This window comes from Falco cherrug, chromosome 13 (genome assembly GCF_023634085.1).
Source record: "Falco cherrug isolate bFalChe1 chromosome 13, bFalChe1.pri, whole genome shotgun sequence".
NCBI classification, from domain to species: Eukaryota; Metazoa; Chordata; class Aves; order Falconiformes; family Falconidae; genus Falco; species Falco cherrug.
This window is the reverse complement of record NC_073709.1, coordinates 27,299,260-27,371,348: the sequence shown is the minus strand read 5'-3', so window position 1 is coordinate 27,371,348 and position 72,089 is coordinate 27,299,260.

Sequence of the window (72,089 nt, the reverse complement as noted above, 5' to 3'; positions counted from 1 at the left end):
TGTGAAAAACTGCGTTTCGTGGTTGGTTGGTAACATGTAATTTTGCAAGTGGATTATGAGGTTGGTTATCACCACATTATATTCTTAACAACACCGAGAAATACTCGAGTAATCTGAAGAAAATTTTATTGGTGTCATACTTCTGCATCGACAATAAATTTCTATGCTCAAGTGTCAGGTATCTTCTGCCCCATGAGGACCCCAGACAGTAAGTCACAGACATCTGGACAGCATCCTCATGGAAGAGGTAGGATCTACTGGCATGTAATAGAGCCTGTGTAGGACATGAAAGTGATTCCAGATTAAAGGATGAGAAATGCATTTTCCTGAGAAATGATACCTCATGGCTCAAGTGCACAGAGACAGCAGTTAGAAAGGGACCATAATTTTAAATTCTGTGCTGTCAGTTATAATTCACAGCATGTTCCACAATGTCACACACATAAACAGACTCAGTGGCTCCTGAAAGACTGCAGTTTCGTGGTGCTCGAAGCAACCCTTTCCTTCTCTTTATGTCTGGAATTGTTTGGAAAGTTTATAAACAAACTAGTATTTGCAGGTTTAAAACACGAAGGGGTTTGCACCTGAATGATTGAAGGTTCTTGCTAAATTGTAATCACTGTTGGAATTTAGGTCCAGATTCACAGATATGTTTAAGTGTCTAAACAGACACAGATCCTTCTGCAGCTCCAATGCAGAAATAGCTACTGTGATGTGGGTTTCCTCAGATGATCGATCCTGCAGGCAGTAGGGAGGCTGTGAGAAAGATTCAGCTACAAGAGAAATTGTACAGTCAAGTGACCTAAGCTCAGACATGTGTCAAAAGTCCCTCTGTTAATGGCTTCTTCAGTTGCAGTTCAGTGTGTGCTGGGATCCTTGGCCGTGTCAGCTGCACAGCCTCTGCAGTTTTGCCTCTTTCTGATCAGAGCTGTTCTAGAATAGACCTATTCAGGATTATTATTATTATTATTTTTAATTTTTATATTAAATTAAATGTGTATGTTGAATTCAGTGGCTGTAAAACATGTCTGAATCACAGTCCTGGAGACTAAAATCCTCTGTTTTTCCACAGAACTGCTCCGGTTCTCCCGTGCTGCCCTGCAGAGATGCAATAGTTCAAACCCAGAAGGAAAAACACTGTAGGAGTTGAATGGTGCAGTGTGTGCTTCTGTTTGTCATTTGCATCCCTTGTGAGACTGCCCACAAAGCAGCACGTTAATCCCATTCTTGGTATCTCGCTTATTTCATTCATGTAGTTACTCACTGCACAGGAAACGAGACCACTAAACTTACACTTAAGTCATCAAAGAGCATTCAGTGATAACCGTTACTGGGCCCATTTCAACGTCTTTCAAAGCTAATCTTGCAATATGACAAGAAGCAGTTATGGAAGGTAGCAGTGACTTTGGTTCCATTCAAGAGCAATCTGTTCACGTGGCTGCTGCTGAAACAGGGTGTCTCCTAAGGGTCTCCTTTCAAACTGGTAGAGAGAATAAAGTTTAAATGGCTTTGATTTTCAAGGCATTATTCAGACGAAGCAATCAAGGACACATGGGTCTGATTTTCCTCTTCGCACTGTGAAAATCAGCCCCAAAGTCACCCCCATCTTTTCTGCTCAGTTTTTGATGCTGTGTATCTGTATTACACAGAACTGCTGTGACAATGCTTTTGCCGAAGGAAAGATAGTGTGCAGCTGCAAAACACTACTGTCCCTCTTCCTAGTCTACTCTGCCTCATGTTGTCTTGTAACTGTGAATCACAGTGCTTTACTTATGAGGATAGTAATCCGTTCGTGTGGGAAGTAGAAAGAATGGCTTAAATCTGACATGTTTTCTTAAGTTTTGAGGAAATACAAGCTGCAAAGAACCAAGAAATAAGTACTACATGTTAATAAGGTAATTAAAAAAACCCTGTAAAAACAGAAGTAAAGAATATCTGAAAAATTAATGGAATTTAGCATTCACAAAGTATTCATATAAATAGTATTCATATAAATTTATATAAAATTCCCTCATTAAGAGTCTCAGCTTCAAAACTGAAAGGTAAACAGCTTTTCTATCTCTTAAATGATTTCTCTGATACTATTATGGCATAAAAGAAATCATGTTTAACTGTTTCCAATTTAATAAAAAGGAGTTACTAATGAGATACTGTTTAATATTTACTTAATATTTGATCATTAATAGTATAATAGGAATTTGTGGAGTATGGCCTTGTGATGTAGCTGTTTCAGCGAATATAACAATCTGTAGACTTCGTCTCTTCTTATTTGTACCACTATAAGGAGGTTTATTTCCTGATTTGCATCACTTCAGAGAAATGTAAAGCTGGTGGTGCTTACCACGCCATGAGGGACAGTTACCCTGTGTTAGGGTCAGCAGTGTTTGGTCCACAGTCTCTCTTCGATGGAAAGTAAAATAACTCTGCCATGCAATATAGCATGAAACCAACAAATCTCCATGGAAATCAAAGGGAATCTTCCCATCAATTTCAATGGAAACGTGACTGGTCTTGGGATGACGAGGGGGTAGATGCATTTCAGTGTGTTAAAAAAATCCCTTAATGATACTTTGCTGGCAGATTAGCATTAGATCAGCTGCATGAAAGACAGGCATTCAGTAGACCTTTAATGAAGAAAGGGTAGAAGTTTAGATAGTACGTATTGTTTTTTATTGTACAAAGGCACTCAGAACTGTCTTTAAACTCAACAGAAATAAACAATTCTGAAGTTCAAAGACTTTACTAAGAATTCAGTGGACTTGTTTGATATGCTACATAAGTGCACTAGAAATTCATTTTCCTTAATGTACTTTAAAAACACCTAGTGGAATTAAAATTAGCCGTGTCTCTTCCTGCTAAGCACGTACATAGCAATGGGAAATGACTGTTCATGTGTATACCAACAAATGGAATGAGAGGTTGGGGACTTTCTTCTGGTTTTTTAGCACCCCAGAAGCCTGATTCCCAAAACTTGTTATCATGGGCCACTGTCAGACTTGGCAAATTTCACTCTTATTTTCTCTTTCCTGAATTTTGAGTTGATAAAAACCTTAGATTTTTCAACATTTCCAAATGTTTCACTACCCCAGCCAGGGCAAATGCTTTGTCCCCTGTGCAGTGCCACCATCCTTTCTTCTATTAAGTTCAGTTCTTTGTGTCACCAAAACTCAGTCATTGCCATAGAAATGCTCCACATAACAAGGTGACTGGGCAGTCTCTAAACAGTGATGGCTGAAATGACTTGAAATACCTGAAGTATCTCTTTAGTAAGCCTTTGTTATTCTAATTTGCTCAGACTTAAAAAAAGCTAAGGAACACTCACAAAAATGAAATAAAAAAATCTGAATTATACTTGTTCACGTAAAACATTAATTTTGTGGTTGTTTGTCATTTTTTGTTGACTATTTTCCCCCATGCGTACTTTCAGTTTATACAAAGTAGATGTAAAGCAGCACACGAATATGTTAGATCACTTGGAGAGGCTGAATTCTGAAGGGGATCAAGAGCTATAGTCAAGTATGATCCCCCTTTGTCCATGTGAAAAGATAGCTAAACAAAGTTATAGGTGACAAAACCAATACACTTCCCTGAACATTCAGATTTTCCTTAGTGCCTTCATTTCCTGTCTTCTCTGTTGAGGTTGCAAGGCCTTTGGGGGACAGATGGCTCAATTTTCTGCCTGCAAAGCATGGAGCACACCTGCAGTGCTAAAAGAAAAGAAATGCAGGAGAAGAAAGTGATATGTGCAAGTCTTTCCAATATGTAAGCACCCGAAGTCATACTGCAGCATTCAGAAATGATCCCACTGTATGGATGGATAATTTATCACATCTGAGTTTCAGTCATTTACAAGACTTACAAGAATATCCAGATTTATAATCATCCCAGTGTTCTGGAGGAATTCCAGTTTAAATAATTGTATTGTACTGATACTCAGCTGACGTACTCATTTTTACTTCCTTTTTCAATATGCTGTTAAGCCTCTTTCAAGCACCATCCAAGAAGTAGCAGACCTTTGGTGGTGTATAGAAGGATTCCTTTGCATAAAATATATAGCTAGCTAGTTCTTTAAGATCCCATGAGAAGAGCAGGCTTTAAAAAAATATTGGCAATTTTAATTAAAAGTTCTGGCATGGGTGCAAATGTTTATTGACCTTTGACTTTGATAGAAGTGGGACTGAGTTTTTACCGTATTCCAGACTGATTCAGTAAAAGCATTTCAGTGACAACCCAAACCACGTTTTTCTGAAAAGATAAAAAAAAGAATCTGATAATAAGACATTATTTTGTCTTATTTCCTGTGTGTTTTAGCTACAGTGTATCATCTTCAGTGTAAACACAAAGCTCAAAAGCCAGACAACGCTTGGGACTGTGCGAAAGCAACAGAGATGCCAGAACAATACAGGAGCAGAGAGCTTGCCAGTGGGGAACAGTTTGCGTTTTTTTTTGCTTTTTCATTCGCTATCTATCGTAACGTGCTAGAAATAAAAGCAGTTTATGGGGGATTTAGATTTTCTCAAGAGCTCCCTCATCTCCCTCGTTACCAGGACTTTGCATCAATGAGTGTGGAAGACTTCTGTAGACTACGCTCTGCTGCAGAGCCGCTGAGGGTCTGTGAGCACTCTCTGGCTAAATGAACTGGAGAACAAAGTGGGAGCGAAAAGGACAATTCAACCCTTCAGTGCTTTAGTTCCTCAGTACAATTCGTGAACAGTATATGCACCTAGTATTTCCATGATTTTAAATTGATGAATGAGCAATTCAACGAGCTGATCCATTTCTCAGCTTCTTTTCAGCTTTCTTTTCCTTTCCTGCCTTCTGGAATGGATTTGCCATTATACGCTTGAATGCATGTATGTAGCATTGCAGCATTGTCATCTCTGTTCTCTTAGCCTCCATCACTAATGGGTAAATTATTTTTGTGTTGTTCTCATTAGGGTAGGAACAGTGTTTGCACTTCAGAACAAGTTACCAGTGATATGAACAGTGCCATTCTCATGCCAAAGTGTATGTTTAAGATTAGGCTTCTATTTAATTACATTGGTAAATTGCATTCCTTCTGAGTTTTGAGGCAGTGCTACAGGAAGCGTTTCTATAAACCTTATTTCGTATTTCTCATGGTCTCCTGCTTTAAAGACCATGTATCCAGATGAGTGTACAAAGTATCTTACAGAACCTTCATATAGATATTTAGAATCACAGGAACACAGCTTAATGACTGCATCAAAACATTTATAAATAGGCTGGCTAGTAGGTAGATAAATGTGTATGTACATGAACTGTCTTAAATTGTACTCCTTGCCTAGAATATGGATCCAAGAATTCAATAGGAGAGCAGCCAGAGACTGCTACCTTAAAATTTACGTTGCCTGTTGAAGACCTCTACACTGGCACTGAGAGTGTTTTAGTTGTCTTGCATACCCTCGGCTGCTTTCCCCTTGTTGCATACTAATACCCCAGGAGAGGTAAAGCTGGGAGGGAACAGATTCCTCCATGTGAGTTTTTGGTGTGTGATCTGTGAGGTGAGAAGGGGGCCAGGCAGATTAGTCCTCACCACCCTGCCTTCTCAGCAGAGATGAAACACCCCATTGCCCACATAAACATGTTCAATGCTCTATGCCCATATCATGCTACAGATTTCTGAAGCTTCATAATAGCGTCTAGCAGTAGGGGGAGGTCTAAGCCAAGCAGCCCTGGTTGAAAGCCTGGCAAGGAAGCTAAGAGAAGCGGCCACACAATGTGAGAGAGACGTGGCCGGAAAAGCTTAAGCAAGTTTCTTAAAGAAAAAAAAAAAAAAGAAAAAAAAAAAGAAAAAAAAAAAAAAGAAAGTGAGTAGATGCAAAGAGAGAGGCTGGGTAGCCAAAAAACAAAGGCAGCCAGAAAGCTAAATACATGCAGCTGAAGAACTTAAAAAATTCAAGAGGAAGACATGAAAGGTGGCCAGAACAGCATTAACAAAACAGACTCTCCCTTTTCCTTCCCTGATCATCTTTCATTCCACAACATCCTTCTCCTCGGCTCTTGGCTCCCTGTCCTTTCCTCCTCCCTCCTCCTAGCCATTGTGGAGAATGGCAGCTTCAAAAACTATCAGCTCAGCTTTGCACAGGAATAAGAGCCTGATAAACTGGCCAGGATAATGAGGGAGTTTATGAAAAAAGTTAATACAATAAACCAAGAATTAAGACACTTCTAAAAAATAGAGGGATTTTGCTATTCAATATATAAATATTTTTCTCTTCTTAAGGAAAGAGCACTTGCAAATACTTATGACAGACTGTTGTGATTGTCTTGGCTTGTGAATGTGCTGTCGTACATCCTATTCTTGAACAGTCACTTTACATACCTAGGACAATCTTCTTGAACAAATCGCTTGAAATGTAATGCCATGTAATCGTACAATGAGGAATGTGTCCTGGTAGTCTTTCTGGTTGTATGATGACCAAAAAAACCCAACAAGTAAAGCATTCTTATTCATCTGTGACATTCAGAATTTTGTTTGTTTGCTCTTTTTGTTTTTTCTCATGCATCCAGTTCAAAAGAGCAAGAGTTTTGATGTTGTAGCAAGTAGGTGGATAGTAAACAGACACTTCCACAGTCAGTTCAGTTCTAAAGAAACCCTTTCCAAATTCAGTGGAACAGATTCTGGCAGGTAAGAGGAACTACTGGCAGTGGATAAATGTTCTGGGAGACATTGCTAGTGAAGGCATTGATTTAAGTTGAAAACGCATCATCTTAGTCATTTCAGTTATGTTATTGTTTCTGTTAACAGTAGTGTGGAACAGGCTCTGTTGTGCCCTGCACAGCACAAGCACAGAAGATGCTCTTTCTGTCACTGGAGCTGACAGTCCAGGTTGCAGACCTGTGTACACAGCAAGGAAAATACTATTGGGTAAAGAGAGAGATTTTGTTTCTAGACTTCAAAACGAGCATGATATTGGGTTGCCCAAACACACTGAATATTAGTGGCAGAGTTGAGAAATGAATGCAGATCTCCAATACTGGGAGCCAGGCTCATTCTATTAATCAAAAAGTTTCATTCTTGTTGGGTTGTTCTTAGGTACTCATAACTGCTATTGGCCAAGAGCTTTCCAAGAATACTAGAGGGGCAGAGCAAACTCAAATATTGCATGTAATTTTATTCCTAAGGCCATTAGGAAACTGAGAAACTTCTTGTGTTGGTGAACAGGTGAGTGTGTCACACTCAGCAGCATCAGGACTTTGAGTGTTTTGGGAACTGTAAAAGTCCAATGGCTGTCCTCCAGGCACATGCAATTCTGACTCGGGTCTTTTTATCCAGAGCATTTAGGATTCAAATTTATGGCTATATGTTAAAGTCGATACAAGTGTCACTCTGGATCACCTGACTTCCAGGCTAACTTTGCTCGGCACAGTCCAGTTGTGCTGGCATGGGTTCACCTGAGGTCTTTTGGGCGCCCTGATGAATGTTTTGCTCCAGGATGCAGGTTCACCTTTTCTCAGCTGTCTCAAGCTTTCCCCAGCATTGCCAGACTGGTTCGTCCACTCTATGTTACCTGGGAAGTCTTCCATATTTTATTCTTTCTCTTTGAAACAACACAGAACTTGTAAGTATCAGTTTCAGAAGGAGTAGCTTCCCTGATTATTGTTATACTTCAGTTTCAGGTATATTTCCTGACAGCTAAACTAGCTTGGAATTGTTCCATAATCTGCTGTTGTGAGAAAATAATTATATTCTCTGTCTTCCTTTCATGGAAGTTCATTACTTGCAGACATAAAGCAGAGTACTGATTAATTCAGCTTCATTTCTGCTCCACAGTTCTGCAAACTTTTAGTTCTGGCAGGCCAAGCGAGGAGGCTGGTGGGTAGACTGGAGATAAGCAGGCCAAAAACACAGGCTGGGAATTAGAGGAAACAGTCAGAACAGGGAAGTGTCAAACTAGATTTCTTGTGGCAGAGCAGTGCTGTGCAAGGTGAGCGCCTCAGCTGGGATGCAGACATTACTATCTCCTGAATGAGATGTAAAACCAGATACACACCATTTATGGTTGTAGAGGTCATAGGGGACCCTTTGCAAGAGTAAGGATTAAGGTCTCAGAATGCCAGCCAAGTCCAACTCTGGTAGTTGAATTTTGCCTATCTAAATTTTACAACAGTTTAATTTGGAAGACTTCACTTCCCCTTCCGCAAACACAGCTGTGTAGCACTGCTGGTGCAGAATGTCTGCTGCTTTCCACCCAAGAGAGTGTTTCAGCACTGCTTGTACTGACCCATGAACATACAGCCTGTGAAGAACTGGAAGTGTATTCATGGTTACACTGGATATAAATGCATTATGTGCACTGTGAATACATACATACACACAAGTATATGCACAGACATATTCTTCTATGTATTTTTCTGCGGGCTCATCCATACAGGTTGTTCATGTATGGGTGCATCAAAGATATCGTCATCAGGCCAAAATATAATTTCAGCCAGAAAGTTTTTTTTCAAAGTATATAAGGTATGCAAGAATATTTACCGATAGAATTTCTTACATAATAACACAGAAATTAGCAGGGAAAACCCCAACAATGTTTTTAATCTTTTCTCTTTCAACTAATCGTTCGTGTTGCCAGGAATAGCAGGGTATCAATCAGTGTTAAATCATGATAATAAGCAATATCACCACGGGGCTTGAGAATTAAACGCATGAGGTACTAAACAATCCCCAAGCACTGCAAGTGAGCTGAGAACAGGATTATAAATTGTAGGTCAATTGATTATTCTTTAGCGGATCTAACTGTGGTCTGGCAGAATACATTTAAAGTGGCCCATGTATGTGTTAATGATAATTACGATTTACTTCAGCGTAGCAGTTTTCATCACAAAGGCTCCCACAGTGCTTTACGTTCCACAGCACGGTGTTGCTGACACACAGCCATCCCTGCAGTAGATGATAGAAAATGAACAGCATAAAACCCAACAGTGGATGAATGGGGGAAACATTGGCCCATGACACTGAGATGGGCTCACGGGCTCATGGAGAGCAGCATGGGAGTTTTAATTTTCACATGAGCTCTGGGTTTTTAAGGGCACAGCTTAAAGACCCCTGTTCAATAAACTGCCTAGCAGTAAAACATAGCTACCACAGAAGAATGAAGAACTTGCTCTGCTCTGCCAATATTCAAACCTTATGGTTCCAGGATGTCTGTTCAGACGTCAGGTTTAGACCACTAAAGTTATCCCCTCTGGCAGTAACTACGCTGAACCGTAACAGGCAGCTTACGGGCTGAATAATTAAACAGTGGCATTGCGACCTTACCTTGTTTCATGCTAGAAAAGTCTCAGTTCAAGAAAAACTTACTTATTTCAGCAAGCATTTTTATACCCGTGGCTCATCATACTACAGGTGATTGGTATAAGAGAGAGAAAACACTCTAGAAAATCAGAGCTCAAATAGCTTTTGGGAATGAATTAAGCTTCATTTTTCTAGTGTACCCTAACAGTGAAATGAATTCATTCCTATACTCACCTAGGAAGTATTTCAATATGGCTTATTATGGTATTATTGGTTTTTTTCAAGAAATACCATATAAGACAGACACATTTTTATGAAAAAATATATATAAAAACCAGCAAGAAATTCTTTGAACTCCAGTCACTGTTCAACATATGTTCATTTCATGCATATAATACTCTTGGTTTTGCTTTTCTATACTATGCCTTTTTATTTTTTCCTCAGTCATTGTCTGTTCTAGAATAACATATATTTTATCGGTCCCCTTGTAATTCTCTGTTTCAAATCTTTGCCTGTTGATACCCTCCTTTATTGCATATCCATTTAGAATGCATTTTAAAGAACAGGTATTCTAACCTTTGCTGATGGCAGCAACTTTTCCTCATCTAAGTGCCCTTAAAATGATGTTACTTACTTGAAGGAAAGATTATAAAACACGTTTCAGTGGGTATGTTGGGAATTGCCTGAAGAGACTTTATCTGGCTTTATTATAAAATGCTGTGCAGCTTTTGTCCACATTTATGGTACCAAATAATGAATGTTCATAGTGACAATCAGCAAAACCAACGATAACAAATAGCAATGTGATAATATATGAGAATCAACAGCTGAGGCACAAGTAAATCATATCTTAACAGATAATTAGTAGTATGTGGATTTGCTGCTTAACTGTCTAAGATATTGTACTGAAGCCTATGGCAGAAATTATTATATTACAGAAATTATATATTCTGTAGTATATTTTTAATGTATATATATGGCACAGAAATTATTATATTTTTATATGTATGACAGTATTTCATAATGTATGCTTTAAGTAAGGTGTTCCAGGTTTTCCTTTGAGAATGAATATCAGTGACTGCTAGTAATTGAGACGGCTCTAGATTTCAACAACTTTTGGGAAATCAAATATTTTGGAAATTCAACAAGTTTTGGGAAAGGGAATGCAGAGACAGATACGGTCTTTTAGGTCAAATTTATCCGTAATAACTTGTTTATGAAGGGTTACTGGTGGTACAGAACACTAACTATCGGTCATTATTCTCGGGCCTGTTGCTGCATGCCTTTCATTTTGAATCTCATGCTTCTAATTGTGTTTAAGCTGATAGAAATTGTAATTATCATGGTACTTCTAAGGAGAAACAAAATAAATACAGTAAAGGCACTCCCCCTGAATTAAGTTTCCTTCCCATGCTTTTCCTGCTAAATGACTTCCTGTCTCTTATCTTGGATAATATGAAGTCAAAGGGAAAACTTTCCCATATTAGAAAACTCCCATATACTTTCAGTATGTTGCATAAAACAATATAGGACCCTTTGCTATACAGAGAACAATGACTTTTATTTCTTAAAACTTTAAATAGGTACTTTAGCAAACATAGCAACATCACTTCCTAGTGCTATAGAAATTCATAATCTCCTAACGTCCTTCCTAAGTTCTTAACTGAATTGTTTACCATTTTTAGGTCAATATCCACTTTTGTTTCTTATGTCTTGAAACTGGTTGAAGAAATTGGTCAATGTATATATTATTCACATTTGATTAGCTTCTTTGTGTGTGTTACTAATGGGGAGGCCCACAATATTTTTGTTCTGCAAATACTCCAAAGTTTGCTATGTATTCATGGAAGCATCTATACCTTTTGGAATTTTCATGAACTTTTCACAATGAAGTCTGTGACATGCCATTTCCTATGCCACTGCTTAAAAAGTTCCAGGCATCCATTCCACAAGCAGAAATAGTATGTTGGGACCTGTCATACAGCACAAATCACAAATACAGTTTGGGAGCTGCTCGAAAATGGCATTGAGTAATTATAAACTGCAAATCCACTTGCAAAAATCAGGACAGGTCACTCCCAGCTCTTCCCAAAATGGCTGAAATGCATTATATTTTCAATTCCACAATTAAAATTTTAACAGACTCACTGATTGTGAAGTTGGCGTCTGTTTTCAGCTCCCTGATGGAAAATAATTGTGTAGTTACTTAGTTACCTGGGCTGGATCAAGCTGAATTCTGAATTTTATTCTTTCTTGCAGTGCTTTATTCTCCAACAAATACTAAAGAGTCAGGTTTGTGTGTGGTATGAGCAAAAGGAAAATGTATGTGCTTAATTGCTCTGTACTGGCTGAGAAAACAGTCCGTGATGGTATTGGCTCAGAAGACAAATCCATGGACCCTGATCCTTCCAGCCAAATGAGTGGAGACTTCCTTTGTTGTTGGGAATGCTGGTGAGCGCAGCATATGTGTGTGGTTGTGAAGCGAAAGAATAATACCCCAAATCACTATCTTTCCAAATACCTAGGCATCATCCTTAAATTCTCACATAATATTTTAGTATTAAAAATGGCTTTGATGCTTGGTGGCTCTTAATGAGTGTGAGCCATGCACACCCGGCACCTGCTAAATGAAAACTTATTCCGTGTAAAATTGCCTAGCATCCCTACCTCATGCTCTGCTGTCTTTTATCTCTTTGAAGTTGGTCTGTTCCAATTTTATATTCCTTGCCCAAGACTTTGCCTATCATTGCCTCCAAGTTTGCATTCTAAACACATTGATGACTTCATCTCTCCTCACATCCACTTTTCCTCATTCACAGTCTCATTTGCAATCTACACCTTTTAATAGCTAATCCCATTTATCCTATTGCAATTCTCTCTGGGATTTATTCTGTGCAGTGGCTTTTTATTGTTCTCTGTCCTCAGAACCATAGAAATCTGAGATGGAAAAGGCTGATGAGGTCATCTTGTCCATTCCCCTTGCCAATGCTGAATTGTTTCCTACAGTCTAATTTTAAAATTACTCATTCAGCTGGGCTTCCACCTCTTCTCTTAGAAGATTATTCCACAGTATTAGGCTGTATATCATGCCATTAGGAAGTTTTTCCTGACAGTTATCTTGAATTTTCCTTCCTGTGCTTTTGTTCCATAGTTCATAGCTATGTCCCACGGGACCACTCCAAACAATACGTTTCACTTTTAGAACAGAAATCCTTCAAAACCCACCTATCACTCCATTCAAAAAAATGTAATTAGATACTATCAGTTATCTTCCCCACCCACAACACTGCATGGTGACATATCTGATTATCTCTTTTTCCTTTTGCTTTTCAAGGAAGGGGATGGTCCCACTCTGTTCCAGCTTGTATGACAGGTGCCATATGAGGATGAGAACTCAAGTCTCTTCTCTCCTGCCTGGTCACAGTCACACTTTCTTTCATGCTCTGGAGACAGGCATGCTATTTCTTGTATTTATGTGTCTATGATGGCGGTTTTGCAGCAGGCAAGTCTTTTGGTGCATCAGTCCTGCTTTTGGTAGTTATGTTTATCTGTGTAGGCAAACTCATGTACAGCACAGACTCCTGTAGCTGTTATAGTTGGAGTAGGATAAAGACTTTCTATTCTAACCCTCCTTCATTAAAATTCATGCTACCATCAAAATTTTGTCAATGTCAGTTAATTCTACTTACACCTTCCACACATCTGGATGAAATGCTGATGTCCTCCAGCAAAAATTAACTTTTGGGGAAAACCTGAATACAGACACACATACTGCTTTGAGAGAGGCTTAGAATTATTTTGGTGATCACCTCTGCACATGCTGTATTTGAAGGACCTGAAGGCCTCTTTCACCTTTTCATTCCCAGATCTCAACTGTTCTGAACCAGCACTTTTTATCTGTGACTTTTCAGAAGGCCCTTGCACCTCTCTAGATATTTAGATGAGTGGCCACGCTGTCAAGTGAGCTCAGCTGCCTGGGTTGAAGTTTTATAAAAGTACAGCCCGTTATTTAGACACCTAGAAAATGTTTTGAAAATCTGGCTTCTGCAGTGGAAACAGAGCTCGTGGAAATTTGGCCTATGAGCAACTTTGATGATTTGTTCCCCCACAGTGTGTGCCGAGTACTTCTGGCCATGAATGAACTTGTACATGACTTTTAAGACATCTTGAGTTCACCTTCATGTCTGCTTGTCAGTTTTTTTGTCAGACTGATATGGACTGAACCTAGCATGGCCTCAGAGTGGTTAATGTGCCTGGTGCCTACAGCTATATAAAAAGATGTCATAAGAATTGAGGGTACATTCTGGCAAAAACAATCACCTGTTGTTCACAAAAATTTGAGAATCTCTTGGATTCTTTTAACCAAATAAATATTTTCGGGAAAAGCTTTTCTTAACCAGTTCTAAATCTGACAATTATCTCGGTAGGGTTGGCTCCACAAAGTCCTGTGGAGCATCAGTGATCTGGTCAGAATAGAAATAGACTGGCCATGAATAGTTTCTGTAGGAGGGAAATGAGAGGGATGATTTAGATGAGCTCACCACTTAAGAAGCATATGGGCAAGCTGGGAAGTACATATGCAGTACGGGCATGGCTCAGTGGGACACAATTACAGCAGGATATAAGATGTGGCAAGTGGAAGTATAGTTATACCAGAACTACGAGGTAGTGGGGTTTCTCCCCCTCCACAAAAAGATTTGCAGTTTGAAGTCAACACTCACTGCTCTGTTTGAGATTTGTACATGTGGCCGTTTGTGTAGAGCCCTGACTCTGTTTTCTCAATCACTGCTTCTGCAGCTTACGGAGGGTTATTTTTGGCAGTCCCTCTCTTGCCCCTTTCCCTGCACTCTCACTCTCACTGCAGCTGTAATTGTTCCTGCTCTCTCAAAATACCTGGGGAGAGCACGGAGGAATCAGACCTCTGAACCGTGCACCCAGGTTGCTTGCAATTCCTCTCTTTTCAAGTGCAATTATCTGAGTTCTGTGGTTTTCCTCTGTTTTGCTCTCTGTGCTGTCAGGGGTGGTGTATTTATTCTGTGCAAAGAAAGGAGCCCCTCTGAGGCTCCAAACCCAGCCAGGCTGAAATGGCTGACATAATGGTAGGCTGTTTCCTTCCTTCCACTCCTAGCTGCAAAACCTGACGTTGTCTGTCTTCATGTTGTCTTTCTCTATTGCATAGCAAGCTGTAATGCAGAAAGACCTCATTTAAAAAACCGAAACCATCATACTATACACTGTTCACCATTATCTGTCCATGGATTTTATTGTTAGAGGACAATGAAACATTCTCCATGGGTGTAACAGGGACCATTTTTAGCTAGAGTGCTACTTCTGGAAAAATTAATTATGCTTCAGATTCAAGTGTCTTCAGCTAACCTGTGTGATACAAAATGTCTAAGCCAAGGATCACCTCTTAGAAACTTTGCAAAAATCTTGCCTTTCCCTAAAGAAAAAGAAATAACTTCGTAGCAAGGCTTGTGACAGAGTTCCTCCTGAAAAAATATTCAAACATTTTGCTTCCTGCTCCGCCCATACCCCCCCCCCCCCCCCCCCCCTTATTCTTGGACACTTGCCTTGGATGGCTTAATGTTGAGTGATAAGCATTGCAGGAGATCCCACAAATATTTTTAGAATTCATTCATGCTGTTGGTTGATGATACTAATTTTGCTTCATGTTTTGTCTGAGCTTGCTGTTTTCAGCAGAGCTGTCTTTTCTGCTGTTTTTAACATCTCTGTACATCAAGTGATTATATTTAGGCTAATGTTTCTTAAATGTGTAGATTCTTTTCTTTCTTTCCTTCTTCTGTTTTTCCGTGACCACCTACCAAAATAAAACTGTTCCCCACCTTTCTCTTTCTCCCATCCAGTTTCAGAACTACTGGCCTACGTTGTAAGAATGTGTTCCTGAAACAAGAGGGGAAATGCATTAATAAATATGCTCTTTCACATATTTGCTATACACACTTTGTTTTTCTAGCTTGACTGGAGTAACTTTTGGCTCAGGAAAAGGTAGCTTAAAAGCATAAAATGGGGTAAAGTAGATTAATGGGAAGAACATGAGCAGTGAGGACCTATATCATAATTTGATTCCCTTCATTGCATTAGTCAGAATCAGGTAACTTTTTAATTTTCATCTTTGAAATAGGTATTTCTTACCTCCCTAGGAAGGGGAGTCACTGTTAGCTGGCTAGCCAGAGTGCTAGCCCTGACATGCTGCAGGTGCTGGGATTCACGAGCAAGAGCAGAAGTGCTGGAAACCTGGTCATTACACTGAGACAGCACTTTTAATGGTGTTCACAGCCATGGAGATGGAGCTGAACTTTACTCCTAGTGGCTCATATACTTGTATAACCCAGTTAAGGCTGGGAAGTGCTCCATAGATTCATTTTGGCAACAGCTCTCCTCAGGGTCCCTGTACTGGTCCTCTGCTTAGTGGTAGAAGGAGCTTAGTTATGCATGGAGAAAGTTATTTCATAGGGGATGGCTATGAGGGCTTTTGCAGCAAGACATGAGCTTGCCCTGATTATGCTTTTGAGAACTAGGAAAGCTCATCAGTGCAATCTCAATTTACTTCCATGTCCCCTGCCTGTCTTCAGGGCCTGCAGGCTCCATTCCAATGGGATTTACAGGGTCTGGGTCACCTTCAAATGCAGTAAGAGAGGAAGAGCTCAAATCTGCTCAGAGCATTTGCAGAGCCTGCCTACACTGACTTGCAAAAGGCTGTGTGGCCACACTTCAGATGTTAAGGCTGATCCTGCTCGAGCACCCTCCTTCCCATCCAGAGTGTTTCACAAGTGACTAACACTTGCCAGTGTCTTTGCTTTTTAGATGACTGAGAAGCACTTGAGAAGGGCTGGGTTTTAGGACAGGGCTGAACATCTGCACTGTAGGCTCACACCCTACCCTGGCTGTTTGAAGCTGGAACGCATAAAATCACCCGTCGTTTCTGAGGAAAAGCTATCCTGACCGGGGTGGGTCAAAGCTGCAGGGATACATGTACTTCAGAAACAAGAATGAGAGAAGAGGCAGTGTATCAGGTCCAACCCAGGCAGCCTAGCAGCATCTCTTAAAAGAACATGAGTCAGGTCCACCCTCGCTGGGACCCACAAACATATGAGCTGGTCAATGTCTTGGTGCTCCCAGGAGTCTTGCTGTACAAATTACCCTTCAGGCGCAGAGCACAGGGACCCTTCGGCTCCGGATTATTGCTTCTGCAGACAAAAACAGTTTTCTTTTTGAAAGAAAGGCTGATTTAGTGCCCAGTGCCCACCTACTGAATTCCCAGGCTTTGGGTTCCAGGTTTCCTCACCCTGTCAGGGAATCCAGTAGTAATTTATGCAGGAGGCCCAAGGCCTGGATCATAAGCTGGGCTGTCTGTGCCAATGCAGTTGCAACATTTTTTCACAGTAAAATATTTAATGGGTCCGAGTATAGATGTGAACCCTTATGGAGTGCTATTCTGGAATGGATTTGCTATATTTTCATTCACATTAGTTGTTTCTCATGTTTCTTTTGCATGTCTAATGTTGCAGAATACAGTTAAACTTAGTTATATGTATTCCCTGACCCCCAGGATCATTGCAGCATAAGGCTACGCTAAGATTAATGCAAAATACTGGAGTGAGGATTACATACCGATTTTAAAGACACATGAGCAATCTGGCTTGTTGCCAATCACAAGGATAATGAAGTTGCTACAGCTTCTGACAAAGCCAGTGGTTTAGGAAGGAACTGGGGACACAGTAGCACATGTGTAGAGTGAATTTTAAGAACATGGTGGGGAACTGTAGGGAGTGTGAGAATTTGAGTGGTTGTTTTGGGGAACTGCAAGGGCAGCCATAGAGGATGTGAGAATGGAGCTAAGGTTATCACAGCAGGGGATACAGGACAAAAACCCACAGGAAACAAGGTTTCGTTAGCTCTGCTGCTTGCAGAACAACTTGTTTTAATTAAGCTTCCCTTCCATTTCTAAAGGGAAAATGGAGGAAGAATAAAAAAAGGAAAGGGAAAAACCTGAAAAAATAAAATAAAACCCATGAAACAACATTTTCAAATATTTTGAGTTCTTTTCAGATTCTTCCCCCCCCCCCCCCCCCCCAGCTACTGTACCACTCCCTTTCACCCTAGGAACATCATTAATTACATACATTTCCTTTTTCTAGTAAAACTTTTCCAAAAAGTTATCTGTGTGACCTACTTGTTGCTGCCCCTTTTCATAGCTAGGCATTTATCACAAAGGTGTCTGTAGTAGAAGCTCATGATTGTCTCTGATAGGCAAGAAGAGTAGAGGTAAAGCCTTCTGCCTTTTGAGCTCTGAGGATTTTCCTGTTTGCCTCAGTGGGACCAGGATTTCAGTCTATGTCTGTAAGGAAGTGTACCTTTGGCGGTATCTTTCTTTTAAATTTTATCTCGTAGCCTTACATGGTGATGAAGCTGTTTGGTTTTGCATTATTATTTTGTCTTTGAATGTGGTAGGCTGCGCTACTGAGAGATGGAGAAGTGTTCAGTCATGTCTAGGTCACTGAAATGGGTGAAGGGTCTGGTCCACAGGGTAACATGGGCGCTGTGTTTGAACACTTTGTAGCGCCCACCAATGTCAAGGTTGTCATCTGAAAGTGGCTGGGGCAGCACTGGCCTGTCCACACCAAAACTGGCCAGGCTTCTTGGAAGCTAGGGAGGTGCCAACCATCAGCCTGGGGACAGGATGCCTTTGAGGTGCATTGATCCTGCCTTGCAGGGTTTCGTTGCCTTGTGATGATATTGATTTGCAAAGAAAAGGATTTTCTGGTCTTACATCATTTCAGTAGCTTTGCTTGTACTTGTGATATCCCAGGGTTTGATCGAATGTGCTGTGGCAGAGCTGCGGCCCCGTGGCTGGGCTGAGAAGGTCAGAGCTCTGGCACTGCAGGAGCTTTAGGAAAGGCAGCTGTTTCCTTGGTTGTATGAATACCTCACTCCCAGTGGTCAGACAGGGTTAACATGATAATTACCTGTCCATGACTTGGAGTTGCTTGGGTCAGAGGTACAACATAGCTAAAAGAAAAGTGAGCAATAGCAAACTACAAAGTCTGTTCTTGTTTTTCAAGCAACATTTACCTTGTTCAAGAGAAGTAAAGGAAAAAGCAAGCAAGCAAGAGAGCAAGAAAACAAAAGAAAGTGAACAAAAGAAAAAGGAAGTAATCAAAGAAGCAAATAAGCAAGCAAGCAAGAAAGAAGGAAAGAGAAAGAAGGAAAAAAGAGAAAAAAAAAGAGCTTTGTACTGTAAGGAGCAACAAAACCATAAAATATATAATAAACCCACATGGAAAAAGAATATAGTTGATTTCCTGCATCCCTCTGAGTTATGTTTCAGTAAATGTATAACACACATATTGTGTTTAAAGCAGATTTGACAACATATAAAACATTAAAAATATTATGACATTGGCCAATATTTATGATGTATATTTCCACACATAAAATATATTGTGTCATGTCATGGATTTTAAAAAGCATGGAAATTGGCCATGTCATAATATTTTAGAGCTTTTTAATACATTGTCAGAACTATTTTAAATATACGTGCTCAGCATTTTATGAAACTCCCAACACATGGACATACGGAAAATATATTCTGGGTTCACAGGAGACCAGCATTTCAAATGTAAAGTTTAGCTAATACACATTTTCTAACACAAGAAACCTTTTCTTTTTGGTATATTTCTTGAGATTCAATGTATTCACCTTATGGTATTTTGTATAGATTTACTTCAGTGGTGCTCAGCTTTTAACAAATGGGAGTTGCATTTGAATTGATCATGCACTTTTAATATGGGTGAAATTCTCACTGAAGTGTTGCAGAATGGGACCATCAGGCAACATACACAGCTACAGAAAGCCTCACAAAAAGAAATGATGCTCAGCTGACATAAAACCTTGGGTTTTTTTTACTCTTTTTTTAATAATTACTAATTATTTGCACTTGTCACTGAAACAATTCAGTGCTAGCCCTCAAAACACACTACCAGCATGGCTCAGGGGCATTCAGAAATCCCTCTTGGAAGAGGGTGAGGACAGGCTGGGCTAAAATGGGCTAGGTATTTTGTCTGTGTGAAAAGTGAAAGGTTAAGGGAGCTGAAAAGTTAAAGCACTTGCTGAGGATCCGAGGGAAGTTTTGGCATTTCTGAAAACAAGAACTTGATTCCCAGTTCTGTGATATAGTAACAAGACCACCTTTGGTTTTCTAAATTTCTTAGGGAATGATGGCAACAGTTCTGCCAGCAGATTAAGTCTAAGCTGTATTATTAAAGTCTGTATTTTCAAATACTACTGCAGCATAAATATGAATATAACTACTTTTTTCGTATCTTTTAACTTCTTCCTTTTATTTTTCCTCCAAGTGCAAACTCTGCTGCTGGAGACTTTGCATGATACACCATACAATCTCCACGTGGCATTATGGAGCGTTATCATGTCTTAATGGGCATGTTTAGTTTGCTTGTACTTGCCAGCATCTGTGTGGGGACACCACACACATGGTACTGGGGATTCTTGTTCTTTTTTTTTTTTTTTTTTCATTTCTTACTTTATACATTAGCAAAAACTGACTGGAGACAGGTAATTGCTTCCAAGGACACAACTTATCTCTCAAGGTCTTTAGAGGAAACTGAAGCAGCAGATGTGCCACTTGAAGGGGTAATGTATATGGCATCACCGAGCACTACAGGATAATTATAATCATAGATATCACTGTGAATAAGGAAGGGTGGAGATGGGCAGAAACCTGTGTTTGCTTTATCAGTGATGTAGACCTACCTATGCTGCTGTGAGGCTGTATGACACGGCTCTAGTTTGCTACTTAAACGTTACTTCTCCTTTTGGCTCCTGAATGTTGGTGTAGCAACTCCTTCAGTTAAGTATGTGCCTAATTGAAACAGCAGCAGTGCTTTAAAAGTAACAATTAGTTTGGCAAGCATTTAAAAAACAGCTATGTTCTGTAAACAAGGTTTATTTGTCCCAATTAGATTTGGCGCTTTTTTTTTTTTTTTTTTTAATGTTTTGCTGGCTGATAGGGAAAGTTATTTCAGCACTTCCAGGAACACTGGGCTTTAATAGGCTCTGTCCAACTGGTTTAATTTAGATTTCCATTATTTGTTTGACTGATTTATCTGAAAGATTTTAAAGGGTAGCATAATGCGTTGATTCTCCAGAGCAAGTTATTGCTTTCACATATGCTTCATGTTGAGCTTTGGGGGTTTAGGGGAGGGTTTGCTTTTGAGGGGGATGGAGAAGGTGAAGGAAAGTTTGGGCAGCATATGCATCATGGTCTTTTCTTCTTGCTTGGGTGATTCTTTATCATTCTCTCCATGTGTTTTCCAAGAGATATCCCTTGAAATATAGACTTATAATATGGGGAAAGAGCAAACGGTGTGAAGTCCTAGATAATCAAGATAAACACAGAAACACAAAAGATCTTTAGTTTCTTAGGGGCTAAGAGGACCCCTGCTGAGGAAAAGGGAAGCAAGGAAACGACTTAAACAGTGAAACCTGTTGCCAGGTAAGGAAAACCATTTGAAAGCATGGTATGTATTTGTAATTAAAAACAAAGACTCCAATTCTTTCCCTCTGTGGACAAACCTTGGTTAGAGACAGGAATTTAGAGGAAGGACTTTCCTTATTTCTTTGGAGAATATGTCCAACAGGGTGACATTGAAAAGTGGGAGTTTTACATGACTTGATATCCAGAAGATGTCAGTCTCCTGCCCCATTTGTTACAGTAGTAGCATTAAGAGTAAATGTAAAACTTAAGCCCCGATAGTCAAAGGGCATACACACAAGAGAGCAATCCCTGGAAGAAAGTTAAAGCAACGGAGAAAAGATGGCTCATCAGGAAACGTTAAGCAATTTGTATGGTGAGAGGTCATTTAATGAACTGTGTCCAGCTGTTTAGGGGAAGCAACAAGACCATCACAATATATTTTGAAATATATATAGCAGAAGTGGGACTGGGACCAGTTCTGAAACTGTCCTGTTTAACTCTTCCTTATGAGAGAACTGCATTTGCGTTTACCCTATAGAGTGACTGTGATATGCTTTCCCCACGTTAAACAAAAATCAAGAGAGATTATGCTAAGTGAAAAGAAACTCAAGGTGTTCAAACACAAAATGATATTTAAAAGGCAGGTCAATGCCCAGTTTTGCAGCTTTATAGGGTATGTTTTTCCATTAGACCTTCAAAGAGGGAAAGACTTCATAAACACTATGTTGGGTCTAAGATGTAAGCACTACATAGAAACCATGGCACAGTCCATATGACCCCATGGAAGAAAGGAAAAGGATGCTGAGGGTGTGTGTGTGCTGTACAGCAGGACCTGGTCTTGCAATCTTCCCTGTCTAGACTGACCCCACTTGTTCTCCAGACGGTCTTCCTTTGGGTGCAGGGGTCCTGAGCTCCCAACAAGATGAAAACAGACCATTGCGTTGGAGGAACAGGCCACTGCTTCCATAGGGACCCAAAGGTTTGACTGCTTCAGTACAGAGCAGAGAGGGGAGCCTTTTCTGCACAGATCCTGTGTTGCAGTGCTTCTGCTCAGCCCACATCACTAACACCTTCTTGAATGTTATTTCTTACCTGGAAGAGTCAGCAGAATTAGGTCTGAGAGGATCTGGCCGTTAGCAGGAATGTTCAGTAACTGTGGAAAGGACATGAAACACCTGGCATGATCCCAGATACGCGCAGCCTGGAACATTTAATGGCACTCAAGGGATAAAATGACCAAACTATAAACCTCTCTCCTCCCACCCTCCTTCCTTTTTTATTTTTTATAACTGCACTTTTGAACGCGCAGTGTATAGATGCTTTCTACCTTCTTTTGTCTCTCTGTTTCTTACTTGTGACTCCTTGGGGCCCAATTGAAAAAAAAATGTTCTGCACCATTTACTAAGGTTTTTGGTAGTATTTTTCCAGGAAAGAGTGAGGAATGTTCTGTTTCTACATCAATTCACCCACAGGTCACTCCTTGTGCACTGCACACACTTCAGGGATTAAAAATGCCAGGATTCCCAGTTTGTTTGCTCTGAAAAGACTGCACACACATTTTCTGTCTCTGTCTCACACATATTCATGCACACACATCCACGCACTCACATATCCTCATACTCTCTAATGACAATTACTGGTGACATGCCTGTCAATATCAATGCAGTATCAGTGACATCATGCAAAGTTTAGATTAATAGTAAACAAGTTGTTGATGCCAAAGGCAAACAAAGATTTTGTGCTTTCCCTAGGAACAAAGGGAAAGAGTAGCTGGTAATCTAACCTAAAAGAAATTTCAGAGTCTGAAAGTCTGAAGGTTCCTGATTAAAAAACTGTTTACATTATATATATATATATAAATATAAAACTTTTTCTTGTCTTCATGCCTGCCTGGGCCTGGTGAACATTAGGAAACACATAAATTGTTAGCAAAGTGATGAAGAGGAATACAAAACCATGAAGGGTGCTGGTGCTGATTGTAAATATGTCAGGACTCAGCTGTATTTCCATCTGATGGTGCTAAGCAATTTTTTCTGATGGAGCAGAATGTATGGGACTAATGTGATTTAGTTAATCTAGCAATTTATGTGTTTACCATATCTACAGGTTTTTTGAGTTAACTTTAAAATTCGCCATAAAATGACTACTTTACAGTGGTAGCTCCAGTAACACTTCTGTATATTGTCCTTTGCATTTTTGTTGGCTTGCTGACATCAGCGCTTTAATACTTAATATCCTGTGAATATTTCTCTGTTTTATAGTCTGTATGTACTGGAATAAGGAGGGAGGGGAGGACCAAGGCTTTCTAATAAGGAAACACACATTATTCTTTACTGATATGTTTTTGTTCTCTGCTAATCATTTTTTTCCTTTTCACATAAGCCTGAGGAAGAACTGCTGTCGGAACAGAAAAGGGCAGATGGTAATGTGTATGTGAAGTGTGGTTGTAATTATGTGATTACCTAGGCTCTGCATAAGGCTTGTTTATGTGAAAGGAGGAGATTAATTCCTTTGGGTTACTACAGAAAAATCCCAGGCCTGTAACTGATTTCTCCGGAGAGCTACTGAATTCTTTGGCTCTATCTCTTTGCCAGGTTGTGCCTTTTATATGCCATCTCTAAATAAAACAAACAAACAAATAAATAAATCACAGAAAGAAGTTCTGTTTCAAAGATGAGGCCTTGCCTTCTTGTTAAACCAGGGCAAGGGAGAAAGGAACATGCAAGCGGGTGGTCTAAAAGCTGGCAGCTTTTGGAGGCAGCCTGGCAGCGCTGTACTGCTCACCAGCACCAGGACCCCACTGTGGCTGAGCACATCTTTCCCACTGGACATGCTCCCCGCAGCTCATGCTCTTTGTGCTGCAAATACTCATTCCGGGAATGTGTTTTAATCCCTTTCGGAGGTGGTGTTGGCAGTAAGGAAAGGGTGGATGTATCTGCTTCTAAGACCTCTGGTTACCCTCAGCCCAACTTAAAAAGCAACAAAGAAAACCTGAAAAAAAGGAAATAGCTTGAGCTTATTTGTAATACATTGTCTTTGAAACATTCAGGGTTGAAATTGTAGACTATTGTATGGATGAATGGGAAAAACACCTGAAAGACACAGTGATTGTTGAAAGATGGAAGAGTTCTCATGTTTTTCAGCTATAACAGAGCAAGTTTTAAAGCCATGACCTTTCAAAGTTACAGATTCAGAACAATATCCTCCCTACATTTCTTCAGGTTGAGGTTCAGGAAAGAGGGGGAAGAAACAGTTCATAAGCATGTTTTGACCACATTGGTGACACACCGTGGCAGGCAACTGTGATACTGCAGAAATGGGACCAAGTGAACCCAGTCAGTCCCACGTGGATTCGATTTGTCCTACCTTGTTTCGTGCTGGACCACGAAACTGTGGTTCTGCCCTGACTGTACACCTATTCCGATGGTTTAGTGAGAGCTTACTGTCCCTGCTGGAAACCCTTCTACTGGCTTCAGTGGCCTTAGGATCACTTACGTAGAAGGTAGCCACGAGGACGATGGAGATATGTCCACCCACGTGGCCGCCTGTGCCAGTGTGCTCCCAGCCCTGATGACATTAAAGCAGGGCTGAGTCTTCACCCCGACGCTTGCAGAGGAAATCCATGCGAGGAATCTCCTGCAAGAACAAAAGCAAACAAAGCCCTTGCTACAGCTCTTGCTAGACGCTGTTTATAATGTGAACAATTTGGAAAGGGCTTGTTCCATATTTATGGCATTTTTAAAAATAGATCATATGGCTTAAATATGATACTGTTCCCCACTTCGGGGAAAGAAAAATCTTTCCTCAGGAGTATAAAATATTTCCAAAACGGACGACTGTTAAAATTCAGAAAAAAAACCCCCAAACAGTTTATAAAAAGCATGCTGACATTGTAAAAAATTAATAGTATGCTTGGAACCCTTTGAGTTTCCAAAATAGTCAGTTCAATAGAAAGAAATGGCACTTTCTTATTATAAAATTGAGTTGCCTGTCTTAGGTTTTCCCTAATGAAAGAATTTTTGGAGAGAATAAAGCTCACATTGAGTGTTCACAGCCCATCTCCCCCTCAATGTGTAATTTAACCACCCAACCCTGTGGCCTGGAACACTTCCGATTACAACTTTAATAGTTATTTTGGAAAAAATTGGTAGCCAAATATTCAACCTTTAGAATATTATGTATGAAAGTTTTTCTTCTCTTAAATGTCATAGGAAATTATGATGACTGTGTGTGTGTGTGAGTGTGTGCGTGCATCTAGGCAAAGTAAATTTACTATTTCATGCTACTGGATTCCATTACTTGAAACCTTGACAGCTATATCCCTGGGAGGGGCAAGGAAATTGGGCCAAATTCTCAGTCACTCTGAAATGGGTCATATTAATCTGCTTTAAAGATCATCTCTATAAATAGCCCAGAAAATCAAGTGTTGGGTAGTACTGGACTCACCCTGGCCTGGGTTCCATTACTCCAAGTAAAGGAGACATATTTATGTAGTGGGGTTGCCCTTAAGGATTTGTATTAAAAAAAAAAAAAAAAAAGAACAGCTAGTGAGCTAGTGGTATTATACAGAAGTCATTTAATTCTGTTACGCTCACAGTTAAGTTGGGCAGAAATCACTGGTAAAATAAGGGCTGTATATTATTAGCTTTCAAGAGCTGAGATTGCTCACAACTGTTTAATGTTTTATTATTTTCTCAAATTAGCAACAAACAGTTCAGCAGTAGAACACATGACATTCCTGATTAATTAGGACCAGGATTAGGTCTTTAAGTGAGCTGGAGTTCACCATCAGTTTACAAAGAGATGGGTTCAAAAAAATCATTTGTTTGGTACCTTTCCCCCCCTGTCTTTAAAGAAAAAGATCAGAGCTTTTAGTGGCTGCTCTTTATTTCCCCAGCTTATACATCTAGCCTTGCAGAACGTAAATGGCTTATGTATCTATCTTACCTCAAATCCTAGGTAAAATGAAATGTCCTTTTTAATGTTTTAAGTCCATTTTGATGGTTGTAAAAGGAATCAGATGCTAGTCATGAGAGACCTGAATGTCTTCTGTAAGCAGTTGAATTGGACTTCCTTTGGTAAGCATCTTGCTGGATTTAGCTGTTGATAAATGGAGAATAAAAAGCCATTTTGTGATAATGTAGGCATTTTATGTTGCTGTTTTAGGCTGGATTATGTTCCACAGATCTTACCATTTAGAGTACTGTAGGGAGAATAAAGAATTTATTAATGACAACTGTACTAGGCTGTGAAATGTCATACGTTGGGAATAAAATCCCTGAAGAATAGAGTTAAAAATATGTTTGTAAAAATTAGGAAAGAGAAGGTGCCAAATGTATTAAGAACTCTTAATTTCATGGGCTTGAGTCCAAACTGCCGATAAAAATGTATCTTCGAAAACTAACTTCCCTTTCTTTTAATCGCCTCTGCAGTTCAGAGGAATGAGAACATTCAAGCACCACAAACAAGTCTATTTTGGTGACTATTGAATACAAATATATGAAGAATAATAAATCTAGAAACGAAATGATGGGAAAATAAAGGCAAGTGGTCAAAGTTCTCCTGTTGCCTTTCTTTGGAAGTTCTTCAGCTTTTCATGCTCCTGTTTCCTTACTTGTAATGTGAAGTTCCTGGGCATCCCCGCTACAAAGAACACTTTGCTTTATAGATGAACTACAGAATATAACTACTGGGTATAACTATTAATCCTATTAAACTTTCATGTTTTGGAGTATCTAATATGTTGCCAAAGATCTGTATTTATAATTATGGGTTACAATGCCATAGCAAAACATTTGCAACTATAAAATGTCCATGAAAGGGCCAGCTAGAATAAGCAAGCAGTTAACTAGATTCTCTCATCCACGTTTGTGAAAAGAAAGCCTCGCTGTGTGGGAGGATAATAAATTCCACTGCGTCCCTGTAGGAATAACATATATTTAATAGATAAGCTTTCTGAAAGCAGTGCCCGTTCATTTTCTGAACAAGTCAGTGCACTATCTTTTCTACCATAGCATGGACTATCCTCTTTCCTGCTGCTAACAAACAGATCATTCTTTATAGCTTTTACAGAGCACTGATTATTTTTTTTTAAATTTTTTTTTTGGGGGGGGGGGGGGTGGTGTGTGTGAGGCAGTGGCGGTGGTGGGGAGTTTTATCTGGCTACTAGCAACACAACCAAAATCCCCAGTCTCTTCTCAAAATCCCTAATTATTGTAGCCTACCCTTCATATTTATGGAAAACCAACTGACATTCGCCTGAGCCTGTGCTATGGATGCATTTAACTCAGAAGGAAGTAGGATGAGTAGAGGATTTTAATGTAATCCTGTGTATATTGCTTTGTGTACTAAGATACTCAGACCACTGTCCCAAATATCACTCTTAGACTCTACTTGATTTTCAGTTTTCATTTCTGGACTTTGTCTTTCTATAGCACTTTAAATGAAAGGCCTTCCGAAGGTAGGAAGCAGCCTCCTGTACTCAGTAGGTTGATCAAGTTGTTTGTGAAGACTGGTTTGTCTTCTGTGTAGGCTTGCCTTTCCAAAAGAGTGGGTTAAAACCATTACGGTAGCAGAATGACAACTCGTATGACTAGCTGAATCTCTTCCAAGTGATCTTACACAGTGTCTTTTCCTATCTGGATAAATCTTGTGATACCAGAACTCTAGTAGAATATAACGTTTCCTAGTTTTTATTAGAATTGCTGCCAGAATCTGTTTCTGAGATTTTATTAGAATTGCAAGTTATATGCTATAAGCAGTAGAGTGTTGCCTATAAGATTAGATTTTTGTCATTCTTATCATTTCCCTCTGATGTTGCTCCTATAAAGAGATGATATTATATTATATTGTTTTGTCCTCTTTAGGATCACTCTTTAGCAAAGGACTGATGTGGTTATAGGGTATGCACAGAAATGTACGTCTATCCTCTGTTTCTACTTTTCCCAGGATCTTTGTGGAACAACATTTGCAGCACACACGTCTCATTTAATGGGAAAATAATCTTTGATATTTAAAATCAAAGATTTATTTTAAGAAGATATATTAATTCTTGGAAATTTCTGTCAGTGCCAGATCAAAACTTCTGAAGTTTATTGAAGTTTTACTGACCTTTACGCGTTATTTACCCATGTTATCATCAAGAGAGAATGGAAAGCTAAAACAATATGAGCAAACAGTGTTACTGAAAAAAAATTATTTGTCCACGGTATTTATGAACTTTGTACTGCAGTAGATCTGAAAACTGGCATTTAGGAACTTTATGCTGAAGAATATGACCATCACCGTTTAAAGTTTTAGAGAGAAAATTAACAAGGATTGAAAACATAAGTAATACAGGGTTACACGCAAAAAGATTGTTAACAGACTGCTAATAATAGTTAAAAGTTGGCCTTGACTGACTAAAATATGTAGAGGATTAAAAAGAAGTACCTATGAAATATTTATTATATTTATAACAATTCAGTAATTCTTCAAATGCATTGTATTTGCCTATACTTTTTAGATTGCAAAGTTTAAGTTTAGGGAAAGAGATTTCTTGACTGTTCTCCGCCTGTAAAACCTATATTGTTAATATCACTGACTTCTGAAAATGGAATAGTGAAACAACTGATATGGATATATTACTTAAAAATGCATAGGGCTCTTTCAGGGAGAAAAGGAGATTTGAGAACACAAGCTATGACAAACATTGCTGGACAATCACCGTTCAGACCATTGAAGAGAACTGGCTTTCCTATATCAGTAACAGGAGTCCTGGGTCCTTGGTACCCACAGGGAATAAAGAAGCTCACCCAGGAGGCCTGTCAAGATCTGGAATTGGAGAGAGTTAGCAAATGGCAGAAAACTTGAAGGCAGAGACATTTTTTTTGAGGTCTAAAGCTGGTGCCAGACACACACTTTTTTCTTCTGGGTGTGTTGGCTAAGTTTGATCAACTCTGTTCAGAGGTAAAAATAGCAAATATTAGCCCTCAAAAGTCAATACGCCATCAAGCTACATTTTATGGACATACAACTAAAAGGAGAATTAAATATGCAGATTGATATATAGAAAAGGCTAAACCCCAAACCTGTCATCTAACACATTTTATGATGAGAGGAGAAGAAAATCAAGGACATAATGTGCCCACGACCTCTTTTCATGGAGGGGAGATCAGCTTGCTCTAGCTTCAGTCCTATTTTAAAAGTGCATTCAACTCGACACAAAGTTTTTTGACTCCTCTTTTTGAAAGCTTAATGCTGCAATGTTCTAGTTTAGTGACTTTCAGTGCAGAGCAGAAATATTGCTGAGACAAAAATGCTGACAGCTAGACTTCAAAAATAGTTTTGGGTGCACTCAGATTACGAGTAGTTTGTACTCATGTTCCCAAAATGGACATAACAACTGGAGACTTTTTTTCCCCCTTATCCAAGAGGTTACTGTGGTCTGTGGGTTTCTTTGTGTGGGAGCGTGCATCTTCATACACAGAAGTATATGAAAACAGCCTGCAGTAAGACACAAAAATAAACCAAAATGTAATATAGAAGTTTTCTGAGGTCTTGGGAATTCCGGGCAGGGTTAGTCAATAGCATTATGGAAAAGGAAGCTATAAAGTATTCCTGAGATTTTAGGCAGCAGAGAATGAATCAATTTGAAGATGAGGCATGACAAACTCAGACTGGAAACAGGACTTTAAATAGACCTTTACAGTGAGCTCAGTGAAGGTGAACAGCTCACTGAGGAGTGAGGCTGAAATCCAAAATAGATATTTTAAAGAAATCCTGGGGTTTACGTTGTACAGGATGGCAGATTAGATAAGCACAATGATCACTTTTTGGCAGTAAATTATGAAGCCATGAAGGTTTTTTTTCTTTGCTGGTGTCTCTTCAGCGATCAGGGGAGATGCATAGCCGCTTATCCTATATAAACTCCCAGGAGCCACTCCAGCAGTGTTGGAGTCAACAGGAGTATTTCCATTTCTTTTGGTAGGCATTAGTTCAGGTGGTGACTAGTAGCAAAAACCCTCAGCACATGCACATGCAGCTTCCACACAGAATACTGCTTCTAGGGATGTCATTTGTGAACTAGCTGGGTCCGGTATAACACAAACCTACCCCGACTTCACCTCCCATGCTAACACCTGTCGGCAGGGGCTGTGTCCTGAAAATCTGCAGCAGTTCTCACCAGTGTTGTCACTAATTCTACTCCTCTGCCATGCCAGGGGTTTCCTTTTCTTCCACTTTTGCTACTGGGTACAATGGACCAGTGCCACAGCTCTCGCTTCCTTCATAGCAATTTGCAAAACGTCTCACCAGAGTATAGTTTGCATTTCAGAGGAGCAAACGTGCTGGCACTGTAGTCAGTTTTTCAGTGGTATACGTAGCCACCTGCGAAAATCAGAGGCGAAATTTAAGCTTGGTGCTACATGTTCTGTCTGTGCGAGATGTAGGAGACCAAGACAATGTGCCCTTTCCAAATCCATCTTGAAATGATTAAGAAATGTGATCACTGTGTGCCAGCTTGCACTTTCAATCTCAAAACTGCAGTCGAAATTTATCATCCTGTCAACTCTGATTGCTTTAAGTACTTGTCAGAGAGAGATCCAAAGGGGAGAAAAGTATTTTTTTCCATTGGCACCTTCTCTTGCAACATTTTAACATTTTCTGGGGTAGCATTTCTACCCAGTGCAATGCAACACCTCCCTGATAAACAAGGGAAGTGATGGAACAGCAGGGATCTCCCCTCTGCCGGACCAAAGCACAAATGTGCCTTTTTCCCCTTCTTTCCTTTTTTGGGCAGTTCTTTCTGCTATCAGCATTTTCTAAGAAAAAAACCCAAAGCCATGGCGTCAGAGAGATACTGCCAGCCCATTTTACAGCGGGCAAGGCAAAAGGAGGCACAGGCACACTGACTGCTTTGGGCCTTTGTCTTTTATTCTTGCCAGCTCCGAGAAGAGGGGAAGCACACTGAGCTGCCACCGTTGGATTTTGACTTGGCGTAGAAGCAGGAGGTCTGGTAGCAATCCCAGAGCTGATCCAGAGGTATAGCATCCTGCTCTGGACTGGGAAAGTCTCTAGTCGGTGAGAGCTGCTTGGCCCTAGCATCCCTGCTCCGGTTGCTCAGGCCCTTGTCCAGCACAGAGCATATTGTCTTTCACCACAAATACTTCAGTAGGTTTCTGTGAGAGTGTTCGCTTGCTGACAGACAAGTATCGTCCAAGTGCTCGGCAGTTCTAGAATATAAATCAAAAAGTAGGACGTGTGGCCAGAATCGACGTGTTTTGGAGAGGAGCAGTAGGCAGGCATACGCTGCTCTGCCAGCGCTGGCTAACAGGAGAAGACGTTACCTGTTCATAAAGCACATCTGTGGGATGCTTGCTCAAAAGACTGTAGAGAGACCGAGTCCTCTGGACAAAGATAGCAGATTCCCTAGGCATCTTCACCAAAGTGACTGATGATGAAAGTCTTTATGCAAAATATGAAAATAAAATACTATTCAGCTCTTCCTTAACAAATAGAATGTGGGTTTTGCTAGTAATTTGTCTTCTTTTCTCATCTTTATACATATAGAATGTATCCACATGCTCTCATGACTCATGTGATGAAAAGGATTATTTTTTTCCTCATCTGGGTTTAATGAGACCTGCCCTTTTTAAACATCTAAAAAAAGCTCACTGATGTTTACGTGCAGACAGACATTGGAGGGATATGCTGCATTTGAAAATATGTTTTCTAGAGAATCCTTCTATATCTTCAGCTTTCATCTTTGGCTGCATTACTTGAGCTAGTTAGCACAAGCAGACAGGACATACCAGATACATTAGCACATCAGCAGAACATAACCCATTTTTTCCCCTTTTTAGCACTACCATCTTCCCTGACTGCCCCCTGCTCCTCCTTTCTGCTGGGAAAGCAGAAACTCTCCCCTCCTTTGGGTTTCCCTTCTGTTTGCCATCCAGTCAGAAATATATCATAGCAGGGCTCGCAAACACCACCAAACTGAGTTGTAAGCTGTCTAAACCCATACCCAACAGGGCGTGCTGCAAAGGGATGGGACTTGCACCCTGAACAGCTTCTGACCTATTATCCTACCTCGGGTGCAGGAAGCATCTTCCATCACTTGGCATTTATAACCCTGTTTCTGCTCTGGAATTTGGTGACCAAATTATTTGTTCTATAAATTGAACAGGAGTTGAGCAGTTTTTTCCTGTTTTTCAAAAGGAGTCGAACCTGATTTTTCCCTCCTCTTTTCACCCAAAGAACATCCAGTGGGATTTGATGGAATTGGGTTCAACCCTTCATCCTGATGTGCATCAGTCCTGTCAAGATAGGTAAAAGATGTCAGGAGAGCCACTCCTGTTTCTGGAGCGGCAACAATGCTGATGACACCTCAGCAACTTCAGCAAAGTGAGCATCTTGTTCAGGCTGTGCAGTCAAAGTAGGTTTCAAAACAATTATAAGGGTCATCCCTCAAAACCAAATCTCTTTCTAATCACTCCAGGAGGGATGCCTAAGAGAATGGGATGATTTTCCTTGTTTCTCTTAACTGGGGTGGAATAAAATTTGCTCCTGCTCCAGGAGTGCTCTGGTTGCTCTTCATGCAGTACACAAACAAGGCAGGGGAAAAGAAAGAACGTGAGTTTTCTCTGTGGTTCCCTTGTCATTCAGCACAGCATGAAACGAATAATCTAAACCTCAGACCTTTCCCTGCCAACGTCTCTCCTTCTTGCTCCCAGCGATTATTTCAGAGGTACAAAGGTATTTCTTTTTCTGTTGAGTGTGTATCATAGAATATTGCTATTCAGGCTAACCCTGCTGGGCAACTGCAGATGCATGCCTGAGTCACACATAAGTCAAGAGCACTGAAAGAGCATTACAGAATTAGGAAGAGAGAAAAGTCTGGTTTTGATTACTGATAATTATAGATAAGCTGTAGCTGACAGTCATTTTCTGACCGCAAACTCAAATCAATCAATTAAAGACTGCATGCAGCAGCACCCATGTTTAATCATTTCCAGGCTCTTTAAAATGATCCATTACTCTGATACCATGTCAGAGCTGCTGTGTACCATTTGTTTTTGCTGCTGAGGGTCAAATATGCAGCTACTTTCAGGATAATTTCAAGAACACAGTTCATAAGCTAAAAAAATTTAATATCTGTATATAAAGATTAGCCATAAATATTAAATAACTCTCTTAGTTTAATGAAACAAATATCACAGCTGGTGATTTAAATATCTTTTGATCTCATGACACATAGATAAATGCATCTTTTAATAGAATGTATCAGTGTTGCATCAGGGAGAAAAAAAGAGGATGGAATAATACAAGTTCAACTCTGTTCCTCCCTAGTTCCTGTTTTCAAAGGTTTTTTGCTTGGAACTTCAAACACAGGAGAGCAGCTTGTGATGGGACCTGCACAAAGAACTGCTGTCAGTCGCTAAGACTCTCCAACCGAACTACTCGGACAAACTGGGTTGTTTTTGCTGAAATTTATTTTCTTCCCAACTTTGAAAAGAGAGAAAAGGTACTGATGGTTTAGAGATTATCAGCTAACATTTTTCAGAATAAAATAGTTCCACTTTTGCTTGGAAATGATTTTTAAATTAGATGTTCTAAAATACTGAGGTATTTCATGTCACACTCAAAAAAGCTAAGTGAAACAAGTTATTACAGTTTTATCAAAAGGAAGTGTTTTGAATGATTTAAGATTCTTTTTTACAGGATTTTCCTTCAGGGAAAAATTTTCAATTTTAATTCATAATCCAGTTAAAACTTTCTGTAAAAATTCTGATTTGAATAAATCAGTATCTGTAATAGAAATAATTCCATCAGTAATTTTTCAGTCAAATCCCAGATAACTGTAGATAATAGCCGATACTTTCCATCTAATGTAACATTATCTATAATGGATATATCTAATATATATGCTAATATAGCGTAGCGCCAATTAGGGACTTTACTAGATTTATCACAAAGGCTCAGCCCAGCCCATACAGCAAGATGATGACTGTCATATAGGGATATTGTCCAGTTATGCACAGAAATCAAAAGAAATTAAATCTCAGAGAAAATAATTAGCTAATGCAGCATAATACTGAGATACAGGACGTTGGGTTTCTATTGTCAACTTTGTCATTCTAGTAAATTTTGAATGTGTTGTCTAAACTATGTTCAGTCGAATTATTTTTAATGTTTGGTAGACTCTGAGTGGCTTTATGTCGGTATAACAAATTAATTTCTGAGCTGAATTGAATGAAACTGGATAAGTCTACTTCTTTAACTAAGAAAGGATAGTTTTACTAAGCTAGGTTATCCGTATGGGGATTCAACAGATTGTAATAAATCCATTTAAAATATATATATGGACTGATGTTCCTGATTGTCTTTGTATCCCAGTATTTCGTTTAACAGACTGAAAATGATCTCCACATCACTGACTTGGTTACTCAATACGATGCACGAGTAGGAAACAGCATCTCCAACATCATAAAATAAAGTCTGATTTCTGCCAAGCACTGCATGTGGTCTCATCTCAGTTACCTTTTGACATCTCTAGCACAGACACCTACATATAGTCACCTTATACAACTGTCACACTCACTGGAGACCAGTACTATCTTCTGGGACACAGTTCATCTCATCCAGAAGGATGAGACCCTGGAAGTGCCTGCTTCTCACTGCAGTCAGCAAAGGGAGCCCAGGGTGACCAGCTCAGCTGTAGACATGTGTGTGTGGCCACAGAAACCTCCCTCACAGAGTTATATCTTCCCAAAGAGCTGAGATATCTGATTTGAGAGCCCTGGGAGCTTGCACGAAGGTCACTGAAAAGACCCTTGGCACCCACTGCCCGACCCGGCGCTTAGCTGAGGGTTATTGCACTGGGAAGGAGCAGCAGAAGCAAAAATGGGCTTTTGTCCCAACAGCTGCACTTCGGGCTTGATGTGTTACCCAGCATGGTGAGAGCTGGTGCCCAGTAGCTGAGACACGAACACCTTCCTCTGCCTCTTCATAGGAATACCCCGACACCTGGCCCACAGCCCTGCCTGTGCTTCTCTCTGGAGACAAATGGTTTGCTATGAAAATGGACTGCTGTTTTCCTGCTTTTCCAGGGGGCTTTAGGTAAGCTGTTGGTAGGAATTTGCTGCCATCATACCAAGGAAATCCCACCACGTGCTAGTTTTAAACATTTTGGGGCAGAGGTTGCTGTGGGTGATGCTCTCCCCGTCCTGGGAACAGAAAATGTCTTCTGTGCACAAGCTGTTCCGCCACTGGCGCAGCTTATCCTGCCGACATGTGCAAGCACCTGTGTAGGCACAATTTAACAGAGCCCATTTTATTCAGGGGGAAAAAAAAAAAAAAAAAAAAAAAAGGGTGTGTGTGCATGTGTTTAGGAGGGCACCTTTTAATTCCATAGAGATGCTTTTAACCAGAGCCTTTAGTGTTGCTTATTTATGTGAACTGCCTGGTGATCTTCTTGAGGATTTTGCCTGTCTAAGGAGTTTCAGCGGGACCCGGTGCCAGGGTGCACAGCAGAAACTCTTTGTCCCTTCGCTGGGATACTATCAGCTGATCTGAATAGCCTCTTGTGAAATTGTTTATTTACAATATTCATCTCCAAGCATTTACACTCCACTGATGACTTGAAATTCAAGTAGTTATTTATAATCATGTTAAATAAGACCACATTTCTGTTCCGCTCACGAGTTGTTCGTTATCAGATTACATGTCTCTTTCCTTCCTTTTATCTCTGATACAATGCGCTGCTCTCAACAACGGCATCAAATGAACTTCGATGTCCGACTATAAATCATGCACATGTCGAAACAATAATGCTGAAAGGATTATCATCACCCTCTGTAATTGCAATAATGGAAAACAGATACTGAAAGGACATTTTTCCGATCCTTGGAAAATCCCTGAAGAGGTCAATTTACTTTTCTTTGGGGAATATTTAACACAAGGAAAGTTATTGGTTTATACGTCTGCTGAAAGAACTGAACTTATAATAAGCACAATGTCACAGCATAAATTTAAAGTATATTTTATTGCACTGTTATGGTGGGGGTCTCCAGATGGTCCTGATATACATAGTTTATAAGGAAGTGCTTTTTTGACTGAGAACACTGATCACTGTCTGATGAAATGCTCTGTCAAAGCTGAGGCTTACTACTGTTTGTGGGAACCTGCTGCAAGTAGCAGGGGAGAGTATCATCCACCAAGACCTAACTGGCGTCTGGTCTTGGAGCCAGGCTGTGGTGGAACTGGGTTTGGTATTTTGCTGGAGGTTTTGGAAGAGGAGGATTTCTTGTATGCTCTTTAACCAACTCTATTCAAGAATGGATCTATGTGGTATAATAAAATAAATTAAGCGCTAAGAAAATGAAACCCCTACATGCCATTAATTTCTTTTATTGTAAGAAACACGCATCCAACTCTTAAGTCTTGAATTTGCAGCACTCAAGTCTAGATTGAGTCATATATTTTAGGACCTGAGTGAGGCTCAGTGGATGCATAGGCTCTTCTCGTCTTCTCCATGGCGGTTAATTCTCTCCAACAGAATTTGATTTCTTCGTCCTGTTTTTGAAGGCAGAAGTTGACTACTGTAACAGGTGAACTCCACGTATTTTGCTCTTTGCCTGTACTGTTGCTTCCCTGCCATCCAGCAAACCATTTTTAAACCAATGCTAGTCTGAACACGACCATACTAACAGTTGTAGCGGCACAACTGAGGGTGCAATAACCTGCAGCCTGGGTACTTTTGCGATAGGACAGGAGCTCAGATCCATATTTAAATAACCAGACTTTGCCCATTCAGCACATTTTGACTTTAACAGGGTAGAGTGTACTCATATAGGCAATTCAGATGCCAGCTGAGGGAACAGCAGCCTCCAGCCAGCAGAAGCAGTAACCTCCTCAATGGCACAGCCAGAGCTATGGGTCCACAGCCTAAGCCACCAGGTTTTGCTTGCATGAATAGCTCACTTGATGCTTAAAGAAGCAGCGTGCAACAGAACCGCACAAAAATGTTCAAATGAGAGTTGTTATCTGCTTAAATGGCTGTTTGCAGCACAGCCCTCTTCGCTGGTCTCTCTTGCCAGCGGTAGTCTCTATCCAGCACATTCAGGCAGTTTTGTCCATCAGCATCTACAGCAGAGGGCAAGGTTCTGGTCTCTGCATTTCCAGATGGACACAGAGAGCTGAGGCAAGGGCAGTAAAAGTGATACATGGGATAAAACAGACGCCTTACGAAGAGGCACTGTCAGAGCAAGCTTACTGGGCCACATTGGGTCTGACCCCTTCAGGCATGGTTTGTGTTTACACTCTTAGAATAACAGCTCACAGGAACAACTGAGATAGTGAATATCCTCAAAACAAATGCTTTATTGTAGAGTTGTCCAGCAGAGCTATTTTGTAACAAATTCCACCTGAACTTCTCCCTCAGGAAGCCCATCTCACCCTCCAGCATGTCACTGCCACGTGCTTGGGGCAGCAGCACACGCCGCTGCCTGTGGTTAGGAAAGAGCTCCGGCCGTTTGAAGAGATGCCTTGCTTCCTCGCCTCGCTAGCTGGCTACTTGTTTGTCTCCTGGTAGAGCCTGTTAAAGCTCTTGCGAAACGTGTGGGTTGCCAGAAGAAAACATTGCTCTGTCTTGTTTACAGAACCCGAGCTCCCTTAAAACAAGCCCGTAATGGTTAAAGTGAGTACCTTGTCTCCTTCTTCAAAGGATGGCCAGCACATCGATGTTCTTCTACCCAGGCCACAGGCTGAACGCCGCCTTTGAGAGGCATAATTCAGTCTTTGCTTCTCACTTGGTTATAGGAAGAATAAGTTGCATGAGCCTTTTTCCTAGACTGAATCACTCCCTTTCAGAGGTGTTGGAGGAGTTAATGACGGAACGTAGCCCTGTAAAGCCACGGTACTGACCGTGCCTTGTCCAGGCACAGTTGTCAGTATGAAAAGGAAATGTGGGCCCAGTGAAGTTACGTCTACAAATGGCCAAACATGGTTGTAAAGTGGCCTGATTATAAGCTGGAGAACCTAACATTCACAAATCCACCCTTGAATGCAGGTCTTGGTTCCTTTCGCCTGTTGACTTGATACGTCCTCTGGGACTATCCATTTTCAGAATTTGAATGCGTGGTCAGAGATTGGGATTCATCTTCTCTAATTTTACAGAGCTGCAAAGCAAGTGTGTATATCTGAGCTAGTCACTGAGACTCCTTTCACAGTCAGTAGAGGTCTCTTCTGCAGAGTTTGGGATCAGGTGAAACATGCCCCAGACTGCCATTAATAAACTCACTGGGTCTCAGGAGATTATAAGGGGTGATACCTGATGAGCTCAGATGTAGACATGGACACTGTAGCCCACTAAAATTAGGTAAGATGAATCCCACTGAAGGAAGTGAGTATGGACTGCACTTGTACTGTAGATACTGAGCACCAGATGTCTGACTTTTTCATGCTTTTACTGGGCTATTGCAAAGGAACCTTACCCTGGGTAAGAATTTCTTTGACACAGGACTTCTCAGCAGCAGTTCCCTCTTATTAGTGTAGCAAAAGTTCCAGTTGGAGAGCCAGAGGCACTATGGTAAGAGCTGACAAGTATGGGCTGGTGGGACACTCCATCATGCCCTCGTCACTAGGAGAGAATCACTGCATAATTAGGCCTAACATCTAGGAGAGTCATAAATTGCCTTGACAGCTTTCTCTGAGTAAGAAAGCAGATCGCCTGAGTATGGTTGTGCTAGGAGATCTTCACGAGGACTGTAAACTTGCCCTCCAAGTTAGTAATATTTGCTTAAATCCTGTGAATGCCTGTATAGACACAACATCCTTGGGCACTTTCCCTGTATTTGCTCGTGCCCCCACAAAGACAAACAGGATGATAGCAAAGAGCTCCTTACCAACTCTCAGACCTCCTAGTCACCTCCCAGACCTCCACCTACTCATTTCCTTAATGGCACCTTTCAGCAGTCCTTACCACACCACCAAAGGAGCAGGTGCTAATTCTAATTCTAAATAAATATTTCCTGTGTCCTTTACGGTCAAGGCTAAACCATAGTAGCCTTCTTCAAATTTCCTGCCATCCCATCCTGGGGAAACAGTGAGAGTTAACGTTGCCTTTTTACATTCTCCCTACTAGATAAGATCAGTGTTACTACACTGTGCACCTACACCCTGCGCTTCTGTTGCCCCAACTAGACTGGTGGCTGACTAAGAGCAGAGCTGGTCTTTGAGCTCAGGGTAGAGCATCGTGGACCAGCCTCTAGTTCTTATGATATATAAAAAGGTAATAATAGTCCAATATTTATCCGGTCCCCACGCCTCTTGCCTTTGAGATAGACCTGAAATCTGTTGTTGAGACAAGACTGAATTCTGGTTGTCCCTCATCTCAGAATGGGATTACATGAGGTACAGTAGTCAGCTTGCAGTCTTTCAAATGCCTGTAAATATATATATATATATATATATATGTATCTCAACACAAAAAAATGTTTGCTCTCTGCTGCACCAGTCTTAACAGAGAAAGCCAGTGTCCAGCATGCTATTTTCTGATCACACTGCCTCTCCTTTGGCAATGCTCAGATCAGATACAGTGAGAGGAACATTATGCAATGCACACCGATATATCATCCTGAACCTAAGCCTTAAAGTGCATCAGACAATATTACTTAGTCAAATTATACTCAGCTCAACACAAACATTTAAAATAGATGAACCTCAAAGAAGAAATGCTGCCCTCAGACATTTCAAAGGCATTTGCAAAAAAATACGACTCAGGATTTTAGAGTTCTTCTTGTTTTCATTACTCTGTGCTCAAGTATTGGCCAAGTATCAAAGCTCCTGAAAGCAGCAAGACAACTGGGATATTCAAAAAAGGGAAAAGAGCCCTCAAACTGTCCCTTGAAAGAAAGCCTTTTTTTTCTCTGAAGTTTTAGTCTCTCCTGCAAGGTTTCATTTTTACTATATTTTTAAATCAATCTACAGCGATTCTTTAATTACACTGTTATCAATACAGCAATAGTATATCCTTAAAGAATTATAAATTCATACTGAAATTAATCTGCCTAGACCCCAGGGTTCAGGCTACCATCTGCAGTCTCAACATACAATGCTCCTTTGTTTTGCCCTTCTAATTTAGCCTTTGGAAAGTCCTCTGTGACAGCCAAATCAAGTGGTTTCAGAGAGTGGCAATTCTTGCAGCTACTTTTCATCAATCATTTCCACTTTGTTCCCTTTTAAAACAAGCACATTCAATTTCCACTTTAATTAAGAAGCTGAAAACATAAGATGAGGCGTAAATAACACAAAGACTGTAGAAAATGCATGTCACTAACAGAGTCAACCTATAGATTCTACTGTCTTCAGAAATGAAATTAACTTTTCCAGGCGATTGAAACACTGTGTTATTAGCATCAAATGTTAACTACTGTATGTTACAGTGATCTAAATTGAGTCATATAAAACTTTGTCTTTATCATCAGTAAAACAAATAAACACAATAAAAATGCTACTGTAAAGCTGTGCCGGTCTGATACTTACTGCTGTGGGACCGTTTTTGTAATTCTTTTTTCCTCTGATAGGAATACTTCAAAAGGAGGAAAAATAGGGTTGTATCAGTGGAGAAATTTTGTGACACACTAAGGGAATCTTTTCATTCTTCCATTTTGCAGGGTTTCATCCTCTTGGTTATTTTCTCCCTGCATTTAGGAAAACTAGAAACTTTCTTACTGAAATAAAAAGATATCAAAGAGTCAGCAATGGTGGAAATATGCCATTTTTATATTTTTTAATTGAAATCAAATAGTTTTATTTTATTTAGGTGGCTATGGCCCACAGAATGCCTGAGGTCTAGCGGGTCAGAGCCAGAGGCTCCTTCTGAGCGCTGTGTTCACCAGCTGCCTTATTTCTCTTTTGCTGTGTGTACGCCTTTTACAAAGAGTTCTGCTGAACAACAGCCTTCCAGTATATTTATTTATAGATTAATGTATGGTGCGGTTGCCTGTGTCAGCAAGGCACTGGAGTTGATGATTCAGGAGGTCCAGTCCTGTGTCTTAGGTTTCGCAGATTTATAGCACCAGCCAAAAAGAGGTACTTAGCCCAGTTCCAGGTATCCTGGCAACAATTAAAGAAACGGTAGTATTAAAACCAACAGTAACTTTCTGCTCCCCATAGGTAGATTGCTAGTTACAGCAAAACCACTATCACTTCTCTGAGCAACCCCACCCCCCAATAATGTTTTTGCAATCGACAGTCTCCCACAAGATTTCCTTTGCTTTTAGAATTTTTGGTTTGGATGTTGATCGAAGCTTCGACAGCATCACCCAGGGCATGGCGTACTTTTTGGGGACTCTGTAGAACAAGACCACTACTGCAGGTGTTTCAGGGGTGAGGACAGAGGAAGAGATTAAGACAGGAGACAAGGAGGGGAAAACCAGTTTTCTTTCTGTTAATGGAGGAAGCAGAAAGTGGCCAACCTGGTCTGCCAGGGAAGCACCATCACATGCTGATGGCAGGGTCAGAGGATAAATGTTATTTCACCAGGGAGTCTAGAAAGGCAATTACTTAAAGTCCCTGGACAATGGAGAGCTAGAGGTGGATTAAAACAACAGATGACTTGGCTCTGAACAGCAAGTCCCCTCTTTTAGCCTTGCTGTGTTAATTCCCTCAACTATAACTCAGAAGCAATAAGAACACTCATCTCACGGGGCTTTGTAGGCTTTTACCAAGCATTATATAAACGTTATTCATACAGCACTGACTTCAATGGTGCTACTTAATATGAATAAGCACTTCAGAAGGAGGCCCACAGCAAGTGATGTCTGAACCTCAATGGCACAGACAGTAACTGGAAAGAAAAATGCAGTGATCTCTTCCAGCATATTTTTTTTCCTTCTTTATGCACAGGTTGTAGATTTTTCAACTAGGGGGTCCCACTGGGTGGGGAAGGTGCTGCTCTGAGACCCACGCGCCCCCTGCTCCATGCCAGGTTTCCTCCCTGGCAGTGCCCAAGGGCCAGGTGGAGCCCCTGGCCACGGACCCTCTTCCCTGTGGATTTCCTGCTCCAGCTCAGTGGGATGCAAAAGCCCCAAGTGGAAGAAAATTGCATCTATACATTAAATTTATTCTGGTTTCAATAATCAGAGGCAGGCAGATAGGAGGGTGTGTGTATGTACGTATATTTGTATAGAGGAGCTCTTTTTGCTTAGCTAAGGTGGCTAAGCTAGAAGAGTGACAGTACATATGGGCAGCTGTGAGTGAATATATACTTTAGAGGTGTGACCCCTTGGTCAAGTAGTTAAAAATTTTCAAAATGCTATATTTGAGATAATCAAGTTTTCTTTTAATTAATATGTTATGTTGTAGAAAAGAAATCATGGCAAAATCTTTCTGTTTGTTAGTGAGGCCATCACACGAGTTACTTTCATCACCCTGAGTGCTGATGAAGGCTCTATTATTAAAACAAGAAAAGGAAGTCACCGTATGTCTGAGCAGATAAGAAGACCAAACCTCTGTTTGCAGAATCGAAAGATAAAGCCTTCAGTATTTCAGAACTGTTTTTCCAGGTCTTTTGATAATATCAAAGATGGAGTGAAACTGGAGTCAAAATTAACCTGCCTTGGAATGCAATACATCTTTGTTCAGGATCTCATATGGAAAGATATGGTCAAATTTTATCAATCACATCATCACATTTTACTGCGCCTGTTAAGAGCTCAGTTAAACCTGAGAAACGTTTACAAAGTGAAATTTTTATAGCTACCTTGATTACACCCTGTTCCTAAGCCTGAACCGTGTGCTCTCCCTCACTGCGGTACATGCTATAAACAGCTGCCTTCTGGAGGGAGACAACAGGGAGTGGAAGAACGTTTCACCAGGCAATTAGTCCTATTTAGAACATATATGCATATATATGTACATATATTTAAATGTTACAAAAGCTTGGCAGGATAGATAGCAGTGTGGATCTCTGACACACAAACATGAAAGTACGGCCTTGCTCTTTATTGCAAAGTATTTATATTGTAAAAATTGGTTAAACATGTTCTCTATCTATGCAGACTGAGGATGTTTCACAGCAACACACACAAAGCCAAGTGATACAACAATGTACCAGAGCTGTTCTTGCAAAAGTTTAGGTTTTAATCCTACAATTATTCTGTAAGTTGGCTTGAAATATAGAAATATCTTATGAAGTGAAATTTTATTTATACAAAAGTACAAAACAAATGGGGAAACCTACTATTAAGTTGTGCTACCATAAAACATTTCAGAGATGAGGAGGATGGTTTCTGAGAAACAAGGGATTGCAAAGACTTTCCTACTTCATTATGGAGTGTAAAGCTGTGGATATTGAGTACTTTAATTTCCACTCTGGTAAGTACTTCTCATCTTGAAAAGTTTAATTTTCATGGCAGTTTTGGAAGGCAAATACATATGGGCTTTCCGGATACAGTTTGCTTGCTTTTTCTGACAAACTATTATTGCATTTCCCAACACACTCATTTTTTTCCCCCCTGTTTACAGTCATAGGGATCAGCTTTTTATAAGACTGTTACCCATAGGGAGGGAAAGAGCCAAGCAGCTCTTGGAGGCCTCCTCCAAAACTAAAACCCCTCCTAAAGGTTTTGCCAATTATCAGGAAAACTGAGCCCAAAATAATAAAAAGAAAGTCCTTAAACCTCCACTCTATAGTTTGTATTTAAACAGCAATATGGGTTATCTTATTTAACAAAACCCCAAACAACTCTAGTTCCATTTGCCAGCTTGCTTCAGGAAGGTGTTTTGTGCAAATGATAAACTTAGACCAACAAACGGAGTGACTGAAGAACTTTGTCTCCTTGTGGCAGACTTGAAGCTGGGAAGGTTTTATGTAGAAGTATGAGAGAAAAAGCACAGTGATTGTCCTCAATCCTGAATTCCGCTGGGATCTCCCAATAAACTTAGAAATAGTTTTGAAGTATTTGATGAAGAGTATAGGTTAAAAAATTGTATGTTCAAGCGTGGCTTAAAGATCCCATGGCATGGCTATGAGATCTGCCGAGCCACTCCACGTGTCAGTGCAAGGTCATGTTCCTCAGCGTGTTTATTGGTGCCGACGCATACTCACAGACACTGCCTAGTCACATATGTGTTCCTTGCCTTGTATAGCCTCAAGTGGCTCCAGGTATGTAGTTTAGACCACATGCAGTCCATCCTTTTTCTCCAGAGTAAGTCATCAGTGATGGCACTCTCCTGCCAGGCAGAAACTCACCAGCGGATTGTAAGTAGAAGGACCCATGTGTGTGTGGGGGGACCCAAGGCACGGACCTGTCTGCTCACGGGGCTGATTATAACTTGGCACGAGCTACAACTCTTTGGACTGGATGTCCCCAGGATGCTGAGGAAGGTGATCAGATTTTTCATTATCGTACACAAAAGCAGACTTAAAGATGTTCTCTGAGGCAGTGGCAGAAAAGAATGAGCGCTCATCACTATGCTCTTTTCCTACCGTCTTCCCTGCACTTACTGAAACCAATTGTGGCTGGACAGCTGATGGCTTGCAGAGCAGCACGGAGCACTGTGCAGTTTTGGTTTTCCGTGAAGAACCTGAAGAGTTCCTCTGTCAGCATCTGGAAACATCCCCTCTTTTCTTAAAGAAGTTTCTTAACTTCCTAAGTTAGAACATAAGATACAGTCCAGCTCATCTACAGACCACCACAGGTTAATTGGCGCTCACACAAATGACCACAGATGTTTGCAAGATGTTGTCGAGTCCCCTCTGAGACTATCATTACCTGCCCAGCGTCAGTGCAGCACTGATATGTAATTTATTCCTTTGGAAGAGCTCCATCGCCATATAACAAAATAACATAAATCTCCCCAGAAATGTCATCGCTTTGGGCCAAGCCCAGCACCAGAGGCTGGAAGGATTGCTTTACACCAGCTGAGCTCCCCGCTTGGTCCTGCTGGCAGATAACGACTCTGAAGGTGGTTTTCTGGCACCCTCGGTAGGACAGTGCCTCAGGTGTAGGAGATGGGAAACCAAACGGCAAGCACTCATACATGTTCACGTGTGCAAGTGCTATTTAGCAGCGGCCACACGGAGCAAACCAGACGTTTTGATTCCCCCCAAGCCCCGACGGTCTGTTGCCACCCGCTAGCAGCCCCGGGGATGCCCCCCCGGGCCCCGCCATGTGAGCCTCTAGCCAAGAGGTGGCAGTGCTTCTCCATCCCACGCCTCTTGGCACCATCGCTACCATCAGCTCCTCCTCTGATCTGTTCCTGCTTGCAACAGAGAGAAAAATCAGTGTTCCCTCTTACCCCCGCACTGCGCTGGCGGGCTCCGCTCCCGCAGCCCGGCAGCTGCCTGGGGCGCCGGCGGGGGGGGCAGCCGGGTACCCCACCGCCCCTGCAGCCCGGGGGTGCTGCAGCTCCCAGCCCCAGAGGAGGTTTTCGTTTTGCTGAGGAGCAGGGTGCTCGAAATGTCATAAACCGTGAACACGCAGCTGGAGCGGTTTATGAACCGCAGAGAAACGCTGAGTGTTTTAGCCCAAGTATTAATGCAAAGAGCATGCTTTGTTATTTCCTGTTCCATTGTTGTTTGTAAAATAGTTTAATGGGTAGTGAGCAGTAAACCGTTTAAAATCTGCTGTGCACATTGATGCGGTTTTATATTGCTAGAGAGGGAAGGATTTCACTGCTTTGGGTGTGAGGGAGAGAGGAAGATTATCCTGATAATGAAAACCACAACCAATGCATTTACTTTGGAACAATTGTTTCAATTACATTACCATGTAGATATTTTAATCAGAAATAAAAGTGATAATCCCCAAATGCAGGCCTAACAACAACTGAAACAGCTGCGTACTTTAAAAAAAAAAAAGGAAGACTAGCTATTAGTAATGAAGTTTACATGCAGCCAAGGAACGCGTTTTCTGTAAAACAGAAGTGACCCTATTTAAAATAGAAAAGGCGATGCTTATTATGAACCAGTGAGGAAGCAACATTAATGAAGAACTGGTAAGAACCTGATGGCAGAGTTGGTTTGGGTCACTACCTCGCAGCATCCAGGCTGTTATACCTGGGAAATTTTCTTACAGCTATTAAAAACATCTACCAAAAAACCCCTAAAAAAAACCCCACAGGCAGGGTGAACAAGAGCAAAGGGACTGGCTTGCATCCATATGGCTAAACTCTCTTTACCTCTCCTCAACACAATGGACTCATCTATCCTGACTTCTGGGAACAGTCCCTGCCTTGTGCTCTCCCCTGAACAGTGCCCAGGAATGCTAGCTGGCACAGGACAGCCTAACAACATAATATAGAAGGGGGGTGGGGGGTATTTACTATAGGGTTTCCTGCGTAGTGCAGTGTGCTAGCGATGAATCAGCGGTGATGACTGTGTGACAGTGCGTATGTCTACGCATCGGCCCTGTTTGGTTTACTAGTATGGGTGGAAAGTCCCCGACCCACTAACCAGACGCCACCAGTACAGGAGTCCCTTTGTGCCTGGCAAAGCTGCTGTCCCAGGCTAGGTTGCTGCAGCACGCACTCGTGTGTAGCTGGTTCTGTATACTCTTCATTTAACGTCTTCTGGGAAGCTGAAAGCATTTAAAAAAAAACCTGTTTCCACTCAGGATCTTTTTTCGGACCTCACAGCAAGATCTGTAACTTCTCAATATACCATGGCTGGTACGAATCAAATTTTGAGCGCATTTCTGGTGCTTCTCCATGAAAGCATTGCCTCTCTTCCGTGCTGCTTTCCTGATTTACCGCGATGTCAAGTAGATCAGAATCAGTTCCTAAGCCTGGTTTCAAAATAAACAAAAGGCAATAAGACCTCCAGCTCCTGCAGAAGGCCAAATACTGAAAGGGAAACTCAAGAGAAGAGATCCTCATGCAGCCCAAAAGGCCTCTGATCTTGGTGGAGGAAACCTAAACACTTCTGAGAAGAGTTACAGGGAGTCCTCGTCCCAGTGCCTGTGTACCTTACAGGAGAACCAGGTGTCTTGGGAAAAGGAACTCCTTGAGCTAAAGAGCAAAACCAAAATGGGTGATTCTAATGTTTTGGAGAGGTGTGGCAAAAAGGTTTTCCTTCAGCTTCTAAAGTATTTGCTTTAAGGAAAACCTTATTTTACTGTCTATTTAGAATTAAGATAATGGGAAAGGCTTTGCTAGCAAGGCTAACTTCAAGTATAAATGAGGTTATGTGGGGAACTACAGTTTTCCTTGTTCAATTTCGGTATGTGTACATTGACTGAAAAAACTGAGGCATTGACAAAAGGGAAAAGGAGTCCTCTGACAGGAGCTAGGAGCAGCGAGGTGACTTCCCTGGGTTGCCAACAGAGAAGTCTCTGGACTAGACATATGAGGGGCTGTGGATTCTGATTCAGCTTCATCATGACCACAAGAGAACCATCTTCTTGCTGTTTGTTGGTCTTGGCTGTTTCAAATGCAAGATCTTGAAGCAGGAACTGGTTTCTTCCTTCCATCTGTTGCAGTGGGGTCCCGGCATCAGCCGAGGGGTGCAAGTGGTAAAGTAATGCAGACCACAGCGCTGGCAGTCACAGAAGCCTCGTCAGCAATCCCAGACCTTCTCCAGTACATCAGGCAGGATCCACTGGGACCATGAGCCTATCACTTATGTGGTCAGATGCTTGAGACTCTGAGGGCTGAGGCTGAGGGGACACTCTGCCTGAGTTCTTCTCTTTCTCTGCATGGCCTCCTGTATAGTTTAGAGCCTGAAAAAACCCCACTGAAATACCTTCTTTTGAAATCAGAGGTGACTTTCATGCATACAACATCTCTGAAAAATCAGACCCTTAACCTCTTTTTGTCTCTGATCTTCATCTCCAGAATGGGAGACAGACCTTCATAAATGAGTGTGATCACCGAGCTACCGCAGTGAGGAGAACATACAGCTGCTCAAAAAGGAAAGAATAAAAAGCCTCTTTCATCTGTATTTCTGCCAATGTTTTTAAAGTGAAGTTCATGACTGTACAAGTGTTACCCAGGAGGAGTATGCTTGGAATAGCATTATCAAAGGTGTTAAATGATATTCTAATTTTGCACGCTTTGGAGGCATTATCTCCAACATCATTGGGAGCAGAATTAAATAATTGCAAAAATGTTTTTTATAAATGCTACCTTACTTTTCCATTTTGAGATGAACTCTCACCCTTTGCTAACAGGGTTTTAGGTTAGGTCCTCACATTTTGAAGAGGTTTGTAAAATTAATTTTTTATGTAGAGTCAACTCATCAGTATACCACTGCCTCCTTACGAGTGGAGTTCGGAATGGCCAAGCAGGTTACACAGCATCAGGGTCCTACCAGCACCAAACAAATATCTCAGGCAAAACATTTCTTCTTTTTACAAAACCTTAAATTGAAGTTAAGTGTGGATTCAGGGAAGTTTCTCAAGATTCATAACCATTCTAAATAAGGTAAAAATTTATCCACAGACTTGTTACAAAAGGCCAGTAGCAAACCTCCTCTCCAGGTTTACTCACAAGCTTTCTAGTACTTACTGCTGCTCTCTGGGCCAAAAATTCTCTGAGGACCAACTGTCTTTCCTGTGGCTTTTGCAACTTTTTCTCTCATTCAAGCCAGAAACCCAGAAAGCTGCAGCAGATAATTAACTAATATAACCCCAAGCCATAATTAGAGCTGGGGCCAAAGCCACACCCTTGAACTTTACTGGTGTCTAGAGGCTGCTGTAAGTAAGAGGCTTAGGATGATTTTGTTTTGTAAAAGAAAGACTGGTGAAGAAAGGTCAGAGCTGTGTTTGTGGTGGGACAGTGCTAAGGAGATGCTAAACAAATGCCTGGAGAAGAGCCTTCCTTTGTTCCCGATGGACCTGTACTGCTCAGTTCATTCCCACAGTTTTGAGGAAGCAGAGATTAACGAGGCAAGAAACGCTAGAGAGCAATTGCATTTATGGGGGATGGCACCACAGTTCTCCTCATGGGACCCATATCTTGGATTGAGGTTTACAGAGGCCATAACTCTACAAGTGTCAAGGGAGGATTCAAACGCTCTCTAATCCACACACACCATTTTTGGCGAAGGCTCACAGGGGCCAGTCTGCCCACGTGGATACTCTTAGCTTAAGTGCCACGATGCTAAAAATGATCAGCTGGAGCAGCCCAGCAATTCAGAGCAGAAGAGATAGGTGCCCAAGCTCCCTAAAGAGCCAGCAGAGAATCCTTGAAGTGTACTCAGATATTCTGCATATGGAAAGGGCAACCTCTAAAACTAGCAAAGAGGAAAGGTTTTCCAGACGAGAGGGCTACAACAGAAGGGTGTCTTTCCTCTCTGGAGCTCAGTTTGCTGTTTGCAGGCTGCACTTCCCCAGCTATTGAGAATCTGGCTGGGGCTAAATGCCTACTAATGGAGAGCTCATCCTTCAGACGCATAGCTGCTGGCGGGCACGGTGGTGGTGGTAGGACTCCTGAGTGGCAGAGGATCTTCAACGGGAGGTGGTTCCTGTTGAGTCTCTCAGTCAAAGTCTCATAACTCTCTTAGAAAAGACTACATAACCCAAAAGAGTCTTCAAAAAGTCAAAGCTTGCTTTGTAGTTCTCCAGTGGAGCCCAAAGAGACCTTGAAATGCAAACCAAATATTTAATACCCCCTATGTACATATTTACAAACCAAGGGACAATTCTTCTGTTTCATTGCCAAACCTTCATTAAGACTGTAATGAAACATACGTGTGAGCTGGACCTGTCCCCTAGCATCAGGCACTTCTAGTCAGCATTGGTACTATTTTTACAGAGACATGGACTCATGAAATGGGCTTTTCTGACACAGTTGGGAAGAGTAACTCAGCTACGGCAATAGTTGCATCCATTTTTTATAGCTGTGGTTTGCATGAAGACAGCATAAATAATGATGTCAGCACTTTTCACCTGAAATCCCTGCAGGTGTAAGATACCACAGCATTTATGTGGAAGGGCTACAAGATGTTGTCTTGCCATCATAAGGCTCAGCAGAGACGGTCCCAGACCACAGGAGCCAGTGAGGTCGGGGTGCCTGTCAGCATCCTCTCCCTGGGCCCCTCTCCCTCATTCTCCCTGCGACAACGTGAAATTCTTTGTTCAAACTTGGGATGAGATGGACTGACACCTCTCTCCTACCCCCTCCTCACCAAGATTGATTTCTCCTCAACTTGTTTAGAATGAGACCTGGGCCACCTGTGCATGAGCTGTCAGGAAATGTGGTGCTTTCATTTAAGCAGCAGGCAGCTATCAAAACAGCAATAAGAGAGGCTATCAGGCTTAATAATGGCATGCATTAAAAGTAAAATAACTCTCTGAGGTCCAGTAATGTTGCTTTTACCATTTGTCAGGTGTATAATCACTCTGGAGAATAAGAATAGTGAGGTCTTTGTAAAATCATGAATCAACATTCCCAACAATTCAACTGCTGTGAGTAGGTCAGGTCAATACCCTCACGTCTCAAAAAACTACTTAAGCTCTCCTGTCTCCTGAGACCATTACATCAATAGATACCTCCAGCACTACCGAAAATGACAGTCTGCAACGTAATACCAGGAGATCCCCTTTAACGGCTCCTCTATATTAACAGCTGTTGGGCTCTTTTCTGGGCATTTGTCCTTGTTTCCGAAACCATGCCATCTATAATCCCCTGGTTTTACGTGAGAAAAGCTTTTATCATTTTCAGGAGGATCTTTTTTTCTTTCGAAACATGAGCAATGGAATGAAGTAGGTAATTCTTAAGAGGGGACAATCAGAGCAGGAATCCTGAAATGGTTAAAGAGGTTGTTTCTGAGAGTTTAGGGGAATTCTAATATACAAAAGTATGCACTTCTCATTCACTTAGATTTTTTTTTCAGCTTTGCCATGCTTATATCTGATAAGATCCTGAATCCAGTGTAGTTTATGGCAAAATCTATTTGACTTCAGTAGACCTAGATTTTACTTACATAGTTTACACAATTATTTGTGTTCCAGCACCTCGTAGTGTCATGTTCTTCTGCTGTACTTGTGATTTGCTACATCAGAAAAGGCGACTCCTCTTTTCTCCTTATTAAACCTTCCTTTATGTCTTTTACGTATCTTCAAATGCAACAACGAGTGTTGGCAGTCACTGAAATATTACTGCCTCAGATTAACTCCCTAAGAGACAATGGGAAGAGATAAAGAAAACGAAAACCTTTTTGCAGTATTTTTTCTTTAAATAGTCTCCCTCTCCAAGAACCCAAGCACTGCTCTGAATGTCTTTGCTACCTCTCTGACCACAAGACAACTACGCTATAGTTAGTCCTGAAGCGTATATGCAGTGATTGCCCTCCAGCTTTGCCTTCTGCCTGGCCGCCTCTCCACGGGTGAGGAGCTGTACAGGCTTGGTCCCGTCTCTAATGAACTGGCAGTTTTCATGGACACTCTAGGTATTTAGTTATCTTCGAGCTTTCTACCACTTTTTAAATTTTGGTTGGAATTCACTGGTGTGTGGGACAGATTCAAAGTGATACATCCACCAAATCAAAATCATTCTGGTGTAATGTAAAAAAATGGGCATCTTTCACCTTACTCAATGCATGGGAGAGCACCTGGAGGAGTCACAGTGACAGCGTGGTGGCATGGGGCAGCAGGTGGCTTGCTGAGATCCAGGACAACGCCTGCTCTCTGGTGTACATCTCAGGCCCCTGTAAAAGCAAAATGGACAAGCTACATTTCTGCTGTCTTTCTTGTGACACTTACTACCATTGGACATCTTGTCTTATGATTTAAGGCAGCAGAAGTATAAGGTTCGATGAAGGTATTTCTAGTGATTCTGCAACTTAACTAAGTACACAGGATGGTTCCTAAGTTATATCTGGATGATAAAAAGATTAAAATGGGTTGGACATATCTTAGCCCATGAAGATGGGAGCTTCTTCCATCTACAATTCCTTTGAATATTCAAATATTGAAACTTTCCATGTATGTATTTTTATTTATATATATATATTTCCATGTATATATTTTTATTAACATGTTTTTAGTGCTGTCAAGCATGGAAACACAATTTTACTAGAAGTTCACTGTATGAAAAAACCACTCTGCCTAGTTCAGGAAGGCACAGTTAAAAGGAACTATATGAGAATGGAGTTTGACTGATATGTCTTTAAAGTATTTATGCTCATAACAACTTTTTTCTCTTCCTGACCTCTTGTTTCAGTTATTTATTTCTGATGTTAAATGTTCAGGCTGCAAATACTCCTTGTGAACTGTAACCAGTTTTCTGAATGGTGAAAGGGAACAATAGGATTTTGTAGCAAATGAGATGCATCTTAGCTCTTGCTGGTGAAAAATGTAAGCTATAGAAAGTCCTTTTCATCTTTTAGCAAGGGTCCATTATTTCTGTATATCTCTTTTTTGTGCCTTATGAAAAGGTTTGTACAGTAAAGAATGACTGACTATGTAGTAGTTCTTTCTTCTTCTGCCAAGCTCTTTTTAGCTTTGGCAGCAATTCTATTTTCCCTGTCATCATCTAATGTCTATTTATTTTACATTGCTACAAAGCCAGTGCAATTCCCTCATAAATCCCAGGTTGTGAAGATGAAGAAACAATTCAATTCCTTTTATTAAAATTCTCCAGTGTCCTCTTTCTGATTCCTGCCATCTAATTAGGTTTGGAAAGGTCATCAGTTTGAAAAACTTGGAAAAGAATCAATTGAATTAAGAGATCAGAGGTTGCCAAATGCCTTGCATTTCTGAGCTCTGAAATACCTGATCAATCTTGCTTGTCATAGGTGCCACAAGAGTGCTTGTCACTAATTGTTGATCTAACTAACCTCATAACCTCACCCATTTTCTTCCACCTCCACCCTCCCATCCTCCCTTGCTCTCATGTGGACGTGAACACATGTGCACATACCCCCCTCCTCTAAAATCTGAGGAAAGTGAAGATATCGCTCTTTGCATGTTATTTGAACGGTTCGACATTTCCCACAGCTGCCTAAAATGAAGGTGGGAATAATGACAATGGGAAGCTCCATTGACTTAATGCAGTCCTGAACATAAAGTGGTGAACATTAATTGTCATCATGTTGGATAATCTAGAGCTGTATTATATATATAACTAGAATCTAGATACATCTAGAACAGAGAAATAGCAATTTTTTTTTTTGTTTTGTAGCCAGCTACAAATACTAGAATTTTTCAATGATTGCCCCCCCAGTGGGTGGAGAGATAAAGTAATCTTCTGGATCATACTCCTTCTTACAGTACAATAACACATCCCTCATGTCCCATAGGTGTAAGTCTTGGCTTCAATTTTTGGGTAAAATTCTTAGAAGCAGATGGCCTCAGAGGACGCTGTGATGTTTTCTGAGCTTGGACGGTGTAGACACTGCTTCACAGCTACTTGGTCACTAATGAGCTCGCTGTTAATGTGCCGTTACACTGAGCTTGGAGCTGCCAACTGACAGGCAGATTTCAAAGACACCGCACAACAAAAGTGAGAGATTAAGTGTTCTACTGGTGATAAAAAGTGTAAGGTGAAGCACTTTATTGTTGCATTTTTTATTTTGGAGTGCCTAGAAGACGTGGAGGTTCTCCATTTAACAGCCATTGTCCCACTATTGTGCTTCTGGAGCCCTGAATTTCAATTTTATTGAAATATAAGGCTTGTATGTTTTACAGTGCATTCCAGGGTTAAATACGATGCAAACAGGGCTGAAAATCTGAACTATCTGAGCTTTCAATTTTTTTGATGCATCTTCTTCTTAACCAGAAGAAAAATGCTGAACTCTTCATGCCCTCTTTGTACTAATGCATCATTTTGGAGAACATTAAAAACACGAGAGGTCACTGAAGAGGAGGTTAGGAAGATGTCTTTTAATACAACTAAAATTTATGAATAATTAATTAAAACATGTAAAGATGGAGCAATTCAAAATTCTACATTTTGAATCCATATATTTAAAGAAATATGTCACGCATGAGAAGGAGCCTAAGCGATTCACCACAGCGTGAGATGAAGTAAATCTTCACCAATCACAAGCAGATAGGTATATTTTGGCTTTCCAGACACTGACAGAACAACTCTGGAGCTGTGAGCTGAGACCAAACACCAGGGTGTGTGCATGGGCACCCCTCACCCCCAAATACCCGCTGTGGGAAGCTGGTGGGGAGCTGCATGTGGGAACACGAACAGTGCCTTTTGCCCCTTGCTTGCCTGCTGTCACTTTAGGGCTCCGTTTGTTCGATGTCTGGCACAATAATGTATGCTTTGCCTTTGAAAAAACAATAACCAATCTTATCTTTCGCATTGCACTATTATTTAGCAGCTGACATTGAGCGGATCGGATGCTGTGGTCTTCATAGAACGGGAGGAAAAATGATCGTGTGCTCAGATTCTCTCTTGACGGAGGAGCGTTAAATAGGTCTTTCCCAACACAAATGCAAAGGTCAGCGATACGTGCTCAGTGCCTGCGAAGACTGGCCTGTGCCCTTGCAGCTAGTTGAAGCGATGATTAGAAACCCCTGGGAACACAAACGAAACTGTATTTCTGAACTTTCTGCCTTTCTAATAATTAAAGAACTAAGGAAAAAGCAATCAAATTTACGAGGCCTGAAAAAAATATTAAAGATTATCTACCTCATAAAATGAACTTTTAAACCTGAAGTCATATTTCTTCAAGGCTAATACTTTAGTTTATCTTTGATCATTATAAATTATCCTCTGTAAAGAGCAGTGGTTGGGAAAATAGTTGGCAGCACGTAACATTGGAGTTCATTCTGCTTTATTTATTGAAAAATACTAAAAAGCAAAACACTCAAGTACTTCACATTAAAATGGTATGAACCTACCAAGATAACTGCTTGTAACTGTCTGTGTAAAATTATGGTCAGAGTAACCACCTCTGGCTCCAGAATAAACTTTCCACGTATGTTAGAGCCAAATGCATTTGCTTACTCAGATTTTCACTTGAATGATAATATCTCGCCCCCCCCCCCCCTTTTTTTTTTTTCATAGCTGTGAAAACCTTTAAGGGAGAGGGATGGAAAAAGGCATCAAATACCTATCACCTTAGCAGATGAAGCATCATAACAAAGAATTCAGACAAGTCTCACTGAACAGTTCATTCCTCTTCTTCACTGACACCAGTAGCATGTGAACGCACACATAATTACACAGGGCAGACGAATTCCCAAGAGAGATTCCATTCCTCCCAGAAAACTGTTTTCCAATGCCAAGACCTCAGTCCTCCAATATCGGGATCATAAAACCTAAGTATTGGTAGGCATTCCCTCTGCGCTGCGTTTTGCACCACCAGGCTTTGCAGTGGTGTCACGACCTGCTGGCAGCCAGGACAGGGCTGTTCACTGGAGCCCAGATTCTCATTTCATAGTATTTGACTACCTTTCAGTATATTATGTTAATTTTGTTGTTTATATTATTAAATAACTCATGGGTAAATGGCTATTTATTTTGTAGCCAGAGCAAAGCTCTCGCATTTTGACAGTCACACTGTTTTTCATCCCTTGCTAAAAAACACAGGAAAATTGCAAATTTTTGAATTTCTGACCATTTTTCTCTAGGAACACAGCCATGCCTTGGACTGGGATACTGTTACCTCCAGACTTTGGCAAGTTTCCAGAGGGTCTGAAGTTGTTGGCCCTTGAAGACTGACTCACAGCAAGGGGCCAGCTTATTCACACACAACAGTGTGCGGGATGCAATGGGGAGCTCCGGAGAGCTGGGACCTGCTGCCCTGCCAGGGACTGAGGTTGGTGGATCCATGAAGGGAGGGCTTCCCTGGCTTACGGTGACTTGGAGGAGCTGGGATCTGCTGCCATCGTGGAAGCAAGATGCCATCAGGGGTTGATCTTGCTTGTCTGCATCTTGCCTTGCTCTCCTGCTCTTATGAGTCTGCAGCTTCTGCCAGCTTCTGAAGCACAGCTGCTCGTTCCCTCTCCCTTCACACTCTGCCCAGAGCTTCCAAGTTATACAGCTGGGACAGAGGCAGGTAGAATTGAAGGGTGCTTGAAATCCCTGTTTGAGACGGGGAATGGTTCTGGGAAGACACACCTACTCCTGCATCCCACATTTACTTTGGTAACTGCTGAGGAAATGAACCTGGGTGGCCTCACATTAGTACTTGGGCTCATTTTATTGGTTTACTTGTCCATTCCTAAAGCTTTGCAGCTGGTCTTTAAATTTTTGGAAATGATATTATAAATATGAGATTTAAATGAGTCCACAGGCTCTTGCAGCATTTTCATTGTAATACAATTTATTTTTAAATCCCTCATCCCCTTGCTTATTTATTTGGCCACCCCTCACTGAAGGGAGCTTGCAGGATCTGAGATGACCTGTGCGTTGATGCTCCAAAGGACCTTTCCAGAATCACTAGGGTTCACCAGCTGCAGCTACTTTTAGATCCTTGATGTCACAGCCTATGGGCCAGGTTTCATCTTGAGCTGGATTGGGTGTTTTGGAGAGTATGTGTCCAAGTGTGGTGAGAAGAGCAAGCAGTTCTGACAGCCATTACATTGGACCTGTTGGGAAGTTCTTTTCTTGCAAACCTTTGCAAATCTCCAAGCTGACACAGAGGAGTTCATGCCTTAGAGCCTTCCAGGGTTTAAGCACAGACTCCTCTATTTGCAAAGAGCCAGGGCAGACATTGTTTGGATTTCATTAGAAACTCATCAGACATGCTGGATCTGAAATCATTGCTGCCCTTAGCCAGCTGGAAAATACCTGCTTGTTGCAAGGAAACTCTAACCCACTAATTATCCTAAAAAATTTGTGTAGGAACTTTCTTGACTCATTTTTTTTTCCTGTTCCTTTTTTTCCCCTTGAAACATGGATCAATTACTTTCTTAGAAAAATTTAGCTGATTTCAATGTCATCTTTTTGGAGGTTTAATCATCACAAAAAGTACAGTGCTGCCATGTAACATAGCTGCCACAAATTAACAAGAAAATACAGTTCTGAGAGCTTTTATGGTAGGGAGAAGCATATAAGTTTTGAAAAAAAACCCTGAGGGGTAACCAAATTATGCCTAATTTTAAAATCTGAACATGAATCAAACTTTTAGAATATGAAATATTCAGTTTAGCTATATTATTAATTATTTCTCATTTTCATATGCATCTGCACTTTTTGGTTTCCAGATAGAACAGAATCCAAGGGAAGCCAAAATACCTAGACAGGAACAGATAAAAGCCAAAATACTGAGACAGGAACAGAGAAAGGCCAAAATACTAACCAGAAAGAGGAAGTACTGGACATCTCACAAGACAGCCTCCATATTCTTGTGAGATCTCCAGCCAGGGGTGCTGACTGAAGAGGTTCGAATTGTTGGATAACCTTTGAATAATTATCTAAATCTTTAGGTATTTAGTTGAAGCAAACTTAAAGTATGAGTCTCTCACAATTTGCCTGTCACTTGAATAAATGGCCATTTGCCAGCTGTTAAGGTGCACTTGACGTGGGAAAAAATCAGATAAAATATCAAATAACAGCTTAATGGTAAATGCTCTCTAGCTGCTTTCTAGGGTATTAGAGGAAACTGATTTGTCCAAATAGGAATTAATTCAGTAATCATTGTAGTTTGTTGTATGCTCATCGTTTGTTGTTTTTTGTTGCTTTTTTTTTTTTTTTTCTTGGGGGCAGGGGTTGTTTTTCTGAGTTTGGAGCTGACTTTTGAGCAGGGAGCAGAAGTGAGAAGAGTTCCAAGAGAACCAGTTCACCAGTGAAGAATGGCCAAAGGGCTGATGGGCTTCCCCCTGCTCTTGCTGTCACTCGCATCCGTATATCTGACCAGTGGATAGGTCAGCACAATACACCATGGCACAGCACGTGCTCACTTAATGTTCTTTATTTGCTGCCTGCACAGAATGTAGTATTGTTTGGAACCAACAAATTGGATTCCTGTCTGGTATCTTGTAGAGGAATGAAGCTGGGTTAATTAACGTTGATAATATACAGCTGTGGGCTGGCTTCAGGGGTGGGGTTTGGCTGATGTGGATAAAGTGTAGGTGTGGCTGGTTCTGTTCAGTGGTTGGGCAGCTAAGGAGGAAGAAGCAGAGAGCGTGAGCCTGCCCTGGGTGAGGAGCGACAAAGAGAAGGCAGCAGAGGGACTGGCATGAAGTGTATGTTGGTATGAGATGGTAAGAAGACTTTGTTGCAGCTGGCTAGTTTGGAGAGTGTTGTGACAGTATCTGATCATTATTATTACTATGACTATTATTACTACTACTACTATATATGCCAATACCTGTCTTGTAAAGAGAAGCTTTGCTTCGTTCCTACTCTCATCATAGAATCACAGAATGGTTTGGGTTGGAAGGGACCTTAAAAACCATCTAGTTCCCACGCCCCTGCCATGGGCAGGGACACCTTCCACTAGACCAGGCTGCCCAAAGCCCCATCCAGCCTTGTCCTGTGATTCAGATGGTACCTCTCTCTAGGCATGAAATGGCCACAATGGAAACACTACTACTGCTGTGGAAAGGATCTTAAGAGGAGAAGTATTATTGGCAAAGTCAAGTTTTAGTTATGTTGAGCTTCTGGTGATGGAAACCCTTTCAATGCATGTGGAGAGAATCACATTTTGAAATTCACTTTTCCAATAACTCTTTCACCAGGAAAGAAACAACAGAAAACACAGATTCATATTTGTTTTATTCTAATAAATACAGGAATGTTACAACCTTTACTCAGCTTAGCATCCATCAACCCTTACTTTTTCTACTCTTTGAAAAGTTTATTGTAATGAAATGTAGTAAATGTCATTATAATGGGCCAATGTTGATAAGATGAGCATTTATTGAAAAACTGGTTTTAAAAGAACTCTGCTTCTTCAGTAAATTGAAATCTTTAGATAACGTACCACAATCTGTGTAGTAATAACATGATCAGATTAGGAACATACTTGGAACTGAGATGGGGGTTAAGAGGGCAAAAGAAACAGCCGGTGGAGTGGTTTTCCTTAAAAACATTTATGCTTTTTCTAACAGAAAATTAAATTATTGCCTTGGTGTGTCCCTGATTCATAAGCCAGAGATGGTAAAGGAATTCTTTGATTTCAGTCAGGTTTGAACCAAAGAGTACTTACAGGTTACTGTACTCTTGTCGTGCTAAAGTTTCATGAGATGAAACGAGCATGTTGTGGTTTTGAACATGACAAATCTCGAAGTAATATTCACAAAAGCTTCATAAAGAGACAAGTGCTGTCCAAATAATCCACACCAATTCATTACTGAGAAGGACCAGCTGAGGTACTCTGCCTTGCATTGCCTAGGAGAAGAGATTGAATGGAACAGTTATTTTATAAGGGTAGGGAGGTTGAAGGCAGGAACAACACAATAACAGTATTTGAATACAGAAAGTCTACCACACAGAGGATGAGAATTAAAACTTTTCCATATTGAAAGTGGAAAATAAAGTACTGAAAGTGTAGCAAAAGAGACGCATGCTTACATGTTATAAAAAGCTTTTCAGTATGAGGACAGAGCAGAGCTGCTTGTTGACACTGGTAGTTACTGAAGATCTTTGAAAACAGTCTAGGCAAAGGTTTCTCAGCAGTGATGAACATAGCCAACTCTCTTTTCTGATTACACACACGTTCTTCCATAAGAATGCTCTTGGATCACTGTAACAAGATATGGATCAAGAACAGTGCAACCGTGTGCTGAGCATTTCTCTATAAACACTTAAGCCTACGTAATACAATTATAAAACTTGAATCAACCAGTGGTTTACAGTTTGATAAGACTGGCAATGGCCACAGACTAATTAGGAGTACGCAGTTAAGCATGCAAGGCAGATCTAGGTTGATCTGCTCGGGAGGAATGTCTCTTCCAGCACTGCAACTGGCTTATTTCTGGGAGCAAGTTTCTCTTCCATCAGTTTCTTAACCTTTACTTGTAACCGAGTGGTTGTACTACCTAGGAACTTCTGGCCGCCATGATTTGTGGTGTTGAGTTTTCTAGGAGGAAACACTCACAGTATAAAGGAAATACTTCCTTATTTAGGTTTACATTTGCTCCTTTTCAATCAAAGCTCACCAGTAGATCAGGTAATCAGTGGCTCCCTTTTACTATAAAGAGGAAGAGTCAAAAAGAAGCCCCAGGTCATTCTCTAAAGTCACGATTCTGCCTTTTTCACTTTGTATTTCTTGGACATTCCAGCTGGGTTGTTTTGTTCCTGTTCACAACAAGACCCAAACATTTCCACATTTCTATGGAATGAATGTAGGTCCAGGTTCAGGTCAATCTGCCCAGTGAACTGCTTTGAAGTCAGGTAATTTTGCAGTATTTTGGGGCTACAGCTGCTGTGTGCTCCTAATTCCTGAACCAGGAGGCCTGCTACGTTGTCTATCAGGGGACTGAGCCTGCGAGTCGTAGCTGTGTTTCCTCAGAGTGGTATGGCCCAAAGTAATGAACTAATTTTAGTAATGAAATTAGTGATGTGATTGATACAGTTTATGTGGCAGTCACAAACCCCATTCATGTGGAACTGTCAAGTTATATTGATTTACATGGGTTTTACAGAGTGTGATGATACAGAAAATGTAACAGAAATCCACTCTGCAGAATAGAAATGATCTTATTTGCTTTAGTATTAGGAAAGTTTTCAATCTACAGTACAATTCAGTTATGAATTAAATAATTGATCTGAATTTCAGGATTCAGCTTTCACCAGATTTCCCTCTAGAGCAGTGCCTTACAAGACATGTGAAACTGGTAAGTTTCAGTGGAAGAGTCTAAGTACACATAAACATAAATTGAATTTTAAAAACCCACTATTGATTTCAGATCCTCAGGCAAGAATATGGAAGTAACTACAGTCTTTGTTTTTTCAAGTTATCAGGACTATCATCTCCTAGCTTATAAAAGTCTCTCCCATGCTGTAAGTCTAAAAGCCAAATACATATTTTTGAGATGTGATGGATTCACACCAGCTACAAATTATGATAAATATCCTTCACCTTGCTGCAGATGTACGGTCCAGCACATTAGTGGAATATGAGCATTGAGCTAAATATGGAACCATAACAAAATACGCACGCTTGAGGAAACTGCTCTCCAAACCCAAATGCAGAATTCAGTCAGACCCTTTTGGCCTTTGCTTTTAATGAACAAAACCAAACCAGAAAAACCCCTCTGCTTATTTCTTCGTATGAAAATTGCAACATTACTTATACTTTGAAGTAACACTATTGCAGTCAAAGTCTGATGGTAAACTGTGTTTCTGTTTCCAGTCAGAAAATATGGTTCCATTTTATCTGTTTTTTACAGTGGTCTCTCATGCTAAGTCTCCATGTGATCATGACATTTCCTCCCCAACAAGAGAGAGACCAGAAATCCAGGCGATCACACAGAGAATTTGTGTGTCTTGGCAGCTGTGATCTGTACATTAACACACGTTCTGCTCACGCCAAGGTCCAATGTGCTGAGATGTATGGAGTTTGCACCGTGGGTCTAAGCCACATTGGGACCCTTCAAAGAACTCCTCAGCGAATCCTTAATCACGGTGTGTTCACTGAAAAAAAAAAAAAAAAAAAAAAAGACTGTGCACCTAGAAAATTCAATTTCCAGTGCCAGATAGCTCACTTCCCACAGCTCTTTCTGCTCTCCAAAAGTCAGCAGTGTCTTTGAACAGCTGACAACATTTTAAATGGTACATCTGGAGAAGCAAAAACACCAGCAAACATCTGTTTTTGTTGTTGAACAAAAATAAACAGCACAAAGCTGAAAGCTGAGCCGGGAAAAGCTTTTCAGATATAGCTAACGTTTTGTTTATTGCACAACCCTGTCCATACGAACCGATCTCGTGCTGGTGGGTGGATCCGAGCGTTGCTGCTACGTGCTGTAGATCCATGGCTGTGGTGGAGGGGGCCATGCCAGTTCCCAGGGCTGGATTCATGAGGAGGCAGGAGTGAGAGCTGCAGAGGCACAGCACCGGTGTGAGGGCTGGGTACCCCGGGGGAGGCACCCCTGCACCCACTCACACGGTGAGTAAGAGCCCTTGGAAAGGCAGACAAGGGTCACCTGGCCAGAGGGCTGGCTCGTGGGGAAGGATGAAGACCAGAATGGCTCCAGCACCTGGGTGTTCATGTCGTATTTTGAACTTCAGAGGAGTATTCCCCTCCGCCAGCTCCTCCACATCAGCTTCACTTCCATAAACTCCTCTCCTTGTCGCTGTGAAGGTTTTACGTGAAAGCTGGAAAGGGGCACGGTGATATCCCAGTGGACATCTCTAATTGGGGTTTAGAAGATTCCCTGCATATTTTCAGAACAAGGTGCAACTTCTGAAGAGATCTGAACTGACCTCCCTAAAAGGTGTCCCCAAAACCATGCTCTTAAGGTGCTGATTCTCACTCCAGTTAAACAAGAGCCATCTCTGACCTCAGAGCTGTTATTCCAGGCTTAAAGAGTTGTGCTTTAGTCCTCGGTGAAGCTCAACATGCATCAGTTACTCACAGGATGGATACTATGGTGCTGTAATAGATACATGAACTGTGCCAAAAATAATTTATGAAAAATCAACTTTATTGTTGACTCATAATTGCTCTAAAACATTTATTTAGAATAAAACTGGCTATGTTCACCGACCCAGGGTTCTTGTCAGTCCAGAATGAGAATTAATTACATTTGAACTGAAGGGGAGATATCAGTTATATAGAGAGAATTACGTTGAAAATAGGAGGCCCATTAATTACTGGTACACTGTCCCTTGAAGATACTGGAGTTGTGGATTAATTTTTACTTCTTTCTGAAGTGATCACTGCCTACAAGGCCCTAAAGAATTTCAGGAAAAACAATGCACATTATAAGACACTCTCTAAGGAAAAATTCTACAAAAATTCTGCCCTTGTTTCATTGTACAGGCTAACAACTGAGTCAAGATTTTTTTCTAGAGAAAATTTCATTAAGCAGATTTTCATTTATCTTAGGTTAGTGAAAGCAGCCATGAGGCTTACTTCAGTAATCTACCACGCTGGATTAGATGTGGTAGAAAATGCTTCTGTTTTGGTTTCAGGAGAGTATTTTAGATTGTGTATCTGCCACTCATAAAAAGTCTGGCTAAATATTTGAAATTTTGAAAATTCTTATGAAAAATCTCAATTCTTTTGTGTTCCCCTCCCCCCCCCCCCCCCCTCCATTTTCCCAGTGTTTGGTTTTGGTGTTTGAATTAGATTGTTTCAAAGTACAATAACATTTTTTTAATTTACTTTTTATTTTTATTTAAAATAATTATTTTAATGTGATAGGACATTTAAAAAAGTTTTTCAAAAGTCTTTTTTCATATTGGGAAATTAATCAAATCTGATTCCTCCCCTTGTTTCAATTCCAATTTTGGCAACCTGATGATTCAAAGTGAAAAAGTTCTTTTAACATTGAATCTGGTGAAAAAAAAATCAGGTTTTTTTTCAGAGACACTACTGCTGACAACACAGACTGGAAAGTTTGTTTCTTGCAGTGTCCAAAGAAACAAATTGAGAAAAGTCTGAGCTGTGCTCCTTGGGAAAAGTCTGCTAAGAAACAGCTACAAAGCAATAGACATCAGTCCAACAGAACAACAGACACCCTCCAAAATCTTCAGCTGCTGCTGTGCGTAACACCTAAATCACCTGAATGAGAGGTACAGGGAGAAATTACAGTGACAAAAATGGAGTACTTGAGTCAAAGAGGAAAATTCACTAAAAGAATAGAGGGCTTTCAGGAAAGATAGGAGTACAGAGATCACTGGAATAGAAGAAGAGACCAAAGCCCAGGACACCTGCAGACTCCATCCTGTTATTATGCTGCTTTGATTGTAATGACAAAGACTTGGGTTGGTTTAGCTGGGTCTTCTCAGCCATTTCTTGCTCTGCAGTGCTGGTAGAGCTTTGCAGTGCTTTTGACATAAAGTGTAAAAAAATTTTTTTTCAACTTCTCAGGTAGACAAAATTTGTCCTTTAAAAAATGCCCCAGCCTCTGCCAGCATTGATGAGGGGTGGGGTGAGCAGCAGGGCACGCCAATGCCTTACACCAGTGCTTTAACATCTTACAGCTCCCATCAATCTATCCTGTCCATCCCATAAGCACAGCAGTCACCACAACTGGATAACAGAAAATGGGATATTTGTCCAAATTTCAGCTTCTTCACTGGACTGCAGCCTGGAAGGGCTGAGCCTACAGTGCATTCAGCATGCTTACTGTTCGCTAGGAGTGACTTTGCACAGACGAGGTGTATAGAAATATAATTTAACATCAAATAAACGGAGTCAAATAATTTTTTTTTTTGAACTGGTGAGTTTAACACGAAGGGAACTTATCATTTAAGAGAATAAACTATTTAGAATCTAAACATAATGTTGTTCTTTTGATTATTGTCTTGGTCTTTGTCAGTTTTCAGATAATACTACCATAACGTAACTGCGTCTCTGTGCAATGCTGTAGGTCACATCTTTTATGGTTCTTCGTAACATCACAGTTGTTTTTGACAGGATTAAGAGAAGAAGACATTTTTCTTAACTATTAATTCTGATCAGTGCTGTGGTCAAGAATGGACCGAGCTTGAACAGATGAGGCACGGTGATGGAGCACCTGGTCTGCACGGCAGCGCAGGAACACCGAGTACTGAGATTTATCCCCCTGCGAACACACCCCTTGTAATGCCAGCCTTCCCCCACATTACACAACTGAACTGTGCATCCATCTGGGAGGCTCAGCAGATGGACTTCTTTGTGAATGTAGGATAGGTGTTAGCCAAGGAACCAGGTCATGGAGCTGCAGATGAAGGGGAAGATGTGCAGAGCCAGCTGTGCTATTTCATTTGCACAAGCGGCAGATTTTGAAGCAAAGAAAGTGGTTAAAAAGAGTGACTGAGGTGACACCGAACCTGGGAGAATTAGGTCTTTAACTGATCTCAAGATAATTTTTCTAGCTTAGTTCAGACTTGGATGGATCACAGCTTCTATAAGTTGCTGATTCAGAAGAGAAGATGGCTGATCTTTTTCTCCAGCAAAGTAAATAAACAGAGCTTTAGAAAGGCAAAAAAAAGCTCCCTTCTGCTTTCCAGCACTTCTGAGGGCTCCTGGGGTTATGGAGATGTTAATTCAAACGACTGAGAAAACATGATCCAGTTCACTGATAGGTTTTAAAAACAGATTTTTTTTAATGCAATGGAAACAAAGGCTGACATGAAAGATTCAAAATAGAAGAGAACAGCTTCTTCTTAAATCAGTATAAATTGTCTGTGTGTCATGGCAGTGAACATGTTTCCTTTTTTTTTCTTTCTTTCAGGAACTACGTAACCACAGAGTTCCTGTTTACTGTATTTCTTAAGGATAAAGTTTTCTGCGGTAAGAGACACCTAAGACCATTAGGCACGCACACTACAGATCTAAAGAAAGTCTATTTACCAGAGCTTCCAGGAAAAATATTGACAGGGCAGTAAAAATACTTTCCTTGATTACTCAGGCTCATATTTTAAACCTAAAATTACAGGAACTTTTCTCTTTTACCAATTTATTTTTAGCATCTTTATTTTTTCTTTCTTTTTCTTCTTCTTTTTTTTTTTTTTTTTGCTTACCTTTTAATGCATGGCAAGTTTCCATTGATTTTACAAACCAGGGTCAAATTTGGTAAATGCTTCTAATATGCCTTACCCCTTTTACCAATATTTTCATTGTTAGTAGGAAATGATCAATAGAAGGTAAATTTACCTTTTGTCAAGAGCTGACAGATGAAGCTACAGTGTGTTTCAAAGAATATCGTCTCTCCTTCAATTTTTTAATAACATATGGGTAGTGATATCTGTGTAATGAAACTAAGCTGTCTACATATTTATGTAGTGCATATTACTGCAAAATCTGAACACCAAGCAAACACTGATGAATTATCCTGGAAGCTCTTTGGGAAGAAAAATATTTCCTTTTCAAGCTATCAAGGTGCGCAGATAAGTTAAACTGAATGTCAGGCTATTTGCATTTTATAGACAGAGGATCCTTTGGTCTTAGATAGAGGAGGAACTCCAAACTTCTGGAAGTGTTTTTCACTGCAGAAGCAGGCAAACACATTGAGTTGTCATCTAACACACATGCACAGATATGGAAGGTCAGTATCTCACGTGTGGTTCTGATCAGCCCAAACACTATAGAGTTTGAGGGCCCTGTCCCGTGGGAGGGAAAATGAGGCTGATTTCTGCAGGCAGCTGGATGTTCTCCGAGCCTCCAGATTTGCCTCTCAGGCAAGTAATTTTCCTGCTCTTCTACTGACACAACGGAAAACTTTATGGAAAGCTGAAGCTATACAGTCATCTAAAACAGATCACAACATCTCCCAGCTTGTGGTAGGTATCAAAAAAGGTATATACATCGCAGAGTAAACTGGAGCAAGTTTTGAAGTCCACCAGGAGAAAAGCTACCCCTTTCAAAATGAGCAGGGCTTGTATCAGTTTTGCCTCTGTCTCACCAGAACTATCTGCAGGTCTTGCAGATGGAGCTATCTGGACCTGGACCTCCAATTTTCACCAGTCTCTTTGTGTTCCCAGGAAAATGGCCTACATACTGCTTTGATCAGATAAAGTTTTGGCATCTGGGTTAGAATGGGAACTTTCAAGCTTTTCAAGTATGAATTCCTTAATTCAACCTCCATGTGGAAAGATAACACAGGAAGGAAACCGCCGTGCATTTCAGATGCTCATCCCATTTCTAGACACAGTTTGTCAGAACTAGTGTTGCTTCTGCTTGAACTTTCTCTACACCCTCCCAGTCAATATTTATCTTCAAATCATTCCCTTTTCAATATTTCAGAAATGTTATAGACTAGATAGTTGTGGCATGATCTTACAAGGGAAAGAGCATATCTGGACATCAACTCAAAAAATATATAGATGAGCAGGGAAACAAAATGGAAAAAAGGTTTTAGTACATAACCAAAGCTGAGAGACAAATCATAGAAAACAGTATCTACAGAAGGGATTAGCTTGTTTTGGAAGGATGGAGAAAAAAAAAGATTATTTTTTGTGTGTTTGAGTTTAAGGATGTGTGTATTTGCTCTGATTATCCAGGAACTGCTAGTGCAGAGGTAACTCACAATACCTTTTAACTCTCTTACTCGCTTTCTAGTCTTTTTGTCTGTTACTAATGGTATTTGTTCTATACACACACACACACACGCATATACACACACATTATTGTACTGTACTGTGATGTGATGTCTGGAGTACGTTTTGTGGACTGCTAGAAGAAGTGCATCTTTTGCGTGGCTGCCTGTGACTGAAGGCTGGATTGGACAAATCAAGCTGTGCTTTTGGTAAAATGTAGGAAATTAATTTTCTGCATGCCTGTAAGTATAAACAGATTTAACAAGAACAAGAGAAATATCATAACCATACTGAAAGCTACTAGGTGAAGTGGTAGCTGAAACCTTTTGGATAAATGCACTGAAGCTATTTTGTCTCAAAAGCAGAAGGGAGCCACCATAGCAGTAGCTATTTTATATACAGTACTGACTGGTAGGGAAGACCAGGCTGCATGCTTAAGAAAAGACGTGTGATTTGAATGAAAAGTGATTATTAAATGTTTGAGTTTCATATTCTCAGAATGGTGAGTGAGCAAGAAAAGAACAACGACAAACAAGGGGGTACAGGAGAGATGGCAATTACTTCAAGTGGTTGCTCTAAGATGACGTGTGGAACCTATAATGATGCAAAGGAAAAGAGGGAAGTCTAGTAAGAAACCGTTAAGGAAAATGTTTTGATGATCTGAAAGTCTCAAAAGCAGAAGTCAGGTACAAAATTTGTGCTCAGATTAAAGGATTGTCTACTGGGAATAAAACAGAGAAGATGAGATAGACGAGGATTTTCAGACAGAAATTTGAAAGTCAAAGAAAAGTATAGAATCCTAGAATCCCAGAATGGTCGGGTTTGGAAGGGACCTCTGGAGATCATCTAGTCAACCCCTTCTGAAGCAGGTTCCCCTTGGGCAGGTTGCACAGAGTCACATCCAGGTGGGTTTTGAATGTCTCCAGAGCCTCTCTGGGCAACCTGTCCCAGGGCTTCACCACCTTCTAGGTAAAGAAGTTCTTCCCCATATTCAGAAGGAACTTATTGTGTTGCAGTTTGTGCCTGCTACCCCTTCTCCTGTAGCTGGGCACCACAGAGAAGAGCCTGGCCAAATACGTGAGAAGTCAAAAGACAGAAACACAGTTCCATTGCAAAATGGGAAAAGCGAGGCAGCAATGAATAAAGCTGAAAGGACTAAACTAGACCATCCTTTCCTGTCTGCGGTCTTCCCCCAGAAAGGGTAGATTAAGACACATGAAACAATGCATTTTAAGAAGGAGGGTTGCACATGCAACTGAGAGGTGTCTCACTTAATTTTGAAGACATTTTACTCTAGAAGTGCCCATGATCTTTCTGTGGGATCATGATAACATTATTACTGGCTTTCAGGTAGGAGGGAGTTCAATTATCTCTTCCCAGATAGGTCTTTTTTTTTGGATGGTGGAGGAAGAAATGATCATAGATAGTCACACAGTTCCTGGAGTATCTTGGATTCAGGACAAATACAGACATGTGGTGCCAGGAAAGTCAGTCATAGGCTGAGCTGTGGATGAATACAATTAGATACAAGGTCTCATCTCACAAAAATGTTAACAGAAGGTGGCTATAATGGAAAACAAATGGTATCCCTGAAAGAAAAATAACTCTTCCTGAAGCCTGCTGGGAATTCTGAGTTCATATGCAGGCATGCTTCAATGATCCGGAGTTCATATGATACCTTTATATCCAGAAATTCTGCGTCTTTCTTGCACATCTGGTGAAGAAGGAAGAATAAAATATTTTATTTTTCCTGGTTCAGTTGAGAAAATATCACCAAATATAAAGAGCACAGCACCCCAGTTCTTGAAACAGGAAATTTTCCATGGTACCAATCCCATCCTGATCCTGACTGTCCAATAATTTCTCATAGAAACTGAAAAAAATAGCCATAAGAAAATGTTTTTACAATGAGCACAGTGTTTTTCCCATCTAAAGATTCAGTGTCCATCAGGGGAGGGATATGTCTTCTCAATGAAGGTATATGAACCCAGTAGTGTTCATACATCTTCAGCTAACAGGCTGGGTTAGGTTTGGCTAAGATCATACTACACCTTCAACACCTCTGCTCTTGCAAAATCTTTCCACACCAGTCCTGCCACTGGGCTGAAACACACCCTAAAGATACTCAAGCAAACAGGTTTTAGTGTCTAGTGCAGACTCTGTAATTTAACTGCTATTTAAAACCAAATAGACTTGGGCTCTTCCCAGAAGATTTTATGATGGATATCAAAGACTGTCCAAACAAGGTCAGATTTTAGCATGGTAAAGAAAAAGCGGTTTTATGTAAACCCAGTGTGTTGTTTTTCTTAGAACATCAGCTATATTCTAAGCCAGGTAGGCACAAAGCATACTTCCATTCCTTACAGCATTAGCCAGATTAAAGTTTTTTGGGAAGCGGTGCTGTCTTTCCTTTCTATTGGAGTATGTGTCCTTACTCTTGCTGCGACTATCAAGGAGTATGATGGACATAGAGATCAGGAGGTAGAGATGTATATCTAGATTTAAGTACATACAAAGAATAGAAGCAAAATACATTTCTGCTAATCTGAAAATGCCATTCAGATTGGTACTGGGTGAAAATTATAATGACTTCCAAAAGTTGTACTTTTAATTCTTGGTATACTTAATATAGCCTTCAGTTTTAGAAAAATCATCTGAATTATTCTGGCCATGTAACATAGCTCAACAAGTCATAGGGATGTGGGGCAACCACGTTTTCTCAGTGGCTGAAAATTCTTTTTTTTCACCCCAAACTTGCAGGCATGATCCCACCGCCCAAACAGAACCTTCATTACTTAAAGAGAAAACATCACAAGTGCTTTGGATACATTTTCATCAAGTGCTCTCTTTAGAGATGGCATAAAATTATTAAAGGAGAAATTCTGTCCCAGCTGAAGAATTCTTACTGATCCAAGCAGGAACAAAATTTACTTCTAAGACACTTCCCTCAGCAAGGTAACAAGAAAAATCTTGAAATGGTGATGAGGGCAAACCCAGAGATCTTGAATTCCTGTCCAGAGCAATAACAATGAGTGTCTCCAACTTCATGTATGAGGATTAGTTGTAGGATAAAATCACATTTGCTTTTCTCCATTAGAAGAGGCCTACTAATTAGTATCTACTGAAATTATACCCAATATCCTGCACTATTACCCTTCTCTGAGCACATGTCATTAAGGAATCTGAAACATCTTATATATCACTGCTTCCCATCTTTTTTGAATCTGGAATTTCTCATCACAGTATTATGGCCAAAATGGACGATATTTCATTTTAGATAAATGATGTGTTTCAGATACTTATCTCACTGCTTGTCAGACTTAAAATGGAAGATTTGGAAAACAAACTTTCCCAAGTTTCCCACCTGACCTGCTCCCAGATCAGAAGAGTCAGGGGAGAGAAAGCCTTAAAATCATGGCATTTTTATGTATAGGAAAGCGATTTGAGATCACTAGATGAAGTTTTAATGGCTTTTGCTGAGTCCTGGTCAGCTGGAGCCAGTAGCTAAAGCACCTGGTCTCTTAAGCACAGAGCATACATAAGAAAAAAGTCTGAAATTTGTAAAATCTGAACATATTCCGCATAATGGAGTTCTTAAGTTGTGTATTCTTTTCTTTAAATGTCTGCATGCATTGTACACAGTCTGAGCACATGATGATATGATCTGAAATGCAGGTTTTTAGTGGAATCATTTTGGGATGACTGTATTATAAGTGATGAAACCATGAGAGAATTATATACATCATTCCAAATGAGTGCCAATAAATCTTTTCTGTCTCTCATCATGCATTCATGTTGCACGGCTGGGTGAACATATTGAAGTACATTTTTTAAGTCAGTGCAGATCCTTTTTTTGGATCTGTTTTGAACAGAATTTGATTTTGAATATTATTTTTTTTTTAATTCTAGATTTATCTAAAATAGATGACCCAAAGAGTTGTTCACTAGCATTTTGCCATCATTGCTCCCTTGAATGTACTTGTACTGAAACAAACTTCTCGTGCAGGATAGCATGTGATCATGCAATTAAAGACCCAGATGTATGTAGGAAATTCCAGGAGGGAAAGAAGAACAAAAGCAGAGCAAGCTAGCTTGTTAGGAACATCTCTTACATTTTGAACATCTGATTTTGAAATTTAAGAATCTTTTTATTTCTTTCCTCTGTATAAAATAATACCATACTTTCATTCATAGGTTTATGGCATATATGCATATAAAAAAATAAATCCTTATGTTTCAGCAGAAGTGCATGATATATGCATGCATAAGTAACAGAAGAAGTGTCCCCAGAGCGCCCTTTCTAGGCACTAATTCCACTGCCTCTGGTTTCTCCCCGGTTTTGCCTCCCTGTTTTGTGGGTTATCTGAAGATTTATTTTCAAAAGTGAACTCATATGGTGAATGCAAATGGACCATTATATCTGCTTTGAAAGGCATATACTGCTCTTGATAACATTGTATATATCATGATATAAAGTTCTTAGCTAAAATATTGTTTCACTCCAGCCTGCAAAAGAGCTGAAATACAAATAAAACTAAGGAATGTAGTGAAGAATAGTTCTGATGAAAGCATGTTTTTATGGGCTGTTAAAGCAATAACTCTCAATAACATTAGGAAATTTTCTGCAGTAGTATACTAAACACCTTTTACCCTGAAAATATTTGTCTTAATAAGAAGTATCTTAATGTGGTGATGGTTCATGTGAGGTTCAGATTCTAGACTTAAGAATGGTACTACCACGTGTGTGTGTATAAATATATGTACGTATGTATGTTTGTTTGTTTGTTAGCAACAAGTGTACAAGGCAAAAGCGAGCTGTCATGCAAGTTTCATCACATTTTGCAAACATATCAGAGATGGACATAAATCAGACTGCAGCTCTGAACAACTCTCAACAGAAATTCAAGCTGGTGGTAAACCCCCTTTGTATCAGTAAAGTTGCTTCTTGTTTGCTTAGATCTTGTATGTACAGTATATTATATTTTTGCAACTCGTCTTTGTACTCATCTGCAAGGTATCTAGTATCCTACAGTACTATACAAATAACATATGCTAAACTTTGTTACATATAACTGCTCTATACCACCTTGGTGCATTTGGGTCCCAAAAGCCATTATAAGACATGGGAATTCTCTATGGAGCATTGTAGTAGTAGATTTTGACGTAGCTTCTACGTCATGGCAATGTCATCATCCGGGGACCACCCTCCCAGATGCATGAGCATCAGAACTGCTGGAAAGCAACATGTTTAAGACAGTACCTGGACATTTCTGGAGTACTTGTTCACCA